The sequence below is a fragment of the Falco peregrinus genome, chromosome 6 (genome assembly GCF_023634155.1).
Source record: "Falco peregrinus isolate bFalPer1 chromosome 6, bFalPer1.pri, whole genome shotgun sequence".
Classification (NCBI taxonomy): Eukaryota; Metazoa; Chordata; class Aves; order Falconiformes; family Falconidae; genus Falco; species Falco peregrinus.
The window spans coordinates 15,379,602-15,451,690 of record NC_073726.1 but is presented as its reverse complement, the minus strand read 5'-3'; the positions used below and the strand labels follow the sequence as shown (position 1 = coordinate 15,451,690).

Here is a 72,089-nt window from a genome sequence, read left to right as displayed (position 1 = left end):
AAGTCAGAGTTTAAGCTACAGCTACCTGAGCAGGTACAGAGAGACCTGTGCTCCCCTGTCACACTCCAGGCTGGCCAGATGTAAGGCAGGACTGGGCTGGAAGCTGTGCAGTTTTTGCAGCAGCACGTGGCTCCCTATATGCTGGAAAGCTAACCCTGTCTGCTGCCAGCTGCAGCACGGCTGGGAGGCAGTTTTGCTGCTGGCTGTGGACACACTAAGCAGTTGCACAGGGCGGCAGCTGCTCTTTTGGACAAACCACCCTACCCTTGGAGAAGTCACTCCGCTGCCCCGGCATATGCTGTGGTACCTCGCTCGTGCTAAGCTCGGCGTACAGCTGTGGCTTTTTGAAATCATAGGTATGGATGAAGCCTTTGAGAAAAAAATAACGTGTTGCTTCTTCAGCAGGTCTAATGGTGCAGGCATGGAGTCGCACCAAACAGGCACACAGCCTCCAGCTGAAAACCGACCTGAGCAGACCACAGGCAAAGCTGTCTGTCGGCACTGTTGAGGAGCACATGCCCCCGGGGGGGGGGCAGACTGATGACAAACAGGCAGGAGCTCCCCGAGCACTACCCAAGGGAATTAATTCTGTCCCAGGAAGAAAGAGAAGTTGCAATTTTTCAATGTATTAACTACAAGATTCGCTGTTCGCACACAGCAACCCCAGAAGCGCAGTTCCATATAGCAGAAGAAGGAAGCTAAACCTACCAACGGTCTGTAATCTTCAGGGTTACCAAGGAATACAGCTGAGACAGAACTGCCCATCATAGAGAGATCAAAAAAGAAAAGGGGAAGGAAAGGGGGGTGGGGGGGCGAGGAAAGGGGGGTGGGGAGGAAAGGGGGGTGGGGAGGAAAGGGGGGGAGGAAGGAAAGGGGGGGAGGAAGGAAAGGGGGGGAGGAAGGAAAGGGGGGAGGAAGGAAAGGGGGGGAGGAAGGAAAGGGGGGGAGGAAGGAAAGGGGGGAGGAAGGAAAGGGGGGGAGGAAGGAAAGGGGGGGAGGAAGGAAAGGGGGGGAGGAAGGAAAGGGGGGAGGAAGGAAAGGGGGGGGAAGGAAAGGGGGGGGAGGAAGGAAAGGGGAGGGGGAGGAAGGAAAGGGGAGGGGGAGGAAGGAAAGGGGAGGGGGAGGAAGGAAAGGGGAGGGGGAAGTGGTGAAGTTTATGCCAGGCGTATGATAAGGTATTAAATCAGCCCTTTATATAGGGCTTTGTAGTCTTAAGGCTACACTGTGCCCACAGGGACCCCCAAACTCCAGGATCTCAGCAAACCACAGCTGTTTTCATGATACAAGGTTTGCTCTACGTTTGAAGACCTGGTTTTCTAGTGTGGATTGTACAGCTGCCTCCTACTTCTTTTATTGATTCTATCTTCTATAAAAAAAGCAGCGCACATCTTAATGTCATGAATGCAGCCCTTCATGACAGCCTAACTGACACAGTGACACAGAGCACTGTAATACACTGCCATGTCCAGGGAAGGAGAAAAGATTATGCTTTTCCATTATAGTGAACAAATATTCCTCAAAATACAGGGGAAATCTGTCTTGAGAGCAGGAGGGGCTTTTCTGGGGGAAAAAAAAAAAAAAAAGTTATCTTTAAAGTTCACTTGGATTGTACATGGAATTTGAAGTCATGTTTAAACTTGTAAGCATACATTTGGGGTCAATGATATGTAGACAATTTTGAGAACAAGTGTAAGATCAGTTAGCTGCCAAAGTGACTAAATACTAAAATGACACGAAGTTCATGAAGTAACATACCTGGCTGCCACACAGAGCAAGGTAAGGCAAGAGCTCCTGCTTTTCATCAAGTTAACTGCACACAAAAGGGGCTTCTGCATTTCACAATCCTCCCCGCTAGCAGAGGTAGGCACCTGCAGCCTTGCCTATTTTGACAATTCCTTGTAGCCCCTGAATCTCTCAACAGCCATGCTCTGCAGATGACCCCTTCCTTCCCTGACAGGAGCTTGTATAAACCTGTTCTCCAAAGACTGGTGATTCTTTGACATTCTGGACTATCAGATAATAGATGTGACAAAAACATCAAAGTTTTGCAATACGCCATGATGTTTTAAAGAACAAATTAATTGATTTGGAAAATTTATCAATTCCAAAACTATTAATAAAAAAACCTGCCAAACCAGTTACCTGCCAGTGCCCATTCGCCAGTGCCATGTGAGTGACCACTGTAATATAAAATGTAGGTATCATGTCTGGGTCCATCTGCTGTGCGAAGTTCAAGAAAAGACTTGATCTTGGAGTGAAGAGTATCAAAGGTCAGTCCGCTTGTAGAGTAGTCACAACCATATGTTTCAATCATATGATATGCAAAAAATCTTTGGATGGCATTAAGCATGCCAGTAGACCTCAGATTTAACTCTTGTACATGCTCAGGTGGAAGAAGAGTTGGTTGGCCATCAGGACTAAAAAGAAGAAAACCAGCTATGATTATGATTTATTTCATGCTTAGTTGACTTTCAGCAATTGAGTGTTTTTTTCCCTGTGCATCTCATCTCTGATATGAACTAGCACTGTTCTAAATGGAAATTGGCTCGAAATGTACAGTTCATAAACAACTCAAAATACTGTATTTGAGTGAGGGACCACTACCTCTCCCTTCCTTCTGTCACATTTCACTTCAAAGCAGTCCTACTCAAACCCATGCTATTCCTACAGCTGAGAGACAGAGGGATAGAGAGAGGAGCTGTGATGTGAACAGACTATGTAGGCTTCGACAATTAAGTCCCATGCAAGAATTCGTGCTAATCTGCATAGAATATCATGCAAGCTAGTTTCCAATAACTGACTAAAGAGAAATCCAAGGACACATTTTGCTCAGGTATTTTGAATTAATCTCCCTCTGTTCCAAACCAGCCTTTATTCAATATGGTACTCATACAAATACAGTTAATTCTTACTTGTGTGTGCTGTTCAGGTGCTGATCTTTCAACACAAGAAATGTGTTTCATATAATGGCATTCACAGCTTAGAAAATGGAAGTTCTAAGAAAATTACAAACTAGACCTGGAACAAACCATGTATATATAGAGGGGTGCGCGTGTACCTGTCTCTGTGTGTATACATATGAATATGCATACACAGCAAAAGAATCCCTGGGTTCCAAAATGGATTTTATTTGTATTTATATATACTTTCTATATAGAAATATATAATAAAAATGTTTTAAAATGTATAAAATACACTTTTTTTTAAGTCTACATAGCTATTCATTAATCATGACAATAAGAAATTTGGTCTTGCAAGACACCCAGTTATGGGAGCGCTCTTCAGGATGCGTTTTCAGAAAAAGAAATGCATTCATCACTCTTCAGCCAATGTAATAATGGTAATGATAAGGAGCCTAACTGACAGCTTTACCAAGCTGACCTGATTTATGCTTAGCTGGAGACATGGAGAGGTTCCGTGGGTGAAAATATGGAGACAGTCTTACTCTACTAATACAAATTATAACTTCCATTTTTTATACATGTGTATATTTCATGTATTTTGTTTGCAAGTCACTGTGTAATGCTACCAGGTTTCTTTTTTGGTCTAGCTAATTACATTGTGTGCCTCCTCACCTGGCTCACATTCTACTACTACAGTTATACAGAATACATCGTCATTACTGTTTGTCTCAGCAAGTTTCAACGGGCCCATCATTGAAACAGTCAAGCTTTTTTGACAAGGAAGCTTAGTTCTGTCAGGTCCTAAACAGTTGTTCAAAAGTATCTCATTCACTCAAAAATTAGAGGGAGCTGCCAGAGCCAAAATAATGTAATACAATGAAAGAATCAATTTGTTGCCACGGAAACAAAATAAATTTATTCATATTTTAATGTAAATATTGAAAAATAATTTTTTTAACCCCTAACAATAATTGACTACAGGGATTTTTTAAGACTGCATCGCTGAAGACTGTAGATCAAGAGCTCAGAAAATTTGTTTCTCTCTTTGCATGAGATAGGGACTGTGGAATCTGCCTATGCATGACTGGTTTGTGAAGCGTTCATTTGCTTTCTAAAAGCAAATTAAATACATATAGAAAGGTAGAGTTGCAGTTACTCATCTTTTTTGGAAGGCAAGGCAAAGGAAAAATACAAAATCTGCCTACTTAAATTTGTACTTAATTATTGAAAAAAACAAGCAACAGTGCTGCATTGCCTCTGCGAGCTAACAGTACACTTACACTGCTATGAAGTTCAAATACGTGGTAACTATACCTGCAAAAGTTGGTGGGAATCACAACAGCATACCCAACACATGTTCCTCCCAAGCAGTTTCCCAGCTCATGGAAAAGCCCATGAGCCATGGACTCCAGAGGTAAAACGATGAGAAATGCACTCATGAAGATTCCATTGGTTGGCTAAAAAGAAAATAGAGATTGAGCTATTGCACGAAAAATCCTTCCTGTTGGTTACAGTTATACGAATAATTCCCCGTGTATGAACACACATAACTGGATCCTGAAACACGCAAATTATTATATGAAATGTATACTTATTTTTCCACATACTATACAGTGAAGTACTCGCATGGCAAATGAAAGGCTTGGGGAGAAGATGGCTGGTAAGCAGGGGTCACTCTTTGGAAAGGAACGTATTTAAAAACACTAACAGCACAGGACTCGGGTTTAAAAGCCCTGATGATAGGTTAGCTTTACCCACTTAAGCAGGAAAATCAAATACCACAGAATTATTTATGTGCATAAAACAAGTATATCTGTAAATATCTGCAGGGTCAGGCCTTAATCAGTACAGTACAACACAGAATATTATGTACCTAGCATCAGATGGCTGCATACTACATTACGTCATTAAAAACATAGATTTAACTCTAGATTTAACTATTCTTACCTTTTAACACCAAGAGTTTTTAGAACATTCTTTGTGGAATACTATGTATCACACAAAAGATGACTTCTGAGAATATTTATGAACATTACTCCCATTAAAATGACAATTGTTTATCAGCTACATAAATATCAGATGAGAAGGAGCATCCACTACACAACTTCACAGCACAGTTTATACCCTACCTACACCGAGCTTTCCTGTTTTATAGACTGATACAGATGATTTCTGTAAAAAAGAAGTTTGAAAAGTTAAGTTTCAATCACTAGCACTAGTAAAATAAAAACAGACTGCTGAAATGCTAGCTGTCAGAGGCAGAACAGATACAGCTTCATTTTAATTATTTTAATATGATGTAAATGGGTTTAATGAGGCATTAAAGGCTTTAGGAAAGGTAGAAACAGTATTATATAATTAATCAAGAACGTTAATACACATGGTACGGTTATTAGATAGTTTATTATGTAGCCAAGGAAATAAATTCACAGCTACAGATTTCTGTCTTGAGAAGAGTCCCGTGGCCTCTGACCACATTTATGTTTTATTCACCCTCTGTGCATAAATCCATGATATTCATTTTTTTAAAAAACAGGATATTACCTTATTGTTTAACACTCAGTGATTTGATGTGGACTGGGAGTTTGGCTTAACGCATAGAATAAGCTATTAATAATTTTGAAAGTAAATTATACTGAAAAAAATGAAATTTAAACCAGCTCATTTCTTGTTGTCACATGGCACTAACTCAACTATATTCAGTTTTTAAACACATAAATATTACAAGACTTGGTCTGAAAGAACAGCTTTACCTATCTAATGTGCTTCCTGCCCTAAGGAAGAATCCTGTTTGCTGCCTGTCCTGGTTTTAAAGTGTCCCATTATACTTCTGATGGAAGGATCTCACCTATGTCCTTGAAATGGTGACAGCAATACTTCTAACCGCAAATAAACACCAGAATCTGATATTAACTGATAACTCACTGATAGCACTATTCTCAAATAACTGGTGACTGTTAATTGATAGCATTATTCTCAAATTCCAACACCTGAAACCACTGTAAAACTATAATCCAGCTCCTACTATGCTTCGGACAATTCATGACAAATGAAAAGTTTATTTATTTGGCTTCTAGCTCTCCAGGACATGAAGATAGGACATTGAGCGAACAGCAGATCATATCACAGAACAACCATGGAGAGCTTCCCCTAACCCACAGCCCTGCACACCCTAGTACAAAAGTGCAATCAATCTGCTTATTGACCTGCTATCGTTTGAACTACGAAACTGGTTCAGATATAACCAGCTCATCAACCAGTGATAATGCTAGTGTTAATACTGCAATACAATTTCATGTGATATAATGTAATTTTATGTTTTGGTGCAGTAATTTGATTCCACAAGGAGCCATGTGTGCCTACGAAGCAGACATACATTGTAGGAGATTCACAATCACTTCTATGTACATAATTTTCTTAGACATCTCAGGAGAGATGTTGCATCCCTCCAAATACAACCCTTCCCCCATCCCAGTCTTGACTACTCTCAGAGGGCTGGGATCAATGAGCAAGTGAGCAGATGGAATGTATTTACGACTAGTGCAGAGAAGCATTCACATAGTGATCCTCGAGTTTTGTGTCAGAGAATAAGGGTTTTCAGAGTAATTTCCCTGAAATCCATATAATTACCTGAAATCACCAGAAGACAGGAAAGCATAAACCACTGTAATAATTATGGTGCAACTTCAACTTGTTTTGTTGTCAAGAAGGAGGAAAAAAATCCTATAACTAAGACAATATAATTTTTGTTTCAAATGTATCATCAGAAAGTGCGCATTTTTGTTGCTCATTTTCCCTAATGCACTCTGAAAATGAAAAGCACTCAGAGCAGCAGCAATAAAAACTTACAAATATTTGGTTAGTTTTCATTCTATAGAAGCCTTCTAAAATAAAAGATTCTGATGAAATAGTGGAGCTCTCTAGCTAAATTAGTTTCAAGTTTTGGAGACTTACTTTTGTAACTGTGGATACCAGAAGGATAATTTACTTTAAGTTATAAAAAAAAGGAAGACTTGGATCCTGCAGAAATTGAAGGGCTTGTCTGGAAAAGCTTCCTATTCCATCAGTTAGAGGACTTTCTCAACTTTGGAAAGACTGAATACATGGACTGGGAAGTTATATAATGCATTTTTATGACAAATTCAGCTTTTCCATCATGTATAAATGTGACATATATGACTTTTCTTGGATCTCATTAGAGCAAACTGCTCTTATACTGCATTAGTGTTTTGATCGCAGTGAGCATATTACAAAATAAAACCCACATTTGCCCATAAAAAGTACAGCAATCATAATATCCTAAAGAATACTATTACATTATTACTTTGTATGAATGTTCTTGTGGAAGTGTTCTTACAACATGCCAGGTTGTTATAAACACTCCCTGCATTTCCCCAATCCCCTAAACACATGGAAGTTATTAAATCCACAGTGTTCTTCATTAACACAATTTGAGATTACCACAAAGATTAATAGTTTTCACCAAACTTCTGACTGAGTCTGACTACTAAAAAATATCCACATTTGATTTTTGAAAGTACTCCTACTAATATGAAGATACCGGCAAGAAAATTCACAAGTACTTGTGAGATAAGGATTCCACACAGAAACCGTAAGGATCATCTCAGTGATCCACCTTGTTCTGTAGCTTGCTTTGAGTTTGTACCAAATATTAAACAAGTATGGGAAATATGCTCTGTAGTGTTATGAATCAACTCAGCTCCACCTGAAGTTTCAACTTTGTTTTTCATTTAGTGACCATCTTACGCTATTGGAGTAGGAAAGTGTTGTTAGTATGGATATTTTACATTTTTAGACATCTATCTAATGTAAAGACTTGCTGTCAGCACTTCAACAGTTTTGATTTAGAAGAAATGTATCACTAAAATATAAAAATGATTAACGATGCTCAGTCCAGCTCTACAGTAAGATTTTAATTTATTAAAAAATATTTTAATTCAGCACTGCAAAGACATGACTGGTGGCATTTTAAAATACTTAAACTACAGGAATTTGAAAAGAGTAAAAAATAATATATAATTAAGTTAGTAATTACAGTAAATCTGAAGGTAGGCTCCTCTTTTAAGGTAGCAGCTAAGATGCCAGGTGGGGACTGCCAGTGCTTTACTAAATCCGAAAGATTTGATGACTGGTCCTTAATGGAGCAGATGGCCGTGGATGCATAAGCAGAGCCAGAAAGGGATTTTGTTCTTTCATCTGTTGAACCCATTTTCATTCTGTTTTCGACTGCAGTGGCAATCTCAGCCTGAAGTACATCCCTGTGCTTCAAGTGCCCATTGATTCCAGACAGACTGCTCCAAAAGCAAACAGAAGACAGGGACCCTTCACAGCAATCCCACTGAAAACATGAGAAGTCATTTTATCCCTTAGTCTTTGGGGTTTTTTGCCTTTGTCTTCTTCTAAATAAGTATTTAGGAAATATACAGTGTGTTTTCATTTCAAATAATGTAGAAAAGGTAAAAACTCCATGCTTCTTGCCTCTGATGGCAATAAAAGACCTGTGAGCTTCACTAGTAGTATTATCTTTCCACTTTCTTTAGCTTTTCAAGCAACACTTGTCTTTAACTGTAACTGTTAAAGCACCAGAAGAATTTAGAGGTATTTTACAGCCAAGATACATAATTTTATATTCATAGATAGCACAACTCCAATCCCACAGCATAAACCCCTGTTGGACGTGGAACAATTCCGGAACTGTATTTAATGATGGAGCATTACTGACATGAGACCAATGAAAATAACGAGGAGAAAAAAAAAAAAAAAAAAGAAACAGTTTAAATTGGAAGCCAGTTACAAAGACTCACAGAAGAGCCCTTCTGTTTAAAACAGGAACAAATTACTAAACATATGTCAACTAAGATGATCACAGAAACACTGAGTGGCCGAGGTTGGAAGGGGCCTCTGGAAATTGTCTGGTCTGACCCACTGTTCAAGCAGGATCACCTACAAGCAGGCTGCCTGGGATTACATGGAACAGACCAACAACAGAGGAGGCTTACAAAGATGTCTTTGTGTATTTCCAAGCAAAAATTCTGCCCTGCTTTCTATTATCCAAGCTGAATAATATTTACCTATTTTTATATATCCATAGACACAGAGACACATGTAAATAAATATTAAAGAAACCAGTTTTGCTTAGCTCCGCTGCAGTGATTCTGCAAAAACAAAGGAGTATATGATGTTCCATGATGGAGAAGGCTCAGGAGAAACAGGATAACGTGATAACTAATTTGAAAATATTTTATGGATAGCTCATTCTGAATGAAAACAAGACATGTATATTACAGGTAAAAGGAAGCCTAAAGACAGAATTTGTAAAATTACAATGTAGATCAACTACCAGAGGAAAGAATCTTACAACAAGTTATTGAATGAAAGAACAGTCTCTGAAGAACAATAAATAATCCATTACTTCTGACTATTAAAACAGCACTGGGAATACAATTTGCAGAAAATAGTTGTCATGTTCACTGGCAGACAGATTTAATAATGTTATGTTTCCCATCTTTGACTCCTGTTCTAACCACAGGAATGCCAGTGCTTTAGTCTGGCATTTGTCCCAGCAAACCAGAAGTGGCTGTCAGTTTAAAAGAATACTACATGGTTTTCTGATATTATTTTTTTTTAATATAAAACTTTGAATTCTGAAATTAATGCGATTTTGACAGCAAGCTTAACACATAAGTCAGATTCTTTAGACCAACAATGAATACCTTCTTTCTTTTGTCACCAGAGATTGCCTTCATGACCTAGGGCCGCTGGGAGCAGTGGCAACAGCAGCAAGGTGTGCTGGCACTGTGGATGTGAACAGGTAACCTGATGTAGCCCTCGGGGCAGGACTGGAAAGGGAGAGAGCCAAGGCAGGATGAGTGCTCACTGCAGGGAGGAAGATGGGCACCAAAAATAAACAGTACAGCAGGTGAGCTTGAGAAGAAATGATGAGCAGTAAGCAAGGAGGATTTAGAATCCAGCTTAAGAGATTCTGAAATAGTAGGGAAAGAGGGAATCCAGGTTATTATAAAAGAAACTGAACAGATGAGTCTATAAAGAAACAGTGAAGCACAGATATGCAAGTCAAATCAGCAAGTAGGGGAAAAACCATCAGTGAGGAAAAGAAAGGGGGAACTAAAGATGACCAGACAGAGAGAGAGGAAGAAACAAAACCAAGCAGGAGTGGCATGGCTATGTGAGAAAATATGGAGAAAGGCCAGAGAATGCAGCAGGGCCTCTGAAGAGGGGGGGGGAAGGAAAAAAAATCAAATTGGACAAGCAAAGCCTGAGGAAGACTGGATTAAAAATACATCAGGATGAAAAGCAGGGGGAAATAAAGGAGAAAGACTGGATATGATCTGTATTCAAAAAAGTCACTTAATCTGTGATGTTAACAAAAGTACGTGCAGGTAAATATAGATGTTACTTAGAAAACTTCTTACTACTCAGAAAACAATCTTGGTTTTAGGAAAGTTAAAAACCTTACCATCTTCAATCTTACTAAGGCATTGCAAATTGAGCTTTCAAGAAACACCAGGCAATCACACAACAAAGACTACAAAGTCAGTAGCTCTCCCCAAACAAGAAAATACTCATACATACAATAAACTAACTTTTCTTCCATGAATAATTCAAGTTCAATAGTACTGTCCATTTAAGTACTCAAGCATATCATGAATATGATTATATACTAACCCATAAATTTCACTAAAATCAAGAATAATGCACTGAAAGTACTTCATTCCATTACTTTATCTGTCTCTGACAGTTCATTTTTCTCTTGGTAATATTACATTACAGGTCTTCCAGGGATAATAATTCTCTTTGGCCAGTAATTCAGAAAACCTGTAGTTACCATGGCATAGAGCACTTAACAAAAGCTGATTTTAAGTTTCTGAGAAAAAGAGTCCCCCAAACCTTTCCAAGATCTTTGCTTGCAAATTCCAAGACTTCCACCTGCAAATTTTTCATAATTTTATTGGCTTCTGAAAGAAGTAATGCCTGAGTCATTTGCATGACTTCTGCTGGATCTTGTCCCATCCAAGGGCCTAATTATAGGCAAGCACATGAATAATTGCTGAAATAAGCTGGAGTTGAAAAAGTCTATTGATCTGACTGAAATTACTCACAGAAATGTAAAGGCAGGTGCAGAACATTCCCTAGATATTTTGCAAGGAAAATGTCAATGCATTTCTACCAACAAGGCAAGGTGTCTTTCCTCTCCAGCTAAAGCAGGAATTACGCTCAGAAGTAGACCATGCCCAAAATTAAACATGCCCCACTGAAAAGCTCTTACTCCGTTTTTTAATGCAACCAGGTTGAACAAATGACTTTTACACTTCTCATGCTTCCTGAGCTCATCCTCCAGCTTCACACAGACCTGACAATTCTGCTCTTCACATTTAAAGCTTCATCCCAGACACACATTCTGCTTTCAGGAGCCACAGGCCTTCCCAAGCACATACTGAAGCACTAGGAACAAAGACTTTCATCCTTTGGCTTATTACAAGGGCTCCGCTCCCCTTCAAGAAAGGTCCTTGGCTAACCGGACTCTGAGCCTCAACAGCTCTGCATGAGTCAGAAAACCACTATGTGCAACAGTGAGTTAACTGACCTCACTTTAAAATCCTTTCCACAAAAGGAGATTTGATGTTTTTCTGGCAATTTCAATCAAATAGGATACTTCTAGCCACCAATTAGCAGACAACTGTCTCTTTGGGTCTTGACCTTTCATACACTTGAGATTTATATGACATATAGATATCAGTTATTAAAACCATTAAAAGGGCATATATAATGTGCCTGTCACAAAAGTTTTCCATGAAACAGAACCCCTCCTCTCCACAACCCTGTCTCTGGCTATAACCTAACACACACAACTGAGCTAGATTTTTTTATATGCTATGGCTATATAGCTGACTGTCCAAGTCAGTCTTTTTTTGTCAAGACTGTTTTTAGCCAATTCTACTCATTATATAGGAGGCCAAATGGCAACCATGAAGTGATGTCAAGCCACCCCTCTTATCAAACACAGTATCATTAAACAAACTTTCAGTACATTTTCAGAGTGAGGTAAGGTATAAATAAAAAATGCTTCACCCTCCAGGTGACACTTAACAGGTTTAAATATAATTAGCACTTACTAAAATGACTACATAAATCATAAACTGAAGTCACACAGACTGAAAACTGTGAAACTTACACATACACAAAATGTTTTAAACAATTTTAAAAAGAGCAAATACATTTTCAGGAACTGGTGACTGAGGAATACTTGGCATTCCTAACAGAACGTAAGGAAAAAATACACTGAAAATTTGAGTTAAAAAAATGTCCATAATATAAGAATGTATGAGTGGCTGTATTAGGTTGCACCAAAAGTCCACCTAGAAGAAAGCCTGGTCTCCAAAGAGGCCAAATGGGTGCCTAGGGAAAACTGTAACAGACCAAGCACATGTCCCTGAGTACTCCAACCACTGATGGCTCAAGGACTTCCTGAGCCAGATGTAGTTTCATATAGTACATAAACCTCTGTGAATGTTTCCCTGAACTAGTCCAGCTTCCTCCCGAGCCTCTGCAACCATTTGGCACACAGCAGGCCATGATCCACAGCGCCAGAGCTCACCCAGCGCTGTACGAAGAACTGTTCCACCTGTTTGGCTCCAGCCTGCTTCTTGCCAACTTCATTCCCCTCAACTTTTGCACCAAAACTGATCACTTGTTGTCTCTTACTGTTTACCTTCTCCTGCATAAACATATTTCATACCTTCATCATATTCTTAGTTTTCTCCTTTCCTGACTGAAGCATCCTTGTTTATTCATTCCCTCCATGTAAACTGTTTCATGTCTATGATGAATTTAATCACCCTTCCCTGAACCTTTGCTTGTTTTCTTATCTGTAGGATGGTAAGTAAGAATTGCAGAGTTATTCAAAATACAGAAGCTATGGATTTATACAGTGGCATAATGATACCTCCAGTCCTTTCCTAATAATTCCTAATATTTAATTTGCTTTTTTGACCACTAATAAATATTATGCTGATGCTTTCATGGAAAGGCATCTAACACAGCCCTAAGATCTCTTTCTACTACATACTGATGTCACTGGCTTTTTTTTCTGCAGCAAAGTTTTCTTAAAAAACAAACAAAAAAACCCTGAAATCCCAACCCACTAAGTATTTAGCAATAACTATTACTTTTTAAAGAGGAAAGGCTGAGAGTGATCTTCAGCAGTCTGATTTGTCTCTTTAACTGTTACAATACATATAAATCACCATAAGAAAAGTACACATTCACTGCAGAAGCTTCTTTGCTGCATTAATGTTGAGCTTGTTAGACCTCCTGAAACAGCAGACTCAAAAATCCAGCAAATGATTCTAAAGTAGAGTCTTAAGGCCTTGAATTCCCCCTGCAATGAAGAAAAAACACTGGTTTCCTTAAGTCTCTAGGAAAAAAAACAAATGCCCTGCAAGAGGGTAAATTGTGTGCATGCATCATTGCTTTCTTACCTCTAATTATTTTGAAACCTGACACTATGCAGAATAATACAGAAAAGACCCCAGCTTCCTGCAATCACTATAATAAATGATACATCCATTTATTAAATTATGTTCCTGCCAGGTCTGATGAAGTATTTCATTTTCTGACAAGAGACGAAATAGACACACTGATCTGCAAGGCAAACATCACAACATCTGCTGAAGTAGAAATGCTTTTAGTTGGAGACACCTGCATTCATAATCTTAAGCTAATTCATTACTATAAACACATGATGAAAAAAATATAAACATAGTAAAAGAAATGTAAATGTAATTATCTATGGAAAATAAATTATTATAATAAAAATCTGGATTTCCTGACAAGGGAAAGTATTTGGTCTGATGCCTTTCCCTTTTGCTACAATTACTGCTCCTCCCACTGAATAGGCAAATACACAACCTGTCAGACAAAGGTGATGAGCAACAGCTTATCTACAGCTTATCTAATTTACACACACAGAATGCTAGAAATTGAAATTAACAACAATAAAGATTTTAGCTGCACTGTCAGTTTTCTTCTTGAGAACAGTCCTGCACAAGTCGTTCCACAGCACAACTGCACTTCTTTAGAATTAGAGAGGACTGAAAATTATCAGATACGTTAACAGTTGCAGCTATTTTGGGGCATAGGACAGAGACAGGAAAAAAACCCAATGAACTATCAATCAACGTGAAGACAAAGAAGTTGTAAGATGGGTATGAAACCAGTCCTCCTTGCAGTAATGAAGCAGTTCTATAGGAAGCACCTGTGTGTTTTAAACAGATGGCCTGGGGAGGGGGAGCCCTTCCCGTGAAGGGCTACAGCAGGAGATCCTGTCCAAGTCTGGTGTTTAACTCCCCGCAGACAGGCTCTGGGCACCACCAAAAGAAACTGCCTCTCTCCAGTTGCTATCTGGACAATTTACGCTCTTGATTTGTTCCGACTGCTTTGCTAGATGCAACTAGGTGGAATGACTCCATCCAAGTAATTTTGAAACTGTAATTAACTAATGTGTCTCAGGGTGTTAAAGGAAGAGGGCAAGGACAGAGAAATTAATAAGACTATCTGATAGAAATGGTAAAAAATTGCTTTTCCTGAAAAAACACACAACTAGCATATAGAAATTAAAAGCTAACATTTTGATAAAATCACAAAATTCTCAGAAGGAAAAGTATGGAAGTTAGCAATATTTGCACACTGATCTTTATTGTTTCTGTCTCCCAAACCACCATTTCCTTTGGTGCATTAGCACCCTCACTTTCTGTAAATACATTCTGAGGATTTTTCTCCTCTACTTCACTTTGGTTCTATTTCTTCCTATTGTCTTTTCTGCCAGCCCACACACTACAGCTATGCATGCTGATACTTTCCCAAAGACAGACCAAAAGCACCTAGCTTTCCTCCCAGGCTTGTCCGTTAACCTCTAATGCTCTTCATTCAAATAAAACCCCAACACCTAAAAGAAACCCCAACTCAAAAAAACACAAACCCAAACCAAAAAAACCCAAACCACCAACACACAAACCCTCACAAAATGACTGTTAATTTCCTTTTCCACCCAAGTTCTTTAACACCTTTCATCCAAGACGTTACTTAATCTGAGAAAATCTGCAGATATGGGTGGCAAATTGTTCTGGAAACACTATAGGGAATTTCTAAACTTACATCTGCCATAAAAAATATATATAATTTTATATACCTTTATAATATATATATATACTTGTAATTGATTTAAGAGATGCATGGGTACAAAAATGATTGTTGTCTTGTTTTAGATCAACTTAAAAAAGCAAGTAGGCACCAAACACGCTGCTGCAACTGTGACAACACACAATATACTTTAACTTGGGCACTTTGCAAACATTTTGAGAGAGATGTATGTTTTCTGCTAAAGAAGAGACAACAGCCTTAATTCAGGAATGGAAAGAAAAGTCAAAGAACACTGTGTGATTTTGAGAACTGGTCTTTCAGAGGAAGTATCCTGTGGTGCATAACCAGACTTGAAAATAAGACACTTGGAGCACGTGCTATACCAACAATTTATCAGTTTATCAGCTGATTTCTAACGCCACATTAATAGTTAACTCCAAGGCAAAATCACTGAAAAATACATTCTTAAAACATGAATTTGCCTTGATTCAATTAAAATAGTCCATAGGAAAAGCCTCAATATAGTGAGCATTACTAGGGTTCAACACTGTGATTTACCTTGAAAACAAATTTTATGGCACAATGAATTCAAAACTGAAATAATTTCCTAAGTGTATAAATGTAAAATACTTGGCACACTTCATCTGCCCCGGAAGCATTAACTCTTCCCATTCTGCCAACATAAGGAAGCTGGTAAGTTCCAGTTGCCTTAACAGGTCACAGGTCAAGGCAGCACACAGCGTTAAATTCAAAGCGCGTGCTGGTGAAACCAAGGGTTCCAACTCTGAATTGCTGAGCCACAGCACACCATCAAACGTCACAGAAGTTTTAAGGAGCCAGGAGTTCTCTGGAGCATTCTCAAGAGGGATATCAATATAAACAGACTGTTATTTACCTGCCAAGAAACGGCCCCCAAAACAGCGGTCGCGACAAGGCTGAAAAATACTAGCTGTTCCGAAATTAAACAAAAATGACGCATTCCTTTAGATGCCATAACTCTGTCAAGGCTGTTGTTTTCTGCACGGTGGGTATAGTATACCTTGTGACAGTCATTTAGTTTTGTGTGAAAGCCCCAAAGAGTTATGAAAAAAATCACATGACAGATCATCCAAAAAATTCCAAAAATAGAAAAACCAGGTATCACAAAATACCAGAGATCCAAATCACGCAGTTTAAAGGCTGCAAGAATGAAAAAGATTAGTTCAATGACTCCAATTGAGATGACAGAAAGCCTTCTGCAAATTTTACCACGATACAAGTAGGGCTTCCATCGTTCAGTAACTGAAAGTCCACTGAAGTAAACATCGAGAAGGGGATCGGAAATCAGGCAGCTGAAGAAACATGCCAAGGCAAAAGGGTTTGTGGGGATTTGCAGTGATGGAAAAAAGAGTAAGGATGCAATGGCTCCAAAAATTGCCAAATTTGGAATTGCCAAAAAAGACTTCATACGTAAGTCAATAATCAACATGGCCAAAGCCATGACCAACAGAATAATACTCACAGATTTTTCAACCAGCATAGTTGTGCTGGCAATTGCAAATCCAACTAGTTCCAAAAACTCAACTGTTGTCAGCAGAGTTGGTCGATGATGGATACAACCACAAATCCTCTCAACCAAAGCACATAATATCCTTAAAACAATGGCGGAGAGGAGTAAATATTTAGTGGCTTCTTCTTTCACATCCGTTTTGAAGGCAGAATTATTAAGAAAACAGAGAAGGCCAAGCAAAAAACCAAACCAAAGATTGGAAAGACTCAGGCTTGCTGTTTCCATTGAAAAATAGTAGTACAGTATGCTGGCAATTCCAAGAACAAAGAGTCCCAGAATAAATATTACCAAAATCAATGCATCTGCAGTTTTTTCCCATCTGACATAAAGGCCCATGCAAATGGCAACCAGCAGGTTGATCCTGGCAAGATAGCCAAGGTATCTGACCGATGAGTGCATGTTCACTTCTCTGTTCGCTTCTTCTAGCCTTGTCATTGCTGCATAGAGACAATGACTAACACAGTAACGCAGTGACCTACACATGTAAACTGCAGTTAGGGGGTTTTACCCACTCGGCTGAAAGTAAATATTTGGGTTTCATCCAACAAAGACAAGGCAATCGCCACCTTCTGTAATATCATTTCAGCAACAGCAGTCCGCAATCCCTGAAATCCTGGAAGAAGAATTAAGAAGGTTTTAGCAGCAAATAATTCCTTTTAATCACATACAGCATAAACATGACACAACCTTTCTCACCAAGGAGTTGAACACATAAATTAAAAAACACATAATAATGACCAAGTAAGTGTGTTGTTAAAGGTCATTCAAATTGGGGTTATTATTAAATCCAATATAAGACTGGTTCTGCATCAATCTTATTTCATAATCTGAATGAAAGGAAAAGGTAAACCAAACCTGGCCTGTGCAGTTTTTCCACAAAACTCATCCATTAGGTATCTATATTAGACATCTATGGGTATCCAAAATATTGCTATGATATCCATTGTCTTCTAAAATAATTTAATATTGATTTAAAACATTGTTTTACTTCACCATTACCTTTGGTAAGTTCTCACTTTATAACATACCTTTTCAGTACGTTTTGCAAGGCTTCTTTTTAGTAGTCAAGTAGCCACAGGATTCACAAAAAGAACTTCATAATCAGTTAATGAGCTAAACCCACAGCAGATAATCAAAAAGGATATTATCATCTCCATTTCACAAAAGGGGAGTGGACACACAGATGTATCAATAGATCTGGCAATATTTTCAGAAACTTTTCTTAACCAAAGACTTCATTTTCACCCCTCCAAGCCACTTTTTTTTCTCCCACCAAAAAACCCAAACAAAATGATGGGGATAACTATTATATTTAGAACATAAGCATCTCCTACTCGGATCCATTTAACTGACATGCTTTTCTTTTTAATATAGTATAGGAACAGACAGTAGTATTTTTAGGGGAATTTTGTATGAAAATGTGGCTAGGCAGATTTCACTGGAGATCATTACTATTTTACAGGAAAAGTTTCTTCCCGGTCTGAACTCAGTCTTGAAACATGAGGACCACTGTCATCCTATTGGTGGTTAATCATACGGGGCTTACACATAAACAATACTAGTAACTGCTATAATTAGGAAAAAAAGTTATTGAGGAAATTCTATTTCTGTGAAAATCTTAATTGCACTGTATTTATACACTTTTGTACTTACCACAAATTTGTCAGAGGCACAGTTCAGAGCTTTCTAATTAAAGGCAAAAAAGGTTAGTACTTCTGAAGTCACAACCCTGCTCTGTACGTAAAACATGTTGTGACAAATTAATAAGAATTACTCAGAGAACAGGCTTTTGCAAAAAGAGCCACACATACTTCTGATTTTTGGTGCAGGAGTCACTGAAGGAATAAAGCTGAGTCCATACCACCAGAAAAAATAAGGCAGAAAACAACTGGTAGATCACAAGAAAGTACAGAAACAAGAAAATCAGCATCATTTTTTTTGTCTCTATTTTTCTTAAGTGTCATACATTACAAAGAGCTCCAGAGCTCCAGTTGTCCAAATTCCCTTAGTTAAAACTTAGCAAAACCCTGTATAGTATTTATATTTAAGCATAAGTTTTGCTTCTGAAGTAATTAATGAAAAGTTTATTTGTAAATCTAATTGTACAGGTTATGGGCAGCATGTAGGAACACTCATTCGTAGCCACTATAGTTTTTTAAGTAATTACCTAATTGCCCATCTTACAGAGACTTCTGGAGAGTTAATGGTATGACAGAGCAATTAATGTGTCAAGAACACTCAAAGATAGGTTATAGCTTACTGCTTTTATTTATACTATTTATTTATTTTTACTTATTTATTTATAAAGGACACCTTGACTGAAAATCAGAACTTAACTTCCATTTTCCCTTGATTTTTAAATTCTCATTTTTTAAACCAGAGAACAACAGAAGACAAACTGACTGATTTACCCATATGCTTTGGCTGACTTGAAGACTGACACCCAGCATAAAACCAGCTTGAATAATTGGTGTAGAGATAAAACAGGCTTAAGAAATCCTATTGTTTAAATTACTTAAGTTTGGTAACATATTTCCAAATTATGTTAAACTCCTAACAACACTGCAGATGTTACTTGCAAAAACTATGTATTAAAAATCTGTTTAATTGAAATAGAATACATACCATACAGTTAAAGCAAATGGTTACTGCATGCCATTGAGAGTTAAAAGTTTTCATTTTAACTGTGCATTTTCATATTACTTATTATTGCTAGTGTTTTATACAAATAAACTTAATTCTGAGTTGCCTGAATGCTTAAGATCGTGTAATATTTCTCTCATTAGTTGGTAAAATATTTACAGTTTTCTCAACCTTTCATTTGTTTCTACTTTATATAGATAACAACCCAAAGTTAGCTAGCCTTTTCCAGGTCACAATATATCTGGTATCATAGCACTGTCAGCAAGGCTGTTTCTTGTACTATGATCAACATTTGCTTTATGGACAACTTGAGCTTTTCAGTTCAACTCCTACACATGCCCCCTCCCTGCCCGCAGTTCTCTCTCCTCCAAACCATGAATATAAAGGAACGACTTCCCCATCTCCCCTTCCAACCCACAGCACTGACGTGTAACTACTGCTATGCCAAAGCACATCTGCCATGCCATTCTGTTATCTTGATTCCTTTCTGGAATCCCTCCAAGTCAAGAAGCTAATACTATAAACATTCATCTGGACAACAGACTCATGGAAGTCAGCAGTTTAGCTCACGCGCAAAGGGTGGAAGCTCCCACCTAACCCCTGGCTTACTATTTTGCTACAGTTGCTACATTATTTTCTGGTGGTATCATTACACTAGCAAGCTACCTCGCAGGCAAGCAGCCGCTCTGACAGAAAACTACTCTGACTAGCTCAGCTTGTGCCAAGCGGAGTTTTGCTGTGATCACATCATGAGAAATGTGAAAGCGAAGCTCCACTGCTGCTGCCCCACGTGCTGTGCCAGGTACCGGGGTGGGGGAATGTGCCTGCTCCTAGTGGAAAGACACAAAGTCTGCTTAAGTACCAAATATTTGCAAAATAACAGCTTGGACGTGAATGCAACACCCTCTTCCTGGCTACGCCTTCTAGGCAATTATCAAAAAGGCGTACTACTAAACCACGCTATTAATCATTAGTATTTTTCTGTTCAAAACACATGGTCAACTTTTTGGTGAAAAGAGAAAAAGGAGCATTTTAATGATTAATGCATCCCATCATGCAGTTATTACCAAATAAATTTAAGACAATTTAACACAACAATTCAGACAATTTTAATGGGAGATTTCAATATCTGATTTATTCTTTAAAACATAGCTATTTGTAACTCATTTCTGTTAAGACTGACTGCTGAAGCAAAGACTGTTCCAAGGCAGGGGAGTGTTGTGTTTGGTTTTAAAACCAACTGCCTTAAAAGTTTCAGGCTTCAACATCTGAGTTACATACCTGAGCGAATCACATTTAGATCCAAAACACAGAATGTGTACACCCACTTTTAAACATTTGTTGACTTTTGCAAACGCAATTTTAAGCAAAACCTGGAGTCCAAGTAGAGATTTAGAGACTAAATCATCCAAGAGCTTTCCTATATGTAAAGGAACTTCATTCCCAAAGTAGTTTTCATCTTAATTTGTCTAAGAAAATATAAAAAAAAGAACCAAAACCCGAAGATGGTTCAGTAGTTTGACTACAGTTGACCTGAAGTCCAGGTGAGGCCTATCTAAAATGCTGGACTTACTTTCTTTCAGCTTTATTCTTCCAGTTTAGTGCATGTTTTTTAAAAAAAAAAAACCAACCAAAACACAACTGCGTGACGCCTTTTTAAAACCATAACGTCGTACTTAGCTACCACATTAATACAGCAGCCTTAAACTTCAGGTGAACGTCTTCGTTAGTCTTCGGACGTGCACGCCCAGCCCGCATTACGGATTCCTGGTGCGGGACATGCGGGGAGCGCCCGGCCCAAGCACCAGCTGCCGGACTGGCCCGGCCAGGGGAGCCTACCGACGGCTGCGGGCTCCGCGGGGTGCCTGCGGGGCAACGCCGCTCACCGCCAGCTGCCGCCCCGGGAGGCCGCCTGGGCCCGGCCCGGCCCGGGGAGGCCCCGTCCCCCAGGGGCTGCCCGCCAGGCCGCCCGCCTCCCCTCGGCCCCGCAGCGACGGGGCCCTGCTCCACGCACACGGCGCCGGGGCGAGCCCGGCCCCAGCCCTTCGGTGCCGCCGGCCCCCGCCGCGCTCCCGGCCCGCACTCACCTCAACAGGCGTCCCGGGAACTTCCCACCCCCCGCGCAGCGCCGCCGCCATGTTGAGGCTCCGTGAGGCGTCCCGGCTACGGGCGGCGCCAAGGCTCAAACGCCGCCGCGGCCGCCCGGGCGCTGCCGGAGCCCAGCTGATCGCGGCGGGCAGGCTGGGCCCGCGGCGGCCCCGGGCGACGAGGCCCTCAGCGGAACGGTGCCTGCGTCGGTGGGGCAGAGCGGGGCTGTGACCGTGGGCGGCCCCGTCCGCACCCCCCAGCCTCACGGCTGCCCTGCTCTCATGAGCACGTGGATGCAAGGGAAGCGCGAAAGCACGTTCTTCCCTCCACACCCCCCAAAAATGCCAAGTTAATCAGCTGGAAGAAGTAGAAAACAAGACAAGACAAAACTATACGCACTGAACTGGTGCTTAGGGGACAGAAGAGGGAAGCTGTGTTTGAGTCAGCACCCCTGTAAGGCCTCCCCCATGGCGGGCCAGGAGTGCCTTCGGGGGCGGGGGGGGGGGGGGGGAAGGCGGCTCGGCTCCGGGCCTTCCCCAACCAAAGCATTCACCCCCTCAGGCACACCGCCTCCGCCACCGCTGTGGCACAGCACTCGGCCTTGGGAATGCATGCTTGCTACTGGCCCTTGCAGGCAGGTGGGCAAGAGCAGGAAGCTTCTGGATCATAATGGCTCCATGGCTCAGGCAAAACCAGGGGAGCCTGTGTGAGTGACAGCTTAAGGGGCACTGCCTTGAACTGCCAGAGGGCTGGGCCTGCCACAGATTTATATCTTTTGTGCCTGCATCACATCCAGCCCCTTCGCCCCCCGCATCAAGAAGCACTGGTGCTGATGGGTGGCAGCTGGACACTCAAACATCTAAACTCCTGAGCTGGACACTCAAACATCTAAACTGACAGCCTGTCTTTTCTGCCTCAGTTATTCAGACAACTGATTCACAAGGAACCTCCGTAGTCTCCAAATCCGTACCGCTCTCCAAATATTAAATAAAACTGGCCTAAAAGTTAACACTGGTTAAAAAGCCTAGAGGTTTCCCTTGAACAAGCAGAACAGTAGAAATCTCAGTTGGTTAGTAAATGTTACCTGCTTCAGATGCTTTACCAGCATCATGGACAATGCTTAGTTGGTACTACATCTGTTCAACTGTGATTTAGGAATACTCTACAAGCAACTATTTGTAGAACTTTTTACTTAAAAAGTAAAAAAAAAAAACAAAAACAAACCCAAACCCTCCAAACAACTGAGTTCCTGTGCAAGTCTGTGAAATGCAACCCTTCTAAAACTATCTTTTACTATTCTACAGTTACAAAACAATGAATCAAGGAAAATCAAGAAAATGAGGAAAAAGGAGAAAACCTGCTGCTGATTCATAGAGATAAAATTAAAGACTTAGAGTGATCATACTTTTAAAGCAAGTCTCCCTTAAGCTGAAAAGGGCAGATTCTGCAGGAAGCAATACTGAGATCCAGCTGTGAAATCACATCTTCTGGTCTTCACTGTCAAGTAAGAGACCAGAATATACCAGCTAGGCTCTGCAGTGCTAGACACACACATCAGTTCTGCTAAAATCTAATTTTTGTAGAATCTGGATCAGAGTAGGCACCTTGCTTTTTTTTTTTTTTTTTTTTTTTTTGGGGGGTGCGGTGTGGTGTCTTTTCCCATTGCCAGCCTTTCCCCAACACCTCCAATACTCAAAACCATTACGGAGAAAAATACAATCACCTCAAAGGGTCAACATTCAATGAGCGCTGCAAAGACATTTCAGGGGAATAGAGGAAAAATTAAGAACATCTAGAGAAAAAGATGGGAACTGCAATAGAAAGTAATTGCATCCTAGAAACATGATACAGGATCAAGTGGAGGAACTCTAAAACCCCTTCTGTAAAGCAAAGGCCACAACCACGATGTAGAAGCTGAAATGGAAGTACCAAATCTAATATCTCCACTATAATTCAGTAGTTTATAAAATAAACCCAGTGCAAATACTTTCTTGACAATAAGGAAAATAATTATGCATGGGTTTCACTGGATTTCAGCATAAACAAATTGCACAGGAAGAAAAAAGGGTATCTCCACCCCAAAGAAACAAATTTTAAAGAGGTTTTCAGTTTTTTGTGTTTTTTAATAAATGTGCTTTGTTCACAAAAAGTAGTGACATAAAGACAACAGAAATGCAAATACACATTTTTTCCTTTTCCCCTCCAGCACCTTAAGAACAAGAGATCTCTTGCACAGTCATATTTTCAAATATTTCATAACCTAGAAACATTCTTGCACTAAAGCCAAATATCCAACAACTCCTGATATCACCACTTTATTGTTCAGGGAGGTGTATTTATGCAAATCCCACTTTCCTCCTCCACCACAATCTACTGTCCCTTGTAAAAAAAAAACCCACCAAAAAACAAATTAAAAAAACAACAAAAAGCAAAAACCAAAACCAAAACAAAAATACCAACAACAAAACACCCCCCCTTCAGCTATTTAAAAGGAGCAGCAAGAAAACCAAGCTGTTATGAATCTCAGGTCCCTAAACCACAAATACAATGGTGTCACCAACCTGCCAAAAAGGCTTAAATTTAAATGTTAATATTATAGACTATTTTGGGGGCGGATAAATCTTGGTCTAAATTGCTTTTTTGTATGAATCACAAACCGGTTTACAATTAAACAATGCCAACATACACTTCAGCTGGTCCATAACTTGTTGTTAAAAAGAGTATCAGTTCAAATGTTAGGTACATTTTGAAGTATGCACAGATTGTTTCCATAAACAGCTGAATTTATAGCACCAGTATTTTAGCTTTAACATGAGCACTGCTGGAGTCAGTGGTTAACTGGGAAGAAGAAAGGCTGTGAATGACAAACATTTTAGTGAAAGTGAAGTGGGAAAGCACTGGATGCAAATATTGACTTAAAGCCAATTTTGAAACCATTATATATTTCATTAGAGAAGTATTCTCAAAAAAATCAACCCCGATACTTCTGTATCTAAACTTTTTTCTTAACACATCAGAACATAATTATTTGGTTTATATATATCATTCAGATTGAATAACAAATTTGAATCAGGTACAAAGGGACCCTTTAAATTTAAGAAGGGAAACACAAAAAGCTTATGTTAAAGAATAAAGCATTGCAGTCCAGATCATGTTTGAGTGTAAGATGGACCAATGTGGTATGACTCTGTGTAGGAAACAGTGTAAAAGAAAAACACATAGGTCAAACTGTGACACTTGTCAGTGCAAAACTTCAGTGAAAGGAGTAGTTTCCTTTTTGTAGCAACCACCGTAAAATCCACACTACAATTTCAGTTTATCTGGTAACGTCTGTATTATAAGTACAACATGGTAAGTTAATATGGTATAAGGTGTGTATCATCACAACTAGTTGTGAAAGTACATTATTAGTATTTTCTACCATTTTGCTGAAGTCAGTCTTAAAACCATGATGTGGCACCTAGTTCAAATCATTTGTTATTAGGCACTTACAGATTTAACAGCCTAACATTCAAACCTGAAGATTCTGACCATTATTTTTAAATGGAGGGAAATCTAAGCTAAAGTAATAGTGAATCCTCTGTTTTTACTATTGAACAGATATGTTTTTTCCAGCAAAAACTCACAAATTTATTACACAAATTTGAAAACTCAGATGTAAAAAACTTCTGTTCCCTGTTCTTACAGCACAGACCAGTTTTCAGACAGCTATGGAGTTTTTACTTAACTAAGCAGAAGATTTTTGGGTCCAATTCACTGAATATGTGGCTTTGCGCAAATAAGTGTATCTTTGAAAAACTTGTGTAATTGTGTTTGTTTTCACAAAATTGATCTGTAGTTACCTTATAACTTGGGAGGTCTACAAATAAGGGCAAATAAAGAAAAAAGTTGATTTTAAAATGCATAAATAATTTACTTTAAAACATGACAAAACCTACCCTGTCCCCCAAAAAACATGGTTTGAAGAGAATACAGAACACCATCATCGGAGAAATACTGATATATGTTAGTGCTTGTACACTCACAAAATTGCAAAATCATGTTCCAGCTTTGAAGTGAAACATAATTGTCTAGACGTACCATACTCCTCTGGGGGGGATAACCTCTTCAGAAATTTCATGTCTAACTGCTATTTATGCAGTGAAATTACATAATATGTATAACTATGGATTAATAAATTCCTGTGTTTTGGTGTTATCTTGATTTGGTGTTATCTCAAGAGGGCTGCAATAAACATAAAATCAAATGTGCAAGAATTATAGTTTCTCCAGCCCAGAGTGAAACAGATTTTGGAAGAAAAGTTTTTTTCCCTAATTAAGAAGGGACACGTGTAACCAAGTGTCTTAACCTTTCTGCACATTGAATTAAAGTGCACAATATTTCTTTCTACAAATACTTCTCAGAAGCCCACCAACTCCAGTGCCTTAAGCTCAACCACACCGAGTTAAAATATTGAAACAACATTTAACAAATTAAATAGAATTCACACTTCACAGCACTAAAGAAAAGAATGGTACCTTTCTGGAAAAAATTAGTGATACAAATCTAAAGAAAGTAACAGTAATTTATGCTATGACGCGAGTCATTTGCATAAAACTTGTATTTCTTTCACTTTCATACAAGAATAAATTTTAAAATTCAAAGTAGAAAAAAATAGCAAACTCTGTAAACCTTTGCATTTTCTTTATGCAAACCGTTTTTGTGTGTTGAGCCCATGTTAGTATAGCAAAATTAGTTAAGCAAGAGGTTTGACTGAAAGGGCATTTCAACAACTACATTAACTTAGAAGCAATATAGGATCTTCTAGCTCATAGAAAGGAATTGAACTAGACTGGCTTTCTCCAGAGTCCGAGTCATAAGGAGCATCAGGTAGCTCCATAAAACCATAAGCTAGCTGTTCATCTTCTGTATCAGATCGAACATAGCAGGAAGTGTTGGAATACTCCTCATCCTCTATACTGTTGAAATCCTGTGGGATATACAACATTCCTGGGTAGTTCCTGCTAACTAAGTCACTTGTTGTTTGCAGGGAGGTTTTCCTAAATGCCATCAGATGCATGTGAGAAAACTTGGAATACTTGAAGCGTTTAAAACCCAAAGACTCTATGGCAATTTTCCAGCTTTTCATCATCATAGCCCGGCGATTCTGATGAGATGAATCAGGAGTTATTACAAGCAATAAGCCATTTAATACGAGAAGTTCATGTGCCTTCTTGCAGCATATCCATCGTTGATAGGGGGATGGAAAGTAAGAAAGGAGGAGTGAGAAAACAACGACATGGAACAGTTCTCCAGGTAGAGAATCAATGGGATTTTTCAGTTGCTTAAGAAAAGCATCTATAGCATCTTGTGCCAGCTGGAGAGGTTGCTGAATTTGAAGATTTAGGAAGTCACATTTGTATACACTCTGGTGGAATAAAAAAACAGAAAAAACAAACATCAAGGTTAAAGAGCAAACAATCCAAATCCACAGAAAAAAATCAATGACACCCTCTCCATTCTCTTGAGGAAATATCAAGCCTTCTGAACATTCCTCTTGATATCACATCAAACAATTTAATGCATTGCTAGCTTTTAGAGTTGCAAAGCAAAATTTTAGATGTGCAGTAATTTACTAGTGATTTAATTGCTGAGAAATATTAATTTAAAAAAATAATTTTCCTAAAGTATCAAATGAACTATCTCATAAATGATTTAAGAACTCAGGTAAGCCTACATTGCTTTTGTTTCTCCAGATGCTGGAAGCCTTTTATAAACCTGAAATTAGTAATGAGAAACTATATTTGATACCTCAGTATTTACAGCAGTTCTTTGAAAAGAATCCAAGAAACTTAGTCATCTGATCACTTGGGGAAAAAAGCGTCATTCTTTACTGATACAGAAACAAAGAAGCTATGGCAAGGCAATATACATTAGAAAGTTACAGTACGCCAACTGTTTCGCAGTAGTGAGGCAGGTCCATGTAATTTACTGTAAATGCAAAGTGGTACACATTTTGGCAATTATCAAAGTAAGGTGAGGGTTGTTAAGTTCACCTGTTGATCATTTGTGTACTCAAGCTGCCAAAGATGGGAAATGACACCACAATACAACATACAGAAGTTCTTAATGCCCTTAATTACTGAGCATTAAAAAAACCCCAAAACCACAGTATGCTATTCACTACATTTACGTTTTGACACTTTATATTCATCCAAATCTGACTTCTTCATAACAAAGGTATTAAGATACAAGGTTTTGGCACGATAGCAACAAAACTTGTTATTAATGCCTAGAGAACATGCAGTGAACGACAGACACTCTGAACAGGTAAGTGAATATGAAAGCAGACAAAACATTTTATGGAGCACATCTGAAAGGTCCACCTGTTAGATCTGTTGCGTTTTCATACCACAGAAGTATTTATATCGTGACTTACAAAATAATATTCAAAAAAAGATCTCTAGAACACTATTGTAAAGCTATTCATAAAGCAACTGATGTGCACAATTGTTTTCAAGTAGAAGAGAATGTTATTTGTTTATATAAAATCACATTCTCTCCCAAGAGTATGCATTAAATTAGAAAAAGTAGTCAATGTTCAAAAAAATGTGCGATTTATTTTCTAGTAGCACTAATCTTGGCCTCCAATATGCTAAAAATCCAGATAAATACTTACGTTATGTGGCTATAATAAAGAAATTTTAATTGCAACTATTATACCTGCAGGGCTATATTCTGCTTTCTTGTAATACTTAGAACAGGAAATTACCAGTAGTAATTTCATTATTTCCTCTAATAAGTTTTAAAAGAAGTGCTTTGAAGAATAATTGTTCAGGGTAACAGGCTAACTTTATGTAGAAACAAGACTTAAAAAGTTAAAGGTTAAACATACACAATTAAAAAAACAATACAGACCACAAGTATTTCTGTATACTGGTAAAATACTTTAGTCCTTAAATTGTCCTTAACACTATTTCTATGTTGTTTATGACTGGTTTATGACTTATTTTTCAAGTGGAATCTGAACTCTGCAGAAAGTTTTAGGACAAAAATGCTACTCAACTGGAGACTGCTACTAAACTCCAGATATACAAGTCTTGAACTGATCTTAAAGTCCCCCTAGACACTGAAACAGCAGTCATACTTCAGTGCATCCACTGATATTTAAAAATGTAATCCTACTTGTATATTCTAATTTTTAATTCCAGTACCCTTCCATCCCCCCCCCCCTTTTTTTGTCTCAAACTATATTTACTCTAATGCAACAGATGTTGCATATTCAGAAACTTTTGCAGCAGTATGAAATCATATTTGGATTTTCCCAAAGTGCACATTCTCCCTTCAGTTTTGCCTTTTTTTTAATTCAGTGTAGACAAATTAAACTCCTCCAAGAAAATAACCACTGCTACTTGTACTCTAGAATATCTGTGTTATAAGCAGAACATTTGAAGGAATAGCAAAAAAACCCCACACTGGGTCAAGAAGAGACGTATTCTGCTTATCCCAGTCCCCCTCCTCCTAGTTTCTAATACTGCCTGTTTCCCTCTGCGTATGTTACACCCAGACACTGAAAATGAGTGCACAATGCCTAGCTAAAGGGAAAGCTATTTTTTTTCTTGGTGCAGTTCCCTTCCTGCTCAAAACACAAAACCTTTTAATGGAAATATATTTCCATTTTCGTATCTCTACAGTTTATATTTTCTTTATATGAAACTGAAATTCTAAACATTTTGAATACATTATTACATTTCAGTTCCCCTCCTAGTTTTTCCACAATTGTATCTGTCTTAATCCTCAAATTAGCTGAAGTATGTTATTCAACTACTTAGTCTATATCCAAAGCATTTATATATGCAGAAAGTGGATTAATCTATTTTTATTAAGGAAGGAATTATTTAACCCTCCATTCAACATTACTCAAGAAACTGACTTCCTAAGAAGTCTCTATGCTTCAATGTGTTTGGTATCTTAACTCAAAGATCTGCTAAATCAGATTTTACCAGTTCTATTTTCAGCTTCTACCACTAAGTTATTGGATCAATTTTCAGGTCAGAAGATGGCAATAACTACCACAAGAACCCTCTGGCTGTTGTTCTGAAATCTTAAATCAGCCCAGGAAACTGCTGGCCTAAAGATAAATTTATTCAGGAGGTTACAGTGCTGATGTAGTTCAAAATTGAGTTATCTTGAATACATCAGGGCTTATTAGTGCTGTTTTGGAGGTGGGCCTAAGCTTATTCTAGCAGATGCATTTGAGTGCACAAATTGTACTCCATGTCACTCCAAGAAGGCTTGCTAGCTAGGTTGCAAGGTGCCCTGAACACAGAGTATCCAGAAGAATCGAAGTAAGAGAAGCTGGTGAGCCTGGGGACAGGCTTCACAGTAACTGTGTTGGTCTGTACAGTAGCATTCTGGGGAGTTCCTACCGTTTCCTATCATCAGGCTACAGTACTAATTATGTCCGATGACAAGAAATCAATTAGTTTATCATTCTCTTGTTCTGGGAGAGAGCCTCAAGAACTGGTTAACACACAGAAACTGCGACTACCTGATTACTGTTGTCTGGCCTGGATTACTCACATGCATTCCTCCATTACATCCACAGGAGTAACCTTTCTGGGACTCTTCCAAGAATGGTTTTGGTCACTGTACATCTACATTGATTTTCACGAGAATAATAGTAATACGAAAACAGCACAACCGACTAGATACCAAAATATTAACTATGCATACCCACAAATTAATGGTTGGGTTCAGCTCATGCACCTTCAGGTGCCTAGGCTCCCTTTATAGCCACTGGAGAGCTAATCAATACAGCCCATGGGGTCAGCACACAATTCACCTCAGCATGAAAGAGCAGACACTGAGGCTTCACTGACTATTTTTAATAGATCTCCACTGACTGTAGTAGGAGATCTGTGTATCTTACCTCAAAATTTACTTGCCATGTATTACTGTTTAAGTGCCATAGGCTGCCACTTCAGTGGCATGTGTCTCTGACATCCTGTATCATGCCAACAGCCCTATGCAGATGTCCTACAGGCTCATCAGTGGAAAAGTACTGGAGGGCAATCATGTTTGGGCAACTGGTGCCTATTCTTCAAATTAGGCAAGACTGAGTCCACTCAAAGTTTCTTTATGTTTTAGATGAAGCTAACATTGAATTGCCTTAAAAAGCAATTTATCAGACTCAGACTTTTTTTCCAAGAATCTCTTTCATTATCTCTAAGCGTATATGCAAAAATATAAATCAGATGTTAGTGGACTAAACCTGGTAACCACAACAAAATATCACACATTTAGCATGTAAACGACACTGCAGCAAGTAAGAGGACATTACTTTCAAGTTAACTGTATTGTACTCATACACTTTTCCAGTTCTAAAGAGGGTAACCTTAGGCCACTGATTTTAAGAGCCTTAAATCTTTAATTTTTAAAGCTTTAAAATCAGAGCCTGATTTTAAACTGGAAGTGGTCAAGATGCGTACAGTCAAAAGTTTTTCTGTCAGAAATGCATTCCTTTTTGTTTCTTTTCATTTTTATGCCACTTTGTCATTTTGCTTGGTTGATAAATGCTATCTGGACTGACAAAAGTTGGGTCAAGAGCAGAAGACAAAGAATATATGATTACAGCAGAATTAAAACATTTGAGACCCTTACTAACTCGAGAAAGTAAAGCAGTTTACCCCAAAAATGCTTATAAATTTGTCTTAAGTATTGTGGAAGTTCAGTAATAATTCTAGCAATTAACGAAAAGCCCCCTTACAGTGAACTCTGGTTACTAAAACTCCCCAGAAAAACTCACCAAGTACAGTCACTGATCATTTCCTTCTGTCAGCAAACGCAGCTTCTGAGAGGTTTATGCCTAAGCATAACCCTATGTAATCTGTACTTACGCCTTTAAGATGCAAGGACTCATCTGAAAAGATGGCTACTAAAATTTTCAAATTTTAAGATTCACAACAACATAAAAGGCATTAATTTAAAAAAATCAGTTTTTTTAAAACAGAACAATTACAGTTTAGAGCCTGTTGATGGGAAAGGATATAGTAGGAGGATCACAGTTCCTATTAAAGCACAGATATTTACAATACACACTTAAGTATTTAACATACTTTCTTTTTTACAGTCATTTTGAAGCATTCAAAAATATTAGAGAATCAAGTTTATATTAAATTCAGCAAAATTACATACCTCAACAGCTGGAACAATATCTATGCCAACTGTCAGAAATTCTTCAAATTTCAGAAATGGATTAAAGCAGCTACCAACATCAAGTAATCTGATCTTCCCCAATGAGTGGAGCAACCTAAGAAGCAGCAAGAATTCAGCTTTATCAAATGTTTTTGAAGGTATATTCTGAATTACAATTTCAGATAATGAATGCAAAAGAATTCTGATAGAACACCACAGTAGTGACTAACAAAAGTGAAGGCCTTACTTGAATTGCTGAGATACCTAAAGAACCAAGCTTCATCAGTAAAGCAGATGACCCTCAAGTGGAAGAGTTACGTTCAGAGCAGCTGTAATTCTATTAACTTGTACTTGTAGTAAGAATGGCAACTTGTGTGTCCACTAGACAGGCTTTCTCTGTTGCTTTATGTTTCCCACTTACCTATTTGTGGTATTTATCGATGGTGAAGACACACAAGTCCGAGTTAAAATTTCATAAGTTTAAAAAGAGAAACTGGCAACACTCTGTGACCTACCTTCTTGTCAGTCCCATTTAAATGGGCATCTGAAATCAACTGCCATAATTGGTTAATAAAGACAAGAACACATATAATGGCATTCCAAGGTAAACCACAAAAAATAATATAAAAATGAAAGCATTTAGTTATTCCCTGCAAAAAAATGTAAAATATTTTATTTGCTTTATGTTAGCTAATTTTTTTAAAAATGGATGACTGCTGGAAGCTCATTCCAGTTCTGTTTTCAACAGATGCTGTGAAAGAGATCAGTCCACACACAGCTACAAACTTAAATAAAATTGGCCACTCAAGTTGTAGGGAATTATTCTAAACATCTAAATGAACAAAGTATTCCCTCAAAACTACTTGGGGGGGGAGTCTATTGTATGCCATGCAGTCAGTTTTCTTTTGGAGTATCCAAAAGCTTTTTAATGAGAGATAGTCAAAGGTAGCCATCTGGTTTAGGAAAGAGTCCTTATCAGAGTACTTCTGAAGTACTGAAAAATGAAGATTTATCCCATAAGAATTCTGGAGAACATTTTAGCAAGCCAAAAATCTATCTCCTTATCTGTTACTGTGTGATGACCCTACTATTCAAGGTGAAGTTACAGATAAGAAGGACAGTGGCCTTAATGCTAAATACTTCCCTATGCAACCAAACAACAAAAAGTGAATGATTAAAAAAAAAAAAGGGTGGGTGTGTGTGTGTAGCAGAATTAACTTGAGAAATCATGACTTACGGCTTGGACTGATAGATATTGACAGACTGCTGAGGACACTTCAATGATTTAGATCCAGAATGCTGCAGAAATTCACATATACCCTTCCAAAACATCATGGAAAAGGAATCAATAAATAAATTAACCCTGCACTGAATAACTGGCCCATCATCTCCTCAACTAGATTCCAAAACTTCCTGAGGTAAAAAACAAAACAAAACGAGGAGTGGGAGATCAGAAAGGAAACAGCAGACTGAAGAAACAAAGAGAGGACATTCTTGTACTGTCTGGTTGAAGCTGCCATTGTAATATAGCAAAAAAGATGTTAGAGGCTGGCAGATGAGATTTGCCTTTTTTCTTGGGAAGCTCTGACATCATCTGTGACCAACTGCAAAAAAAAAAAAAAGCCCCTGAAATGCCTTTATAAAGATAATGTTTTCTCTATTATGAGAAAAGAAAAAAGATGCCTTGCAACTTTTAAGAATAGCAACTGCAGTCTTGCCTCTGAAAGCATTCTTATTTTCTAAAGAATAGTGTCCTTGACCGGTGCCTAAAGGAGCATTTGCAGTCTTCAAGTTTGTGGCCATAAGCATTTTTTTAATGACAAGAGGCAGTTACCAGTATAGATAACGTAGCATCAGATAAGATCAACGTACCTGTACAGAAGTACTGGCAGTCAGCTATCTTGTCAGCATTTAAAGGTTTTGCCTTGTCCTGGCATTTAGTTTGTCTAACTTGAAATGTTGTCTCTCATAATAATTAAATTTGAATGTTGCACTCTTATCACTAATATCAAGGACTCAGCTGCTGAATACATCCTACAATCAGAGACATTGTCTATTTTTTTTTATTTTCCTTGCAATCTGAATTTGGAAACCCCTGCTGTTTATTCTTTCTTTGCAATTCCAACAAACCAGTAAATCTGAGTTAAACACAGTTGTTTAAGTCCACTAGTATAGATTTTACATCTGCTTCTTCTTTAAAACACAACTTGATGAGTATATCCATGTAGAAAAAAAAAGAAAATCTAGGCAACAGTTTGAGCTCCTTCTATTGGATCATTTTTAGGGCTGCATCTAAAAATTTCCATCATGATTTGTAAGATCTTAGAATTCCCAAAATCCATTAATAGAGACAAACACAAACTCGCAGCTTTCACAGGAAGGTGAATAATAACTTTCCATCAAGCAAATGTTGCTTCTTGTTTCAAGTTCTGCAGCCAATTCCAATTGGCATCTCCAAAATATCACTTGTCGTGTTTCTGGGAATGATTCAGCCCTAGAGATGCAGATAACTGCAAACACTTTCAGAAACAGATCTGCAGGATCACTGGAGTCCAACAAAACCATGGTTCTATTCATAGCAACAACAAAGCAGGAAGGAATACCATGGAAAAAAAACCCCCATCTTTAAGCAGCAATAATGTGTTCCTCCTAAACTCTTAGTGATCTACCACAGAGAGGATACTGGAGAAGCAAGACAGTATTTCTTGTTGCGTTTGGCAGAATAATCACGCTAAGTTTAAGGATTTTGCTTCTACACAGAATAGAAGATACCCAGGGGATACTTCTGTCAAAACACCAGCATCACCAAGGCAAACGGTGCAACAATTACCTTTAAGTTAAAACCACACACATTACCAGGCTACCCTGTAAGTCAGTCAGTACCAAGTGAGGTTTCAGAATGAAGATGATAGCAACAGTTTTTTTCCAGCTTGGATGCCAATCACAATGTAATCTGTACAACAGGGATCCGAATACTACAGAGGGATCCTAGCAGCCATAAATCACAGACATAGGCTAAAGTATCATCTTTTTCCACATAAGGCCAGCATGTCTCCTTCAGACCAGCATGTCTCCTTGCCTAGCAAATGGAGACACCAATAGCAGATTTCTCATTCAAACACAAAAACGTATGTGCCTCTGTATGCCTGTGTTCTACTTAAATCGTAATAGCAAATAAATAGAAGACACATGGGACCACAGGAAAGACAAGAGGGAATGCGACTCTATAGTGCAGAGAAAACTTCCCATGTAGAAGAGTGACAGCCTCTAGAGATCTTAACACTTTCCATTTAAAGTGTTTGATGAAATACTTGTACAGATGAAAATTAAGCAACAGAACCCAGAGCCCTCTAACCTCCAGGAGAACCCGCTTCACCTACAGTAGACTGGAGGGGTGTGGGGGGAATCACTGATCTATTCTGACTTCCTCTCTTACAAAACCTGCATTCTTGACTGCAGCATTGTTTGACTGGGTGAAAGGGGATACTGCTTCAGACTACTACAGCATTAGGGCACACTTCTGGAAAGCTGTAACTCTGGATTCCAAGCTGAGCAGAAGACAGAAACTCTTTTCTACACTAATGGACAACAGATCCAAGACATCTGATACAGAGCAAACTCACTCCGATAGGTGTGCCACATCCAAGAAACCTTGTAGTCTATGTTCATGTAAATATACTTCGAAATCTTAAAAGTAGCAGAGATTCAGATGCTCATTTATGCCTTGACTTCCTGCTGTTGGTCAGGTTTTGCTGCCTTTTAGAACACAGGTGCAATGAATCACTTAGTAGCAATTCTCAGGCTGCCAGTTATCAGTAGGAACAGGATCCTAGTTACATGCTTGAAATCATTTTGAAGCTCTTCAGAAGCACTTAGATTTGGTCACTTGAACATTTACAGGGAACACAGATCACAGATTCGGATAGCCTCAACACCACTAGTTCAGATACTTACTTTTTCAGCACTGTAAATCTGAAGTCAGATTCCTCAGTGAGAATATAACTGTAATCTAGATGACGATCAGCAATCCAGTGACTTTGTTAGAAATTTAGTCTTTCTGAATTAATTGATAACCACCTTTCAACCATGTTTCATAATGATTTTCAGTTAAAGGCAGCATTAAATGCAAGAGATGTACTTTGCCACTGTAGGTAACTTGCAAGCACACCTGGAATCCCATTCTTTAATGCATTAGTGTATAGGCAGAAAACCAAAATGTGAATAGTTAAGAGAGCAGGAACTGGTAAAGAAGAGTACCATAACCTGGGAAATGAGTGCATTTTAAGTATATCCCACATTTGTTTTTCAAGAACGTTACTAAATGGACTGCAGTGCTTGATTTATCAGCCCCCTTAAAAACGCACCTATTATTCAACTAGGTGCTGTACAGGTAAGTGACATTTTTTCTTCAAAGTAGATAGAAATAGAGCAGTTACACGACCATAAGGAAAGTCACTTTATCTCTGAAATTCATCACTTCAAGCGCTGATCTCCTAGTTTACAGTTTTTAGTTACTCTAGTATTTATCAAGAATGAGAGGGGAAAAAAATTCAGAAGCCTTATGCTGCTGTCAGAAGAGCAGAACAAAGCTAGATATCTGGTTCTGAGTGGCAATATTGGTATGCCTCAAATCTTTTGTAACATCCATGCGTAAAGATATCTAATGGGAAGGTCTAGCTTGCTGAGATACGTATGAAAGAAGGAATGATAGGTTGTACCTTAAGAGACAGTCAAACCAGCAGCTGAGAAGAATCCATACCAAAAAGTTGTGATTTTTGCCATTAAGGATAAAAAGGAAGACTGCTTAATTTGATGGGAAAAAAAAGAAAACAATACTGAAAAAGAGAACAAAGAGGGGACTGATTTATTGAAGGGAGGAGCTGTTAAACAGCAGATAACAGCCACTTATCTTGCAAGACTGAGACACTTTGATGTCCAGCTTCACAACAGGTGCAGTTGTAAAGCTAGAACTCATTCTGGGATGGAAGTACTGTGGACAGTACATTACTTTTCATATAGATGAAAGTAAAAAAAAGCAAGACTGTTCATATTAGTTATTTCTGTGAAACTCCCCAATTTTAATCTGGCAAAGAGGTGAGCAACACGAGCAGCTGGAAATGAGTTCAAAGTAGTTGAGTGACTACCTTGAGATGCAGTAAACTTTGCACTTCTGGTTCTTATGATATTGCCTGCCATCGCCTGTAAGAGCTGGCTGAGTGCTTCTTACTTCTCTCTACATCTCCCAGAGTCCTTTTTACTACCTGTGGAACTTTTTATTCCTGAGCTAGCTTTGCTCCTTACCAGGCAAGGTACAGTCTACTATGGCTTGCCAGTAAAAGTAAACTCAGAAAGAGCTCTCACATGAGCAACCTGTTTTTAATACTACGGGAGAGGATTATTTATGGGAAGAACAAAATTATTGTGTTTACACTTCCCAGAGTACAACAAAATGTCACAGGCTTAGCCATACCTATAGACAACCTCACAACTCTTACTTGTAGTGTTACATGACCAGAACGGAGCAACAGTGCTTGCAACAAGTGTGTGCGCATAGGTTCCCCCATATCCCTCGTACCAAGACTTCACCAAGATTCAGACTTCACTAACTGACCAATGTAGACATGGTGGAAAAGCATTTCAGAAGCAAAGTATGCATTGTGTAATACACAATTCATTTTCATCTGATTAACTCTGTAGTTTCTTCTATAAAGCACATAGGAAGAAACTGAATTTTGATTTCTCTGGGCAGTAACTTAGAACAGCTGTCCCTTGTAGCTTTAAGTCTGTACAGCTACTAAAACCCTTACTATCAGTTGTTGCTTACTCAGGTAAATATTATGAATCTTGCCTTTGCCATGTGCGTCTTTACTGATTTTTTTTTTTAAGTCTTAGGGATGAAGAGAAAAAATCATCATTAACTATATTAAAAAATACTTTTAAAATTATTTTAAAATAATAAAACCTTCTCTACTAACTACTTTGTATACACACTAGTCAGAACAAAAGGTAAGGCTACAGACTACTGGTAACAAGAAGAAACTCGTGTGAAATTAGCTCCACAATGGCCATTATTATAAAGTATGAAGACAGAGCACATACAAAGAGATAACTAATGCTTTATCATAACAAGGCTCCCACTGGAAGACAAAGACAAGTAGTGTACGATCATCAAACCTATTGATTTAAACAAAGTACCACCAATAAACTGCTATTTATAGTAATGTTAAAATTATGTGTTAACAATTGCCAGCATTATTGGGATGTTATAAGGTATTAGTATCTCATCAGCCCTTTGTGCAAAAGTGCCTGGCAGTTTTTATTAAAAACAGGTGTTTGTTTGAGGCTGACTTAGCAAAATGAGCACTAAAAAGAGGAGCCTGGGGGAAGTCAGCTTATGAGAAGCCCCTGCCTTCATTTTGGAAACATCTGGTTTGTTTTGTCATAAGAGGACAACAAGGGACAAAATGTTTTCATTTTGCATGTAACTATTCACCTACATTGGCATTTGGGATCTTTATGCCTTTTACAAGTTTACAAACATGAGAAACCACAAAGATACCAGCTCATACGGATAGACATCTGCTAATAATATTACTAACATGCTCGTTCCTTTCCTAACTAAAACCATATCCAACTTAAGCACTGATCATAGAAGACATGCTACAATAATGAGAAAAATCTCTTCACAGAATGGAAAAAAATATTATTGCAGACAGTTGTAATAATTGGTCTATAAAGTATACGACGCAAGTCATAAGCGTAACATTCGATGATAATATGCTTAGACATTCATTATTCCATTATACTTGCAAAATATTGAATTCTTTCCATCGTGTATGGAATAGCCACAAACATGACCCATGTTATTTAGGAAAAATAGGAGGGTGGGACTGTAACTGAAATAAAGTTACTCTTGAATGCCAAAAATAAAATTCTTACTTGAGTGAAGGTCAAAAACAAAATTAAAACTGTTGTTAGGAAAATACCTCAAGGATACTACAACTTCTGCAGAGCCAGTCATCAGAAAGCTAGCACATTTAAAATTAAGGGTTATAATTCAAAATTGCTTTTGAAGTGTATAATTGGAATCAAGAGTTTCTCTGCAATTATTTATGAAGAGAAAGTTTTAAGTACTCCGATATTTACATTTCGCACTTAGTACTTACATAAGCAATTGACTTTTCAACAGTGCTGAACAGCCATTAGATTCTAACTTAATTAACATCTCCCTTATTTCACCTCAAGGTTTAATATAAATTGCATTGCACACCAATGACATACGAAAGTGAAATTGCTCTAACACTTAAATGAAGATGACTCAGTTGTCATTCTCAACCAGTTTTTTTTATGGCATCCATCAAAATATACTACAACGTAAGTATTTCTCAAAACATGTACGTATTCACATGAAAATACCCTTTCTTAACTATTAAAAATACATCAGATTGATCTAATATGGGGGAAAAAACGTCCAGGTAGAGTCTTACCAAAGCCGGGGGGGGGGGGGGGGGGGGGGGGGGGGGGGAGCTTGGAAAACAAGTAAGACTTACTCTTCTGTTATAGCTTCATGATTTGTCAAGCCAAAGTTTGGCAAAGGATCTTCAATCTTGGGAGCTGGAGTGGTGTTCGAAGCAAGAAGTGCTCTTTTTTCATCTTTTTCAAGTGCTTTTCTTTTCCCACCGTTCTGAAAATATTCTCGGCATACACTGAAAAAGACAAAAAGAAAAATTCCCCAGAAAAACAGAATGCTATTTGTGGTCATTACTATAGATAAGACACAAGACAGAGGTTTAAGAGATAGAAGTACTGTCAGCTTTTAGACATGTCCGGGTTTTACTGCAACTTTGGTAGATCAGCTTTAGGAAAGATGCAATACACCCAAAGAGACATGGGAAGTCACATGGTGTTTTATTCCCAAAAATTAGGCTGTAAGTCACAGTTGAGTAAACAGATTAAAAATAGTTTTATCTGGACAGATCTTTAAAGCAAAACTGCTGAAGTCTTGTCAGAACATCACCAGAGGGTACACTTCAGCTGTCACCTGAGCACCACTGTTCTTCACCAAGGTGAAAAGAATTATTAACTAGCTCCCCATAAATGCAAGGGCTTTTGAAACGCTCGTGTCTTAAAAGGCACATAATGTGGGGGAAAAGGAACATAATCCAGGCCTATGGGCTAAGTTACATATACCAGTTTTTAATTTTAATTGACTCTGCCTGGGGTGTTTTTAAGTAACTGATATCTGCAGTAGCTGTATTATTGTGGAAGACGTACTTTAGCTTCCCATTTTTTCCCCCCATACGTAATTATTTCGCTAATAGGAACCAGAACAAAACAATCTGATCATACTTCAACAGAAACGTTAACCAGTTTAAAGCAATGAATGTTATAAAAAAAGTTTAATTGCACCTGCATACTTCAACCAGTAGTTCAGCACTAGGGTATGAGAAGCAAACATTATGTTAGAAAATAACTGAATTCTGTCTACAAAATAGAACTAGAATTGGAAACAATTCATTGCTCAAATTAAAAAGCCTGACTCACCCTGTACAAAACAGTATTTTTAATTAGATGTGCCAGCCAAGTATTTGCATGGAACATTTCACAGAAATAGTACTTGTTTGAATGTTTTCGTAACAACCCATTTTTATGATGTTTTCTTGAAATTCACTCAATTTTCCTCTACCAAAGCTGCAGAGGTTTGAAGGAAACATTCCAGAAAACATAAATTCAAGCGTAGTTTAATAACACCTTATACAAAGCAGGGTCAAGATAACATAGTATTTCACATTACATATTCAGGAAAGGACATGTTGGTATAACACTGCATTTAAATCACAAATAGAGACAAGGATTTGGAATACACAGGCCTTACCTAAGTGTTGGTGCTATTATATGCACCAAATATATCCAGCCACTCCATCATATAAGATGTGAAGGAAAAGAGTCGTTACATTTGAGTTTCTTGAGTATGTAAAGGGAAACATACACAATCAAACAGAAATTGCTTTACTCCAAGATGGTAGAAAATGATCACCTTGAATCAGTAAACATATAATTACAGTAGCACATTATGTCCAGGTTTCTAATTCTTGCCATAAGGGGGGTAAAAAAAAAAAGTTAGCCTGGACACATTCCTGTGCTGACATGCTTATAGGACCTCAAGATCAAAACTGACCTGTCTAAAACTCAAAGCACAAGCAAGTTTTACTTGCTTAAGTAGGCCCTAGGCATTATTGCACTAAATATAAAAAGTCTAAAACGCTGACAGTAACCTTAGAGCAGAAAACACAGCTATGTAAGAAATAAACTCAGTAAACATTGTATTTACAATCAACAAGTTTATTGTTGCAATTCATCAGCAACCAAAGCTATTTTCAGACCAAAGAGAAGTGAGGTGTAATAAAGAAATAAAATCCACATCTTAACAGTATGGGGCAACATCGCATGTAGAAGCATGAACAGCAGTCGAGGCTGCAATACTCTCAGATATATAGACTGTGAAACCATACCAACTCCATTCATTAGAGACTGTATGTATGGAAAACCAACAATTCTAAAATTAAGAAAGTTAAAGCAGAAGTAGCTAGTCATTTAGCTTAGCAGGGATGAGATTTAACACATCAGGAAGCCAAGGAAAAACCTAGAAAACACACTTGAATTATTGCTGGTATGCTAATAGAAGTCTATTTTCACTGTATTGTGTTATTTGTTCATAAGCATATGACCAATGTAAAACTATTTAGTTCTGTGTCATTTAGTCAAAGAAATGAAACAAAACAAACCCCTTTTTCCTCACAATTTATCAGTCACCTTGCTACTTTGTTAGCATCTTGCAGTCTTTACATTTTTATTTTAAGTCTTTTTTTCCTCATTACATGTCTTAAAAAAATCCAGAATCAGATGCTGACATTTAAGTTGCAACATATTAAAAAGTTCACAACCTCAGGAGAATGTATTGCTTTTTCCCCTTGACTACAAATGTTACCAACCTTTTAACTCCCTAGAAGCGAGTGTTGCCCCGCTTGACACTTGATGAGCTGTTGCACTGGAGAACTACCTACTCCGAGTGTAGTGTAAGCTCCTCTCATCACGGAGAAGCCATTTCTTCCTCACTGGTACTGGTGCAAATAAGTGTTTTTTCCATCCTTCTACCCCTTTCTGTCATGTCATCTGAGCTCTCATAATTCTATATTCTTCTTAACTGATCTTCCTTGTCTGCACATAAGACTTTATCAGTCAGCCATGAGAGGAAGCATCTTCTTTTCTACTCCTGGGTAGACAGAGGGGCCAGAGCCACACAGACTGCAAGCTGGGTGAAATTCTTCACATTCAGATCCCAGTCTGTATACCCATGCAGTACCACAAGGAATAAAAAGAAAAAAAAAAAACAAAAACAAAAAAGCCCCCGACCAAATCCACCCATCCAAACAAAAAAACACCAATCAAAAAACCCCAGGCAACACTACACTTCATAACCACTGAGGGTTATCGCCATTTTACACCTTTCTGAAATCACAGTGATTCTGGCAGGACTACTGCATGTTGCCCTTTTGGCTCCTGAGGCCTCAGAGGAGCTGTGCACGTACTCCGCTCATTGAAGCAGACCTCACACCTACTGTGGAGTAACAGGGAGCATGTGAGCAGTCACTGCACAACAGGTAACCAGAGGTAATGCACTCTGTAGCTTACTTCACGGTAACTTGTTGATGTAGCCATATGTTTAACTTCACGGCCATTACAAGCTCTCATTGATCACACTGTGGTTTTGAGTATGCTGTTATGTAAGACTCTACATTTAACAACTGTCCAAATTAATGAACAGAGCATCTCAATTACCTACAAAGAAAAAAAATTAAGGGATCTGTTTTATAATTTCGAGAGCTGACATGGCTCCATTTTTAACTGACATTCAAGCGTTCAGTCTTTGATGATACAATATTAGCTCTACAATTAATATACTTGTTTGTGAAGAATTACGCAATGTAAATGCTAACTGAACTAACACTTACTACAGTTTACTCAAACTGCAAAATAAACACTTCAGGTCTAAATTGTTCAAGTTTGCTGGCAGAGGAATGGGTGAAGTATAAGTTCATGTCTTCGCTTTAAAAATAGAATAAATAGTAACAAAATCATTGAGGTATTTCCTCAGTGCAACTTATTTTCTATTCTTCCTTAAATGTTAAACAACCTTTTTAAGTTCAAGTTGACCCCATTCTCCACCATTTGGGCTGGACACATATAGGGAGTTTCAGTAAAAGCCAATATGAATACATATTAATTTATTAATACTCTCCAGAAATTAAAGAGAAGCTTTGTTTTCAAATACAGTGACCAAAACCAAGGGATTCAATAGGTTATATAATAATAAAAAGAAAAAACTATTGAGGGGAGCATTGCCAAAGAAACACAATATGAAATGTAAAACCCATGAAAGAATCAGTAGTTTGTTCTTGTTGAGTAATAACGAACAACTACGTGAAAGCTGGCATGGTCAGCTTTTATCATAGCAAAAAGCAGTTTCTGATGGCTGTCATCAGTTCTTGAGGGTTTCAAGCAGCCAATTTTACAAGCTAAGAACTGACACAGACCATTTTTTTCCCCTTCTGCTTTATAACAAGGAAAAGGTGATCTTAACATACGTTCCTTATAATGTTCACTAACCAAAACCTAATATTGAAGATGAAGTTTGGGAGAGTACAGAGAAATAACATACTTCCCTTTAGAGCTGAAAGTCTGGACTTCTTGTCATGGTTTGTCTGCAAAACATTTCTCCCTTTCTCCCACACACTGAGGAATATGTTTATTAATGTTGACTGACAGAGCTGCTGGCCTGAAAAAGAGCGTAAACTCTTCTATAGGTTTAACCTACCCACCCCCTAACCTCTAAAGAAAAATCAAAGAAGGGAGAATTCTCAATTGCCCTTACACACATTAATCATACCTAGAAGAGCAGAAAAGTTTCCTCTGGACTGGGAAGAATTTTGTGATTCTCATGCGCACCCAGCTTTGGGTTATGGAAATCCTGTATTCAGCATAGGTGATGGCACTAGGTTTCTCAATTTAAAGCATTATAATTTTTTATCATCACATTTTGTTATACTTCAAGTTGAGAAACTTGTATACAATACATTTTTCATTTTATTTTTCATATTTGGTCTCAGTTCTAGGGTTTTGACACATTTTCCTTTTTGAACATCCATTCAGTCTTCCAAACCCAAACAGGATCAACTTTCCGGTTCTAGCAGAGACCTTTTATTCTCAAAGATCCTTGAAGAGATTACTTAGCCTTCTCGACTTTTAACTAGACAGTTCCAGTTTCTAAAACAAAATAAAAAAGTCTCCAAGGCTTTTTCAGAAAAAAAAGATTTTTGATCATTTCTTTGTCTTTCTTGGGGTTGAGCTGTTATTTGTTATTTTTTAAATGCAGTGGCCAAGGTGATGTTTTGGCTAAGAGCAATATTAGAAGTCAGAGGACTACTTTGCGCATCTTGTGGACAATCTCATTAACACACTCCAGTATAATATTTGCCTTTATTGGAAAAGCATCCCATGACTGTTTCATTTTCAGCTTGTGGCCTGCTACAGAATCCAAATGGTTTTCTAAAAGACTGACACAACCAATTACTCCCTGGTCTGTATTTGTATAGTTGACAACACTGTTAATTTTAATCCTGCTCTCAGAGTAACAGTTCTTTGCTGTTTGGTCTCATTTGTAAATTTAATAAACAGACATTATTCTAGCAGATTGCTAATGAAAATATTGATTAGTAATGGATGCAGGGACAAACACTGACAGAGTCCTCAGTAAATCACATTTTTAAGACAAGCTTCTAACATCTATTCTCTGCAAGTTTTTCCAAAGAGTTCTGTACTCACCTGATATTAGCTTCATCAAGACTACATTTCTTCAGTTTGCTCATGAAACAGTCAAAAAACTTTTGAAAAAAGGCAGGTCTAGATAGTGTTTTGTCATGATAGTTAGAAGTACAGACCTTTTTTTTTTATTATAAAAAAAATAGCCAGGTCAACACAAGTCTTAACACTGCAAAAGCAACAGAAAGAAGCAAACCTGCTGGTCTAGCTTATTTTGTTCTAACTAGAACCAGAACAGGCTGGCATTCATTGTCCATACAAAAGGTTCACCAGCCTACCTATGCCAGCAAAAATTAAGAGTTAGGACAATTATTCAGGGTAAACCAACTTTAAACCAAAATAGGATAAGACAAAGTTTTGTGTTGTAATACGAATGAAAGAAACCCAGAAACATTAATTTCCAAATACCATTTGTTACTCTGTATTCAGTTTTCTAAAGATATAAAAAGAAAGCAAGGGTAAAGACAGTTGAGTGTTATCCAGGCTTTTTACACAACTACTCAGGGGATCATTGACCTGCATCTGGAAGGGGGTAACATTTTAATCCCTCTTCCCCCTGCCCCTCTCCCCAGTTAACAGTTGTATAATGTCACCCTGAAACAACAAATAAAACTGGCCCTATACAGTGCAGCGTATGGTCATCAGCACAGTCTATGATGCACTGCCTTCCATCTTACAGAGTTTCTAAGGTCTGGATATGTGCTTGTTTAATTCAACAACTAACAAAAGTAAAATAAAAAGTTTTATGACACCTGGTTTAAGAATTAATGTCAGAACAAGCATTTTTTCAGTGTCTTCAATTAAATAGCTAGGCTGAATTTTGAAAGGAGAACCCTACTGTATTCTCTGATTTACTTTATCAGGTGCTGGTTTGTAAGAGAATACAAAGAAAATGAAAGGAAAAAAAAGTGTTTTTTTTAACTAGCGGAAACAACACTTCTCAGATTCAGACCTCTGAAAAGTTCTTTCTTCAGTTTAAAACAAAAAAAGCTTAGACTATCCTTTCTTCAGCAGGCATACACCAGTGGTTCCAAAGTATTTTCAGCATTCCACCCCCAAATTAAATTTCATCTAATACACATCAACTACCTTCCTGCTGTCATGGTGACAGCACTGAGCAAAAACTTTCACTGAAGTCTCATGCAAGTTCTCTTCCGTGCAATTACACACCCAAACACAAGGAGGAGTAAAATCCGTGGGACCTGCCATCTGTATGGCATAATTCTTGGCCCTTTGAGAAGGAACAAAAAAACCCCTGTGCAACACAATGTCAATCTGATGTGTTCTGGCATCTAGCCATCCAGGCTTTGGTTTAATCAGAGACAAACAGAAGTGAAGAGTACCCCTCTTTTTCTACAAATGTAAAACTCCTGACCCCTTGACTTTGCAAATTGAGAAGGTATGTGTGCTTTAACTGAAGTTTTATACTGATTCTTTTCTTAATATGAGTTCATGCTGCAAGGTCCAAACTGGACACTTGCTTAAGTGTTTACTTTGTAAATCTTGTAGGAACTAGAAACAGAAACCAAGTGCAACAGAGCCAAAAACCTTCAATACAGAGGCCATGAACTGTTCCTCCCCTGTCCACAGGGAACGTTTCCCAGCCCTACAGGGTAACAGACAAGCTTGCCACAAGCTCAGGATACTGTTTAATTGAAACTAAAGTAAGTGCACACAGCTCTATTGAAAAACTTTTCACATATTAGTTGACAATCAAATTGTAAGAAAATATCAAGCAATATTCCATGGGAATCTGCCCTGGGTCCTGTATAATTAGTTTTTGCACAGATAACCTGAACATTGGAACAGTCAGTACTCCTCTTAACTGATCTGCAAACAATGCCAAGCTGAGGCGGGGGGGGGAAAAGATGCTGCAAGTCACAGTATTAGTATTCAGTATGATTCAAGAGAGTGTAATTTAGTGAAGAGAAATATAAATATCAGCATTTCCACAGAAGTAATGAATAGCACAAATACAAGAAAACAACTAGCAACTAAGCAAGCCTGTAAAAAAGAAACAGGCAGTTGGGATCACAAGTGAACATAATCAATGCCAAAACCAAACATAAAAGCCAAAAAACCCACAGAAAACCCACCAAACAAGGTCAACAGCATAAACAAGAGTTTACTACAACCTCAATAATATTTATTTATCCCTGACAAGGCCATTAGAACACTATCCATTTCGGGGCATAGTTCTTTACAACAGATTAACCTCTCTTGCAACTGGAATAAGGATACACAAAACTTGTCCAGAAAAGGATATGCAAAAAAACCCCATAGTTAAGTTTAAGTTAAAGGGTAAAATATTGATATGTAAAGGAATGGTTTTCAAATATTTAGAAGTCTATGGTAGGGAAAAAGGAAACTAGCTTGTTATTACTTGCTGCATTTCCAGAAGCCACAGAACAGGTTGAGTTGCCACCAAGATGTATTCTAGATGAATTGTTTCACAGTCATTCCTCCTACTTTTTTTTTTTTTGTTTTATGGGCTCAAAGGACCCATATAATGAATTTAAATTTAACGATACCATATCTGCTGTTCTTTAATGCCTTTTGCTCTGCACTTTGCAACACTCACTTGCAGAACCTACAGACTGGCACAGAAGATTATTTTCACTTGTATAAAGTCATTCCCAAAGACAGAACCATTGATAAATTCTCTTCCCAGTTAGATTTCAACAATATTTTGTTTTATTCTGCCATACAAATTCCATGGTATGCCTTGGATGCTGACTGCATGCAGGAATCCTAAGTGACCAACATTTCTCCTTTTAGGAATTTGTTTTCCAAGTATTGAAATATTTTAGCTGAACTCACTTAATGACTTTACAAATAGGAAAACCCAACAAAAATTAGATGTTTATGACATATAGGAATTTAAAAGTTTAAAATCCACTTAAAACGAGTTTCACAGAGGTTAAAGTCTGCTGCAAGAGATTGAGACTCGAAAATTAAGCACCAGAGATTGGCATTTAGGAATCAAACACTATTGGACACACAAACCAAACCAAAGCCCTGAAAAATTACACTTCATAAGCTATTTCCTTAGTAAGCTGGAACAGTAAGAAGGCGTTTGTTTTAGAAAGTAATAAATCATTAACATCTTATAAACAAATATAACAACATGTTAAAAACCAGCAAAAAAGCAAAAAAAATGTTTAAGCCTGTATTAAATTATTGCAAGTAGAAGTGTATAATTGTGTCTTTCAAATACATTAAGACTTACCTGCAACACCATTCAATTCGGCCTTCCCCTTCACAAGTTTTTGCCCAGTGATTATCTGCAAGGTTTTTCATTGCCACAGCATATTCACACAGAGTTTCTTCATCCTCACAGTGCTCACGCCAGATCTTATCAAAGTCCCCCACTAAACAAAACAACACAACAACAAAAACATGTGCACATTAGATACAAAGCAGTTTATTATCTCCATGGCAAAATCCCCATCTTCCAGTTAAAAGATGTTACATAATGCCCCAAGATATTACTTCACCTGCATGCAACAAAAACAAGGTCCCCTTTCTCTAGTTAAACACACACACAAAAAAATAATCCAGGGTTTGAAGGAAGGGACTATCAAGTACTTGAGAAGCTAGTAGTATTCTCAGTATACTGATTTTGTTCAGTTTGCTCTGTGAAATTCAAGTCCCCAGGAAGTTTCACTTTCAGGTTTCTGTGCATAAGCATTAATGTGACAAACATTTTAGAGATGGAAGACTGAAAGATTTTCTAGAACATTCATGCTCATGGCAAATACTGTGGATGATATTACATGTAACAATACCAAAAAAAGTTTAACCCAGAATACAGATTTCTATGGATACATTGGAAAAGGAATTGAAGCCTTCATTGATGTCTGCCTAATCTAGCCAGTCCCAATGAATTTGCTTCTAGGGGACAGTATGGAACAATCAAACTATGGTCAGGAAATCACAGGTAAACTTGCCTGCTGATCCCTAGGGACAAATTTATTTCCATGCGCATCACCTTGCTGAAAAGAAGTCTTGCAGATTAAGTTTGTCACTTCGAAGTCATTAAACGTGATTTCCCTCTCTTTTGCTGCTAAGTATCCACTTCTGCTAGTTTGCTTTACATAATGTACTGCTAAACAAAAACAAGGTAAATGCTAGTCTGGCTAGCCACAAGTCTTACTGCGGTTTCTATAGCACGCAACCCCCTGGTATACCTTACTTAAAGGATATTTCTGCCTTAAAGAAAAACTCTAGTACAATCTTCACTAATTCCTTCTGTTTCTTAGTCACAAACGTGAGTACGCATCTTTTATATATATAAATCTGTAGAATAAAAATTATCTACTGATTTTGCACCTACAAGCTGACACAGCTAAAAACAAGTTTTCAAGAGCAGAGTTACACTTCAAGGTTTCACATGGTTCCAGACCAGGTTTTGTAGCAACTTCATATTAAAAATATTTTAAAAGTATCAAGCATAAGCTAACTATTAATGTCTGCTAAAGCCTGCAAGTAGCTTACCATATGACCTGTCCTTCTCATATCAGTAAGAGATTTCTGTTCCTAACCCACTTATGGCAATTTCTTCGATGTGCTTTGTTTTAACTAGCAGTAAATAACAGATTTCTTCCAGTAGCAATCTCTTTTTTGCCCTCATGCAAAGTAGTAACAAGGTCTTACCTCACCTGTCCTCCACTTAAGAGCAAGACTGGGTATGACAGACAAGTATAGACAGCTGCATACTTAGAAAATTTAAACCAACCATCCAGGTTACTCCCTGTTCAAGTTTGGGTTAGGGAAGTCACTGCAATTTTCTCTTCTAAAATAATCATCTAGCACACTTGTACAATCATCAAAATGAGTCATGTTTAAAATTAGGTGTTTATACTCCCTTGTGTGAGATGGAAGGTGAGATGGAAGGGAGTGGCCATGATTTAGTTTTAACAAAATAGGAAGGCTAAGCAAGAAATCACATTCTACTTGCTACTCAACTAGCACATACAAGAAAGTTCTTAGGCTGGACAAAAGAACGTAGCAATATTTGAGAGATAGCCCTCATTATTTCCCAAATGATCCAAGTTCAAGGAGATATGCTTAAAAGAAAAGGTGGTCATGGTCACCAACTGACCACCCAAGACACAGGCAGGCCCTCACAGGGGTTACTACCAAAACCTGTGGGTCACTTTTCAAGAGCTTTCAGGAAAGCTTTGTGTAAAAACAATCATGCAGGACAGAACATACTCTACTGGCAAAAAAAGAGCAAGAAATGGTATAGACAGTGGCCTACCAGCAAAGGGGGCAAAACAAGCATAACTCCTATGAATCTTTATTTCTTGTGTCAGTGCAGTGCAGAACTTATACAGCACCAAGCCAGAAAGCACTAGCCAAGTTCAAAGTGTATTTCCAATGGCCAGTTATGGTGCAATTTAGATAAAGTTTCATTTTCTGACACAATACTCTGAATGTTAATGCATGTTCCAGACAACTGCAAAATACCTGAATGACATGTAGCTGCTAAAGTTTTGTTTCAAGAATACACTACTAATTAGAAAAAAGTAAACAAGTGAACACTTCCTGAGGGAAAACATCACAAATACAACATCCCACATTTAATATTGTTCTTTTAGTCCACTACTTTATTTGGTCTATTCTTAAGCAATGATACTATTTCCAAACACCACTTCTTAAAAATTAAGAAATAGATGGGTAAGAAGAACTATGCAAAGACCAGACATTCTTATCTTAACTAGCCTCCACTAGTAACTTACTACTTTTTTATAGCAAAGTAATGATGCCTCCTAACACCAAATACTGCTTATAGCAACTCTTACTATTTCCTTCCGAACAAGGTAGTTTGCACCTCTCTCTGAAAGTCAGGTGAGGGTCAAAAGAGTCCACAGATAAGGGATCTTGAATTTAGATATACAGCAACAGACCTAGAGGTGACTACTAGCACTCTGAGACATGAACTTTGGGTTACTACAGAGCTGCCTATGACAGCAACAGCTTCTTGGCACTCAGCTAGTAGGAAAATAAAACTGAATGATAAGGACTATTAGGAGAGATAGTCAGAACAAAAGTGAAAAATTCATCACAAAGTAATTCTGTCACACTTCCTATATCAAGTCTGGGTGAACTTCCAGTTTGTTTTCATCTACCAATACAGAACGTCTAGAGATACAGAAAATGGCAACATGGGGCAGATACAGTACAGCTTCTGTATGAGGAACACCTAAATAGAGGTAAGGAAAAGGCAAAAGCAGGAGGGGACAGAACTCCGCAAGATCAGAAGTGACAGAGGGAAGGTAAGTATGGAACAACTTCTGGTTGTTCTGGGAGTAGGAGACATTCAGGAAAAACATAAAAAAAAAAAAAAGACAGCTTCAAAGCAAAAAAAAAGTTACTTCTGGACAAAACGTATAATTACACTTAAAGTTCATGTAGTGGAGCAAGCTAAGAGAAGAAAGTCTGGGACAAAGTCCATATTCAATGATGCAGTTTTTAACACAGGAGGTCCTAGACTATGAAATCGCCGAAAGACAGAGTGAAGCAAGTCTAAAGTGATGCTCCAGCAGCATTTCTCATATATTCTTGTTTAAGCATCTGCTGTTGACCCACTGTCAATACTGGGCTTGATATGATGCCTGTTTGCCTGTCCTTTCATTAATGTAAGCTCCAGAACAATTGCAGACAGGGTCATCTTAACACACTGTCACAAATGCACGGGGACTTTCAAAGAAGGGTCTGAGGTCCAGTTTTCCTTGAGCAACTACCATGGTAGTGTGTTGCTTTGGGTTCCCCTCCCCATTCTTCTCCAGGGTGAGCTTTGAGAAGACACAGACAAGTGCATTAGATTTACAGGAACTTTAATTCCATAATCATGCTCCAAAACAGAGTTGAAAATGCAAATAATGAGATTTTTGAGGTAGTGACTACAACAGGTCTTGCAACATCCACTTTCAAACCGATACCCAGAACACAGTAGAGCTAGGTATTAAAAATTTTCAAACAATACAATATAATCTACTGTGTATTAATTTTTCAAGCAATACATTATAACCCATGTGCAAATACTGCATTAACTCTAGTGGAGTTAAACATTTATTTATGAATCATTGCTTGTGTAACCAAAAAAAACCCAGTAAAATATGCAGGAAGGTTTCACCACAAAACTAATGGTTACTAAAGATATAAGATAAATAAAATCTTCTGTTAAGCAATCAATAATGCTGTAAATTGAACATAAGTTTGTGGTAGGCTAATCTAAAGGAATAATAAAAAAAAAGGTTTGCATCTTCAATTGCACCTTAAAGTTAATATTTGATTTAGTGCATTAAACTTTTAATCTTGCATACTCATGACCATACTACAATCTGATGTGTAAGGCTACTTGACACTCTTACTATGCACTTGGAGATCACCTTTTACGCGATTTAAAACCTGTTTTGAGCACTGACTGACTTCAGAAATCTTCATACACTTCAGATCTCCATCAACAAACCAGTTATGCCAACATCCAGCTAAAAAGTGTGATTGGCAAGATTGGCTCACAACAGAAGTTTCACATACCTCTTAAATCACTACAGTGCCATTATTTTAAAATTTTTTCATGTTTGTTTTCCTCTCTATCCAGAATTGCCTAGCAAATAAATTACCTATTCTTAACCTTGATGATTAACTATTTCATTAAAAACAAAAAAAGCCCAAAGCCCACCTCCTTCCAGCAATTCTGTCAGTGAATAAATGACTGACCAACTTGCAGGTTTTTGTAACACAGCCTTTTCCAATGCAGTAACAAAAATCCAATACTATTTACCTAAAACAGAATAGTCCCTCTAAACAGTTTCCACTCACATTAATATTGCCCACATAATGGCTAAATCATACCCCAAACTCAACCACAGAGTAATCAGCAGTTGCTGAATCCCGTCAGAGAGAGAACAGGTCAGGCACGTTGAAGTTATTTTTAAATGATCCTAATTACAAGATAGTTTTAATTGTGGGTAACAGCAATAGAGACTTAACGTTAGTTGTAAGTTTCAACAACTGAAAACATTTTTAATAAAGAAAAAGAATCATACAAGCTCTGTAAGAACTCTCCTTATTCTACATTTATTTACAAGACTGTATCAAAGGTCCCCAGCACAGCATGAGCAGACCAGGTTTGCCATTCTTGGCAGGACAATTTCTCACCAGAACTCTTCTCTATAGGCAGCCTATTTTTAAGAACAAACCCCCAGCTTTCTTTCATCCTATTTTTGTTTGTCTTTTTTATTTCTAAGACATTTCTTTACAGAGTGTTAAATGTAATAGTCATTTAAGGTATATTTATGAAATAAATAGAAAAAAATCAGTCTTCTGCTTCTGATGGGACGAGTCATATCAACTAGTATTTTAAACAAAACACAATCCTCTATATAAAAGAAACAGAGCTCAGTTTTGCTAAAGGCAATATTTTTCATTTTTGAATGGGATAAAACCCCAAACAACTGATCTGAATAATTCCCTTTTATTAAGCAATAAAATAGTTAAGTCAGAGATTTAAAAGTACTATCTGCACCCACAAGACGAGCTTCGTAAGTACTATTTTCCTTAATTCCATCAGTGCTCTTCAGAAAAATAGTGCAGTCATCTCTGACAATCTCAAAAACAAATACTAAATACTTCATCACTGAACAAGATTTTGCATCCCAAAATTTAACTGACATTGTGCGTTTAAACTTCAGGCAGATGCAATGTGGACTTAGATCTTAATCAACAACTCCCCCCAAAAGAAAGTTTTTTTAACATTCAAGGAAAACTGGAATTAGAACAGCCATTATTTCCTTTTGGAAAACTACAATTTTCTGAATTCAAAGTGGCTGTAATTGGGGCAGGGGGAAGACCAAACAAAGGTTTTGAAGTCTTGGCTACCGACATGCTGATAAAAATTTTAAATGTAAAACCCCACAATTTAATCCACTCCCTTTTCAATATGTCTATTTAACTCCTATGTACACCTTTAATGACTCTGGTAGAGAAGAAAATCAGCTCAAATACGTTGACCAACAATGAAAGCTAGGAACAGAAGTTACATATTCATGTTTGTACAATAGTTACTAATAAAGCTCTTTGAATTGCTCATTGGAAAAAGCAAACCTATCCCCACAATTAACAATCTGGATAACTTCAGATGACAGGCTGCTGGCCATAGCAACACCTAGCAAGATCTTTGAGCTTTCTTTTTTGTTGTTGATGGCAACAAACTGGGGAATGCAAAAAATCCATCTCATTTTCAGTCCCTTAAGACCACCTCTCACTGCTGGCAAGAGTAAACTAGCCTCTACAACATGCCAAAGTGTAAATGGGAAAAGCAACCCTACATAGCCCACTGCTCTAAAGCTGAAATCAAATTCCTATGAATATCCCAACAAAATTTCCTTATCTTGTCAGACTTGTCAGTTGAAATTTAGCTTTACTACTAAATGCCTGAATGCTGTGGCTATGATTAGTAAAATTAATTACATGAGAAATATCAGCTAATACTATGCTAGTCACAATTTTCAGTGTATACAAGATAAACTAGAAACTAACTGAACATCTGTCTTACTAAAACAGCATATCCAGTATTTCTTGTAAAAGACATTAGGTATTTTCGGCTTCACTGTTTTCCAGTTTCACATGTCTAAATACAGAACATGAACTTCAACTCAAAGTTAAAGCAACTGGAGCTAGTATTTTCCTTCTCTTGTCTGACCAGTGTTTGCTTTACATTTCTTAGGATTTACCTGAAATATTTCACAATAAAGTATTTTAAAAAATAAATAAATCATAGAATCTCCTTTTCTCTATCTATCTCAATATCAATGTTCCTCCCTTCTACTCACACAGAAAGGATTCATTTGACCAAGCATGGATTTCTACATCTGACCTGTCAAGTAAACTTCCTATCTATCTGTTTACACTAAACAGACTCCCAGGGCCCAATTCATCTGCCATTTAAAGCATCTACTGGGGGTCATCTTAGATCACCCTGAAGAATAATCTGTGTCTGTGATCTGGTGTAAATCTCTGATGGCTGTCACACAAACAGTGGGGAGCCCATTGGTGATAGTTTAAGCAATTACTGCCCTCAGGTGTTGGATTATTCTATAGGAACCTACCAGCCCTCTCTCTTCTTCCCCAAACCTGACTTTGTGGGATGGACTATGTGCTACACCTTAACACCACCAACACACAGATGAACACATTAACAAAACCTACTGATTTTGGTAGATTTGTGCAAACACAGGAGCAAAAAAAAAAATCAGAAGCAGCAGAGGCACAGGTAAAGATTTCATAATACTGACCCTGCAATTGGAACATCATCTTCCCTGCCAAGGCAATAAAGGAGCAGGGAAGAAGTTTACATATAGCTGTTTGTTCAGTGGCTGCAAGTCTGTATCGTAGCTTTTTTCAAAAATTTTCAAATTTTTCAAAAAAAGAGTTTTCAAAATTTGTGGACTAACTAATGATACCAGTGATTAAATCCCCCAAACTATAAAAACATTATGGGACTTCTAATGGAAGTTTCACTGCAAAACTGTGGTGTGCAAACTGGAAGGGCAATTGTATCAATGCTCATGTCATAAGATAGCATCAATTTTAATTAAATGGATTTTAGTTTGTATTGCTTGAAAATGTAACAGTATTATAAAATGTCCCCCTCTTCCAAGAAATTAATGCGAGTGGGGAAAAGACAAATGGAGATCTTGAAAACTTAGGTTTATTTAACAAAAAAAAAAAAGTGTAACAACTGTTAACTTACTGTGTAGAGTTCAGTGACAAAGTTTTCCTGTCCTGTGAAAAATGCCACTATTTCAAACTGTTTCCGGTTTCACATCAGGAAGAACTTAAGCTCTCTCAAGGTTTTTCATGAAAAACATGAGAGAGGAAGAGACCATAAAGCAACTGACTTCAGAGCCACACTTCTCACTCAAATGTCTAAACCAATTACCTACTCAGGCTACTTATTATTGTCAGGCAGGTTCCTGTAAATTCTTCCTGATTTTCTGGATTTGAAAAACCTCTTAGTAAGTTACTACCCATTTTCTTTAAAGTTTCAACAAATCTTTAAGGAATCAAACTACCACCTAGGAACGTTTCTATCAGTTTCTGTGATACAGTAACAAATATCAGGACAAGGATCAGTTCTGTCTCATTCTAAGCCTGAACAGCCTTAACAGGTGTATGGAAGGAAAAATGAAATGTTTTAGTCAAACACAGAAAATTATTGCATAAAATACCTTTACAGATACCTCAGCAACTGAAACAATTTATTAATGATTAGCTAAATTAGTTGACACATTCACTCAGTGTGGACAAGGACCAATCACCTCAATTTAAAAAATACACTTTTTTTTTCTCCACTAAAAAACACAAACTCATTTTTTAAACAATTAAACCATTTTACAATATATGACATAATACTACTGTCAGATCCACAGTGGTGAAAAAAAAGAATATCTTACAATTGCAAATTACCATATCTGCCATGGCATTTACAATTACATGCTTCCCTTCTTTATTTACTAATTAAGAACAGAAAGGATGTAAGGGGAAGGGAAGGAAGTCACAAAGGATGAAAAGAAAAAGGAGTGAAAAAGAGAGAAAAAAATAAATATTCCCACTAGAAGTCATACTAGATTAGTAATATCCTGAAAATAGGTAGAGGTAAGTACTAGTTACATGGTAAAAAACCTAAAAATTGTTGAAGAAAAAGAAATGCGCTTCGATGCAAACTTAAAAGAATTTAAGCTGAACCATTTCAAACACAGCAAATGCTGTCATAAATATACTGGCATGCTCTGGGACTATCATATGACATGAACCACAGTACAGAAGTACATACAAAATCAATCTACCATACTTACAAGTACAAGTGGTTCAACAAATGCAGAAATCAAAAAAAGCCAAGATTCAGATTTGATGACATGATGCTAACTAAACTTTACTCTGGTAATTCCTTAGTAACTACAAAAAATTTGCTGTGATGCATCCTTAGTTAAGATTTATTGCTCTTGCAGTTTGACAAGTATGCAACTTCTTCAGAAATGTGTTAGCTTGCAGTTTTGAAGCATATTGTCACTTTCCCACTGGTTCCTCTTCAAATACAGTGGCTCGCCTTTTACAATTGCCCGTTAAAACACAAGCCTTGCTAACATCAGCAAGGCAAATGAATTATCAAACCAGCTTATTACAATCAAGCCTGTATAACTTCTATCAACAAACATCTCATGAAAAAGGATGCATCTATTTCCCTTCAACACTTAAACAGAAGACAGTAACTTAGGATCATAGTACAATACTAGGGACTTTCTTAGACTTACCCACCCTGTGCAACATAATCATCCGCCTTTGAGAAGGATATTCAACATGCTTTTTCCTCCTACCGATAAAATTCATATGTAATTTATTTTACTGTTTACAGACAACGCACTGAAGTCCATGCAATGGCAATTCTCTATGCTTATTTAGACAAAATGGAAACTGGCTTCTAGCTTCATGGAACTCCACTAAACATGAAAAGAGGCAGACAAAACAAACAAAAACACAAAACCAAAGAAAACCCCAAAGAAGGACAACAGAAGACTCTAGAATACAGATAGGTCTGTTTCTGCTTCATATGGAGGTTGACTGCGGAGTCAAGAGGTTTTCCAACTGTAATAAGCTGTAAGTATATAACCAAGGATGCATTTTTTTCCTCTGCTCTTTCATACCCAAGTTAAAATTCAAATTATACTGAGAAATTACAGAAGATTTATTGGCTTTTTATTTCTCTTCAGCAAACTTATCAACTTTAATTTTGTCAGTGCAATGTATTTGCCAGTCAGAGTTGCTGAGTATTAGAAAACAAAAAAATCCAAAAGATCCTTCAGAGGTCAAGCACGTCTTAGTATTACAATTTCAGAATGACATTAAAGGCATTTAGGAAGGAGATTCTCAAGTCTGCTTTTAGAAGCATAGAGAAACACAGGGAGAAAAGACTCCAAAGATAAAATTCTGAAGTTGAAAGAAGCTAAGGTATGAAGTACTATGACTACTAATAGCTAGTAAAGACCACCTATTATTGGCTGAGTAGGTGGAGCTCTCCTTGCTGCATAGATGTGATGAACTGTTTGGTTTTTAACTCTATCCATGAAAATACAAACAGTGTTGCTAATTTAGAGAAACTAGAAAAGTCACCTTAAAGTTTTCATTAACACAAGATTTACAGAAAATACGATGTAAATTAAGAGTACTATTGGCTCTTTTGCTTAACCAGTTACACACAACTTACCTTTGCATACTAATCTGCTCTTTGCCGAGAAGCAGGCTTATATAGACTTCCATGTAATTTAGGCTCTCATCTAAAAAACATTCAATTGTTACAGAGATTGCTCACTTTTGTTTTTGTAAAGTTAATGGTGCCAGTGCTTATCTGTCTTAATCTGCAGGCACTCTGAAATACCAGATAAATAAGAACTGCTAAAAGCTGGATTCCTTTGCCAGAATTTGCATGTTTAAACGTACTATGTTCCTTTGCTTAGATGTTGGGAGAGCAAGGGAGATCCTCCCTTCAGTTTTGGCTCATCAAGGCCAAAATAAACAGCAACTTTTGATCAGGGTCCAGATAGGCAGATATCTGTGCCCAAATCCCATGGACAGGCTCCTGTGGAGACTTCTGAAGTTCAGAAGGCAGTATGACCTCGTTTCTTTAACGGAAGTGTCATACACAGACATAGAGGAGCAGCAAGAACTCCTGCCTACAACAGGAAGAGTTCCCATTTTTATGTGTGTCCTTCTGGAGGTATGCACCAAAAAGCTGTGGACTCCCTGAAAGAATGAATGGATGAATATTTTGTAACCTGTGTTAAAACAAAGACTGAAGAGATTGTTATGGTCAACCCAAGGAGGCCAGAAATTTCAGTAAACAAATCTCAACTCTGACACTCATCTGAAAGCATTTCTGGGAAGGTTTTACACATTGCAATACCACCCATAAGAACCTTGCATAAGGGCGTTAATACTGATGACCTAGTAGATTTTTCAAGGACTCACAGGATTTTATAACAGCTTTTCCTCAACTCTCAGCTCTTTCGCTTAGCGCTCCAGCCTGAGCTACATCTCCACCGTAGAAAGACAGAAGGGATAAACAACTCACAAAGACCCGTGCCTCTCCAGATCGTCATTCAATCTCTCTCGGCATTCATGACCTACAGTCCTCACTCCTGCATATCCTAGGTCTGGAAAACACTGCTGTAGGACTTGGAAGCTGCCTGTGGTGAAAGGCCTAGCTATCTGCTACTGAACGTCACACGGAGCAATAACATAGGGCTAGACGGACCCATGCCCAGGCACAGGTGTAGCACACCTTTAGCCAAGGGCACGTTTCCATCTCGGTGCATTATCCGTGCGCGCCAACCCTCTTCTCTTAACATCCCACGAGAAAAACTCCTAGAGATGCGCCATAAGCCCTCCCGAGCCAGGAAGGGGTCTCCGCCGCCAAGAGCTCAAGGAAAGCGGCACAGCCTCGGCAGACCGGCCCAGGGCTCCTCGGCGGGGCTGCGGGCAACCCCCGGCAGCGGCACCCCGGGCGCCCGGGGAGGAGCAGGAAGCGAGCCCGGCGCTGCTCCCAGCCGCTGCTCCCAGCCACCCCCCATGACACACCCCCCTCGGCAGCGGTCCGCGGCCCAGCCGGCCCGCGCCGCTCCGGCGGCGGCTGGGGGCACCGGGCCGCCCCGCCCCGGGGGGGGGGGGGACGACGCACCGACCGGCGCGGAGCCCCCCGCGGGAGCGGCTTCCCCTCCTCCTCGGCGGCGGCGCTGCAGCTCCCCGCCGGCCGCCCCCCGCTGCCAGCCCGCCTCCCGCCGTGAGGGGAGAGGGGCGGCGCGGAGCGGACGGCCCCCTCCTCCGCGGTTACCTTCCCGGTACTTCTTGCGCAGCCGCCGGTGGACGCTCTTCACCACCCCCGACAGCTTCTCCTGCTCCAGCTTCCGCTCCTGCTCCGGGGCCGGGGCGACGGGCGGCGGCGGCGGGGCGGCGGCGGCGGCCCCCGCGGGCCGTGGCTGTGGAACGGCCTCCATGGTGGTACCGCTGCTCCGCCGCACGCAGCCCGGCTGAGGGGTAGGCGTGAGCGCCGGGCGCTGTGGCAGGGCGGGCATGCGCGCCGCCCGCGCGCCGCCCCGCTCGGCATGCCGGGAGGTGGAGTCTGCAGCCCCCCCGCCCCGCTCGGCATGCCGGGAGGTGGAGTCTGCAGCCCCCCCCGCCCCGCTCGGCATGCCGGGAGGTGGAGTCTGCAGCCCCCCCCGCCCCGCTCGGCATGCCGGGAGGTGGAGTCTGCAGCCCCCCCCGCCCCGCTCGGCATGCCGGGAGGTGGAGTCTGCAGCCCCCCCGCCCCGCTCGGCATGCCGGGAGGTGGAGTCTGCAGCCCCCCGCCCCCTCAGGGCCGCGCCGGCGGGGCCATGGCAGGGCCCGGCAGCTGGTGGCCCCTCTGCGCCGTGAGGGCTCCCCAGAGATGTGGGTTTGCTTCGCTCCAGCAAAAGTTTCCACATCCCACAGCTGGAGCAGGTCACCCCGCGGTGCTTAATAAAGCAGGGGGGGAAATCAGGTGAAGAACAGACGGAGGGGCCTGGGGCAGCGCAACTTCGCAGCGGGGGCTCCTCTGCCTCCCTGCATTACCCTGGTTCACCAGCCACCCCAGAGACCCCTCTAAAAGATCTGAGGGTGAATCGCTCTGAAGTAGGGTGGTAAAACCCATTCCCCACCTACAAAAGACCTTGCAGAAACAAACTGAATTCAAAATAAGGTAAAGTGAACCTTGGCAGGTCGGTGTCGGTGGTGTGGAGATGGGTGTTTGAAGAGCATGGTTTTGTACAGGCTTTTTTTCTGTCATCATGGAGCTGCTGGGCCCATTTCTTAGCAGAGTACCATTGCTGACCTTATCTGCTTGGAAATAACACCGAGCAATGCCTGCAGCCAGCAGAACTGCCCTTCACAGGTGAAGACACAGTGCTCTCTGCCCAGCTTCAGCCTTCCACCAAAACCAAAGTACTTCAGTTCTCTCATTCAGTCGTTGTTGGAAACAGGATAAAACAAAACCACTCCTCACAAGATCAGGGCAGGGAAATCTGCCACGAAGTGGCTTGCTTGTTTGACTGGGCCAGAAGTAGCTAATTGTCTTCTCTGAAGATGTTCGAAAACATTAAGGAGGTAATTGCAGCTACAATTAAATCGGTGACAAATCTGACTCGGGTAGGGTCAAGATTTCATCCTAATAAGAAGTCAGTGACACAGGCAACTTTATGCAGTAGGGTGTATAACAGCTCCTTATCAGCACTGTGTCAGTCCTGCCAAAAAGGTTTTACAGCTGATCAGAGAGCACGCATGATGTTGTTCTGCTTTTCTGATAAATTATTTTTGAAGGTGCAATTATCACGACCAAACAGCAATGTCCAAACAAAAACTTTTCATCATTACTGGCTGCAAAGACATCCCTTCTTCACTTCACGCTGAGCTGTGCAGGCAAATACTGCATCGCACCCATTGCCCTGGAAGCGGATCACACATTATGCCTAAAGGTCCAGCTTTTTCAGTAGTGTTATTTTTCAGTAAGTGCTTAAAAACCTCCGGTGTAGTTCGGATCTTCCATGATATATTTACATGCCATTATGTATTTTATTGTGAGAATATTTCAATTTGAGGTTTTTTTCTCAAAATGCAGGAGAATAACGGACGCAGAATTTAAATTTTTTCTACTGACATCAGCACTAAGAAAGGGAAAAGAAGTATAGTGATTGAGTTATTCTTTTAGCTGTACTTTTAATTTTGAAACTGAAGAAAATGATCATGCATTAATAAAAAATATGTTATTTTACTTTGATTTGGAAAACATCTGAAAAATTGGCTTCTCATATCAGTTACTGTATTTCATATTCACCAAACTGATCCAGGAAGTCAAATCTGAAGTAGAAAGAAGGCTTGGGCTGGGGTTAATGATAGCTTTCTGAAATACTTCTATTTCTAGTTTTATTTGCAACTCCACCTAAGAAGAATTAAGATGGTGTAAAAAGAGGTTACATTGATAACTACTAGGAACCTTTTGGTTAAGGGTGTGCCTACACAGTGGTTAATATTCCTTCCACTTCTACATTATGTAGGATTTGGGGAAACACAGAATGAAGAGGAAAGCATAAACCAGTCTTCTGTGTGCAGCATGATACTAGAAGAGCACTGAGGGAGCCTTCTCAGAAGAGTAGGAGTACCAGAGTGACAGAAAAGAGATGGAGGCATTTGGAGGATGCCTAACAGATACTGTGGTGGCATCAATGCCCTCCCCAGTCACAAACCTCTAGACTTGGAAATGTAGGTCAAAATATGAGTGTATCTGTGGTTTGGAAAATTGGAAATCAAGTTGTATAATTGGAAAATCAGGGGGAAATGGCACTTAGGTGAAATATACTCTCCCAGAATAATAATTAAAAGTTACTATTTGAATGATGTTTACATTGTTTTTCAGTTCTCAGGAATTCTTTCTAAAACTAACAAAGTTGGTTTAAGTACAAAATGGTTTAAATTTATCACAATTATTTCAAAACTTACAGTTTTGATATTAAGCATACTTCAGTATTATGACTTTACACTGTACAGTTTTTACATGACTCTTCAATAAAAGTGAATGATGTTACTTTACATTTTCAATATTTTGATCATTTTTGGATATTTTAGAAATATATCAACAAGGAAAAAAAATCCAACTCATTACTTTAATGCACAGCCTACTTTCATATCTAGCTGTACAAGCTATTATTAAAAAATAGGAACTAGGGAAGTATCGAATTTTTATCATAAGTGGTTCTATATGAAAATAGACCAAGATACAAAAAGCATTTCTCCTTCTTAAAGAAGTAACTTAGAAGCTTAGTTTCAATAAACAAGTAAACAGCATTTACCAGATGTCAAATTTGTCCAGGAACAAAAATGAAAGAATACTTGAGGAAGAGGCATTATGTTTTCAGGACACACAGATACTTACCTCAGACTGCGGTGAGAGCTGGCTCCCAGCGACAGACTCTGAATGCAAAGCAATTGAAGGAGGCGCTTCCCCTGAGTGCTACAGAGATACGGGGGGATGATGGAGTGGGTGATTAATGCAGGACCAGTTCTGTCAGGCCTGGAACTGATGACCCACTTGCTCTATCGAGGTGGAGAAAAAACATGTATGCTCAATACGTTTCTTGAACACAGTACAGGAAGAGTCAAGGAACAAATGAAGACGAACATAAATCTTGTGGTTGTCCCCAAGATGCGAGGGCAGAACGAATGATCAGAATCCATACACTTACTCCAGGGGGATAGGACAATAAACTACCTGTGTCCTGATGGGGATGATGGAGTTTGACCATCTGGGAAAGAATAATTTTGAGCAGCTGGATTTACTATCTTGAATGTAGAAAATGGACACACAATCCTTTGTGTATTGCTTACTTTCTAAAAAGAAAAGGCCAATATAGGGCAGGCTAGCAGTTTCTTTTGACATTTCTGCAATATTTCAGTGCCCGTCACTTTTCATGAATAGCATTAGAAACAAGTGTCTGGATTCACGGGCCAGGAGGAGGAATAACCCCAGTCCTTTCCAGTAATGAGGTGGCTGGAACATTCACTGAGGATGTGGGAAAACCAGTTCACATCCTTACTCTGCCTGAGGGGAATCTGAACCCACATCTTCACTGTGAGATTATACAAAGTGGAAGTGCTCTTCCTTCCGGAGGGAAGGGTGACAAGCAGCCTATATTTTCAGTCTTTCTCCCCAGGGAAACTGTGGAAGAAAAGTAAGATAAAAAAATTTCTGAGCTATGCAACTCGGCGGTGCTTTGTTTCCATCTCTGTTTCATGGTACTTTTGATAATCAAGTCTTCTCAGCCTCTTCATCCCTTCTATGCTATAGATGCTGGTTGTTTGAAAAGGAACCAAAAAAATGACACAGCATCAAAGAGAAGAAACCTTTCTAGACAACACTCTCTCAAGTATGATGACATCATCATAAGAGTCTCTAATGCAATGTAATCTGCAAAAATATTACCAAAAGCATGTAATGATTTTAATGGAATACTGAAACACTGTGGTAATTTTAAAGGAATAAAAGGTTCTTTGTTGGGTGCAGAACTGTTTTTGCTACATATATCCAAAGGGAAAACAAATAGGGAGCAATAGTGTATTTGGTTTGAATTTAAGATTTTTTTCATTAACGGTGGAGACCACGAAGGCCACGAAAATAAGATAATTTGATTTAAAAAGTGGGAATCACATCCCTGAATTTGCACTGATGCAATTATTAAGAGCTGGCCCCTTATTACATTTCTCCAGACTACACACTTTAGTAATTTAGTAATTAAAATTATATAGTAATTAAAACTGCTACCCCATAACAATAATTTTGTAACTACAGATCCTGGATACTATTCCTGGAGGTTGACACCTCTAAAAGTAAGTTGACATCAGCAGTCCCCCTACTTGATCCCCTGTGTATTTTAGTGGAAAAAATAGGACTGATATTGACTTTGTTTTGCATCTGAAGTCCCAGTATTCACAGAAACAAACATTTTGCTTCTGGATAACAGAGTATTTGTCTACTGAAGGACCAATTAAAGTTGCTCTTCAACTAGATAGAGACACTCAACTTGGAGAAAAAGGCTGAAAAATCCTCACACATGGGGACTCATTGTGGAGTCTGATTATGGATCCTCAAGACCATGAGAATTAGATACTGATAGGAGATTTTATTTATTGAAATTGTGCCTTCTGCTTGTTAACTTGTGTTGCAGTAAGGCAGGAATAATTTTAACAGTACCCAGCATTTCTAATAAACAATACATTCACTTCCTCCATTGTGGCTAGAAGATACCACCGATTTCTGTCCATGGGAAGGGGCTGTTTCTTTTGACATGAGGGAAACTAGGAATTTTTTAGTCCCTTCCTTCTGTCACTTGTGTAATAGTAAAGTGGGTATTAAATTCTGTGTAACTACTGACAGGTCTACTGAAATCCAGCAAAGTACTTTATACCTGAGCTGTTCTGAATGTTATGTGCATGTGTAGAAAATAAAACGATCCTTTAATGCTGAGAACAGATAATGCATTTTTCAAATAAAATGCTGTACTTCATTGTACAACTTCTTTGCAACATGAGCATCACAAACATACTTAATACTCTATTAACAAAGATCATTAAATATAAACATAATTTATTTAAAAGTAATCCCCAATTCCCTTAAAAATCTGGGGGGTTTTATTGATTTTAGTCTAAGCACATTCCCCTGTTATTTGGAATGTGAATTATTAAATGAAGAGAGTCAATATAATGATTGCTTTAACAAAGAATACCAGCTACTCTTTCTAGATTGATTTTCTTAGCTGATTTCTTGCTGCCATAAAAGATTAACTCATAAAATCACTTTGATTTAGCAAGAGATGTCAAAACATCCAGCAGGTCTAACTGGTTTTCTTCCAATGTCAGTCAAAATAGTGTGTGGTTTTAGCACTGATTCATGTTTCTGTCAGCTGCTATGCATAAACTTGCTGAGTAATCAATTCGGACACAGTAACTTCAAGAAAAATCAGTGCTAGTAGGAAAATTTTAAGTTTGATTATTTGTGCATCTGTGGAACCTGATAGCCTTGAAGATGTTCTTAATTCTTGGGATTCAAATTCCAGTCTTCCTGTATTGGTCAGGTATGTATAATACTAGTTCAGCTCAATAGCAGTGCAGCTGTACATTAGGTCATTTTCAACTTGGGAAATACTGCAGTATCCTGTAATCTTGTATTGCAGGTATGATAACCTGACTCCTAAACTAAGATGAACTCACAGTTTGACTGGAGCTGTGAGTGCTAAAAAGCACCCAAAGAAAGACTAAGCTGCAGGTGAAATTTTGAGACAGAAAAAAAAAATCCATGGAAAATAATCTGTTTCTGTGGTGCCGTGGATAGATCAAGGTATGCTGCGTCATTTCACTTCTCTCTTTCACCTCCTAAATCCTGGAGGGTGCGGAAGAAGATATTTTGGGTATCATTAGATATGACCTATAAAGTAAATACATCTCTAGTATGCATCAACTGTTCTTGTCTATTCCAAAGATTGCCCAACTCCTTTTAATCTCTCCTGCCTCTTGAATACTGTCATGTGGTTTATCTGGGACTCTACTGAAGTTCAAGTTTTCAGTTAAGAAGATGAGAGAACAACAGCAATGTCTAATCATGCAACATCAAATGGAGTTCTGTCTCTGGGACAACGTATTGCAGGCAGTATAATATACTGCAGGAAGAGCAAGGAATGCCAAAGCTCTTACTTACCCTGCACACATGGTGTTTGGCCTGTGCACAGTTCATGTTTTAGGTTTGGGGAAGTCTTGCCTCACTGACGCTAATGCCTGAGGTGTTATCAACAAAATTAAAAGGGTTAGTACTCTCTTCATCAGTTTGAAGGATCAGGGCTTAGGAGCCCAAAGAATGGTGGTAGGACAAATGAAGCCACGAATATTAATGCTGTTTCAGAATTTTTGACAGTCAGTACACAAAGGTTCTCAATAGTTTACCCATATAAGCACCACAGATAAAGATTATCTACTGTTAGAGGAATAGTTTCTCTTTTCTTCTCCAGAACACCTAATAAAACAGCTGTGGCACAAATACCATGAAGTAAGCATTGTCCACACTAGATTTTTTAAAAATTTCATCTGCTATTACTGTGGATTAAGAATGATCTGATAGCAGCTGCCCTAAGGTATGAATGGAACTACAGTCTGCAGGAGAAGAAAGCAGCTCTGAAATGCTTATTTAAAGATAGGTAGAGTTGTGATAAAATTAAATAACCATTTCAATTTGTTGAGGATACACTGATAAACTGTTATGTTAAAAACCCAGGAAAGAGAAGAATAGCGTAGCAGTTAGCGGAGACATACATTTCATACTGATGTTCAGATTTCAGTTAAGACTTGAAGTCTTTCAGATTTCTAGCTAATAAAAATGTCTATAACTTCTCTGTATGTGTGAGAGTGTTCTTGGACATTAACCATCTTGTTAACTCCTAGAAAAACTTTAGACTAATAAGCTTCCATTATTGAGTGCTATGATTACGGTTGGAGTCTTCAGTCTTGTTAAAATAACGAAATCTCTCTCACACGCTGAAGACATTTCAATAATAATTTGAAATATGTGTGTTTGAGCTACGCACAACGTTATAATCATGACATTCAATGCAGGTTAAGAAAAGAAAATTGTCAAACAGCAAGGCAGTAAATATCCATCTTCAAACACCCTTCTTTCCGTTCCCGCTGGACATGGGCGTTTCATGCATGGGGGGCTGCAGAGCGCCTCTGCCCCAGCCCCACAAGGGGCTGTTGTGTGTTTTTCCTGCCCTGCCATGCTTTCCCTCCGCCGGCAGGTCCCCCCTGGCTCCCACCGTCTCCTCCACCTGAGCCCCTGCGACAGCGATGCTGTGCCAGGCCTCCTTCCTCCCGCTGCCTCAGCCCCACAGCCCCCTCCAGCCCACCAGCCTGACTCCTGGTGCCACTCCTGTCTCATTTCCCAGCTTTCCCGTAGGATTTCTGCAGCTCCCATCGCTTTGCCACTTCAGTCTCACTAAAAGCTGCGGAGGGCAGCGCCTGAAGCACAGCCTTGCAGCCGCACAGAGAAACGTGGAGGTGAAATGGCTGCTGTAAACCCATTTGTCCAAAATGGATGGTGGCAGCCATGTTGGGGAAGGAGGGGACGTGAGGAAAAGCTGCTGTCTGCCTCACAGCCAGGTTCAAACTGCCACTCTCAGGAGAGCTGGCAGTGCCGAAAATCAGAGCGGCTCAGCTACCGGGGAGGAGGGGGTGATGTGGGAGTGCAGGCTGGCCGGCAAACCGTGGAGGAGCCAGACACCTGCAGGCACACACAGAGTTATGGTAGCCACCACAAAGCCTGAGCCTCTGGAGTCGGAGACCTACAGCACTTCTGTGCTTTCACCCTGGGCAGCTTCAAACCATTTCAGAGCACGACCGCCATCTCACCGGCATCCTAACAGGAGGGGGAAGAAGCACCTCCAAGCCACAGGGCAGCCAGCACCTTCATCTGGCTTTGTCAGGATCCCAGCTGTATGATCCGGATGGCTCCGTAATTACAACCACAACGTATTTTTCAGCCCCTACAGGTGGCATGTCTTTTTCATTAATTAAAAAGAAGGGGAGGGGAAGAGCTAACTGCAAATACTCATTCTCTTCAGAGTTCTGGGTGTCGAGTGGAACCTATCTCTTTACAAAAAATGTAGTACTGCCTAAATTTTGCTGGGGATCCAGTGTTGAAGGGCTCACATTTGCCATTTCAACTAGTTCCTTGAAACGCATCACGCATAGATACTCTGTCAGGAAAGTGTTAAAACCAGTGCAAACTCTCCTTATAAACGTTGATGGCTTCATTACACAGAAATGGCGTTAAGAACGCTTCTATAATAAAAATGTCTATTCAGGCTACGTGCTTTTCTGCACTGGTCACCAAGGAAAAGGCATCATTTTGGAAGCCATAGTGACAATATACTACAAAATGGGGAAAATTTTAGGAGGTAATGTAAGAACCAGTGGCAGAGCTTCTGCTTGCTGGAACCTGAAAGGTGGATTTTTGCCGAATAACACCTTTAAATCCAGGTGAAACGGCTGTCAGCTCACAGGTCATAGGCTCAGCAGGAACAGAATTTCATATCATAAAGTTATAATATTTGCCTCTTCTGGAGCCTGACATGATCAGCAAAATGCAGCATGAGGCTTATCACACAGCCTAACAGGTACTTGAAACATTGCTGTCCTTGCCTTTTCAGAAGCTAGAATGGTCTCCTGGAGGCTTTTCTACATAAATAGAAACAGCCTTTTCTTAGAAGATGTAGAAATAATTCTGTAGCATCAAGAAAAGTAGTTGTGGCAAAATTTCTTACATAACTCATGACCTTTCAAGCTCTATTTGTACTCATAAAGGTGAATTTTTTCCATCATTACTTAAAGGTCCCTGAACCAGAACTAAAAGCATGACTAAAAATGTATTTTAAAAATAATTTTGAAGCCTGCTTTTTCATTAATTTTGTTTTGTTTTGTTTTGTTCTGAATAATATTAAAGCCTGTGTGAAAGGTTGGGAAGAGATTTTTGGTTTCAAACTGTTTCAGGATGTGCTTCCCTTTGGTAAAAGGCTGCCCCCATTTTTTTACCATTCATACTGAAGTCTAAAGACCCATAAATGTATAGAAAGATCTAACTGTCCTTAGAGTTGTTGGAGGGTTGTCCATGTGTGGAGTTATTTTTAGACAATTCACTGTTTCAAAACAAGTTATCTGTAAACCCAGTTGGGTGGGACAAACAGAATTCTATTGATCTATGAAGGCTCATTTTTGAGAGAAGCAGCTCAAATTAGATGGTCTTTTTGGTTAGACATTGTTTATGGTATGGACACTGGTTATGTTTAAAACATGTTTGGCAAAGACTCCTGGGGCCACACAGACCAGACAGAAGGCATCCCAGACCCAGCAGAAGGCATCCTATGAATCCTTGTTGACAGATTTTTTTTCAGGCTACCTACAGATCTCATTTATTCTATGGCCTTGACATTGCTTAGGGTCCCTAGGATGAGGATGCATTCTTGGGCATGTTTTATGCCTGATGGTTTTCCTTAATTTTCATCTGTAATTTGTGGCAGCCTAGCAGCTGCTTCATGAACTAGCCTTAGAATGCAGACAGAAACCTCTGAACAAGGGGCACGCATCCAGCTGTGAACAGCAGCTTCTGTAGCTGTTACAGAACCCCAATGTAACCTGCTTGAGCCAGAGCACTAAGAGAAACAAGACAAATAGCTATTGTACTTTAAATTCACACCTGGCTTGTTGGTTTTGCAATAGCTTCTTTATGCAGATGAACACAAATGGGACCCTGGCCAATTTTCTTTTGCTGGAGGAACCTTTTGCTCCCGGGCGTTGAATGGGTCTGCCTACATTAGCGGTTAAGAGCACTACATAAATGTTTCTATGATGTGAATTGCCCTTACCTGTGAAACTTCTATGCCTGATATTCTTAAAGTTACATCACTTAAGACCTTTGGAGGACAGGAACTGTATTTCTTCCTGAAGAAGCTTAGCTAGAAATTGCACACTAGGGATTTTTCTAACACACCCCAAAGGTAATGGGAGCATGTAATTTTTGGGCTGTTGAGAAAGAATACAGTGGTTGATCGTGTTATTATTTTGAATTGTACTCCTGCATCGTTTCCTCTTTTGTCCTGAATAAGAGAAATATCAGCACAAAGATGAACTTTTAAAGCTCTCCGTTGCTGAGACTTCTATAGAACTTTTAGGGTTTCCTTTTTGCAATCCGAGAAACTTGATGAGATTTTTGAAACTGTAAAAAGAGGGACTTTCCAAAATGCCTGTGTTGTTGCTATGGTGTAAGAGACTTCCAAAAGAGTTAGTTAATCCTCAATGAGCCATGTTTTTAATGGAATTTTATTTTAAAATAAACTTTCTTCTACATTCTCTCTACTCTGGGGTATATGCTCAGTGACTATCGTAGTTGTTGTTCTGATATTTCAAGTTACCTGGTCATCTGTGAATGTTTCTGAGAATTCTTTTCCTATAGAACCTGGCAACTAAATGAAGGTGACTAGCAAATTCCTATAGTCTGAAGTCTTCTTTTGTTGCTGGGGATTGCTGAATTCACATGTACTTGCTGGGTCTCAGCAATGACTGACATAAGCAGCTACCATTTCTGACAGCAGTTATTTATCAGGTCTAAATTTGAATCTCTTAAACATAGTGGCAAGGCTTGGGTCAATACAAATTCAAGGTTTAGTAAGTGATTTGTGATCACCATTACTCTGCGTACACTCTTTTAATAATAGTTTTACAAACAGTTGGCTCCAGACCAACGTAATGTGTCTTTCCTGTAATACAAAACCAGTAATGGCCATTGGGTCCCATGCTGGCATCTTGTGTGTGAACACGCAAATCCTGATTGGTAAATGGGCAAAATAGCTGCATGGTTTTGGAACAGGCTGTAATTCTGACTTGAGAAATAGTAGTCAGTGTGCTCACAGGAAGTATTTTCTCACTTCAGTCCTTCACTCTTTCTTGTGTGTTTTTATAATTTCACATAAGCAGAAGTCTGATATAAATTTCTTTCTAAACATACTTGTAGAGTTGAGTCTTTAAATAAGACTACCAGAAAGACTGCAACCAGAAGAGGTTTGTAAGCTAAACAAAGCCAAAAATAAAGAACCAGTTCTTTTATTTTATCTATAAATTAATTGGCACATTACACTAATTTTTACCACAATGTAATTGTGTAGAATGTGGTCATGAGTGCCATAGCAGCAACTTGAAAGCCTTCAGAATGGGCATCTCAGCCAATGTGCAAGACCCCATATGCAGGATGATATGGTGGGGAGATGAGGTTTTGGCCTCACTGAAGGATGACCCCCTGGCATCCTACTGTGGCACCTCCCTGGCTCCACCACCTCTAACACCAGCACAGCAAACACAGCTTGCCAAGCTCTGTCTGGCATGGAGATTACCAGCACGGAAGGGAAGCATCGTACTGTAAATTAATGAAATTTGGACACCAATGCAAGGCAAAGACCTGTTAAGTGAAGGTCACACGCAACCTGGAAAATCTGACAGGTCAGTGAATAAGTTGAGGTTTACAGCTGGAGTGGGATTAGGGCAAGCTGAGCTCTAGGTACACTACAGCCCTAGAGTATGTGCAGTTCCCCTCTTCAGTACTGTCCTTTGAGATTATTTCCAGGCAAAAAATCAGATCATCAATTGTATATGGTTCAGAGTTTGAAGGATTTCTTAATGAAGAGCAAAACCATATTTTAAATTATATATTCTCAAAGAAAACCAGATGTTGGTGCAAGCGCATCATCTCACAAGCCATAGGTAAATTGGCCTGTAGAATCTATGCCTCAAGCTAGCGCTAATCAGAATATCACTTGTAAGAAAGATTTCTTTAAGAGTAACCAGGGGGGAAGTGGGTACCATTCCATCATCTTTTATAAGTTAAGAGAACTGAGTCATCTGTTTCTTGTCAAGTCACAGACTTTGTGTAGTCACTTGTGCACAGTTTACATACTAAGGCAAAAAAGATCCTTTGCATTATATAGGGAGTTAGACTTACTATCTGAGGACCATTTATTTAAGTCAAGTTCCTCTTCCCACCTGGTTTCAGTATGGAGATGAAACAAAGACTCTCATCTTTCAGCCATTTTGGCACATGGTAGCCTCTGCTAGAGTGCCACAGAGATTCTGTAATTCCCAGGACACCCTCCAAAATAACCTGCACTGCAAGTTTTGAACCGTCCATCTTTGAATAATTGAGAAATAAGTTCCTGCCTGCTGATAGACCCTTAAGGCAGAGCAAGGTAATGAAGAACTGGGCCATGTCAGGTTTTTGGTCTTGATACTGTATGGTTCCTGACTCCCAATTAGATATTTTACTTGCAAAATAATACTTCATAATTGAAGAGTGCATACTTTGAAATGGTAACTTTAGCCAAGTATTGATTATTTTTTAAAAATTTACAAGATTTATTGTACATGATGGGAGGTGACCTAATGAATCACAGAAGAAAAGCAAAACTTAATATTTATACTCACTATCTGTCTTTCTAGATTTCAGCAGACTGATT

The 72,089-nt window shown here is 38.8% G+C and overlaps 2 protein-coding genes across 5 annotated transcripts in view; both read right to left on the bottom strand.

Annotated features, from left to right (window-relative positions):
* Positions 1-21,785, bottom strand: part of TMEM168 (transmembrane protein 168) — a 28,590-nt gene extending 6,805 nt beyond the window's left edge. Inside the window, exons 1-4 of one of the 4 annotated variants that reach the window (XM_055807532.1) lie at positions 21,363-21,785; positions 15,979-17,245; positions 4,218-4,360; positions 2,143-2,417 (exon numbers count right to left, since the gene is read on the bottom strand). In XM_055807532.1, coding sequence (XP_055663507.1) covers positions 2,143-2,417; positions 4,218-4,360; positions 15,979-17,115 — 1,555 coding nt within the window. In that variant the 5' untranslated portion in view covers positions 17,116-17,245; positions 21,363-21,785. The other 3 variants (XM_005242498.4, XM_027794020.2, XM_055807533.1) reach the window with 3 other exon arrangements.
* A 1,680-nt stretch (positions 21,786-23,465) lies between these two features.
* Positions 23,466-59,582, bottom strand: BMT2 (base methyltransferase of 25S rRNA 2 homolog). The gene is made up of 5 exons (XM_055808012.1): positions 59,315-59,582; positions 47,648-47,789; positions 39,090-39,245; positions 31,540-31,654; positions 23,466-26,770 (listed from the first exon to the last, which is right to left on the bottom strand). The coding sequence occupies exons 1-5, from the start codon at positions 59,553-59,555 to the stop codon at positions 26,141-26,143; spliced, it is 1,284 nt and encodes a 427-aa protein (XP_055663987.1). The 5' UTR covers positions 59,556-59,582; the 3' UTR covers positions 23,466-26,140.
* Positions 59,583-72,089: the final 12,507 nt, after the last annotated feature.

Coding starts and splice junctions, on each gene's coding strand:
- BMT2 (XM_055808012.1), bottom strand. CDS start 59,555: ATGCCCGCCCTGCCACAGCGCCCGGCGCTCACGCCTACCCCTCAGCCG. Junction 47,790..59,314: donor GCGCAAGAAGTACCGGGAAG/GTAACCGCGGAG, acceptor TGTTTTGTTTAG/TGGGGGACTTTGATAAGATC. Junction 39,246..47,647: donor CGAATTGAATGGTGTTGCAG/GTAAGTCTTAAT, acceptor TGTCTTTTTCAG/TGTATGCCGAGAATATTTTC.